The sequence below is a fragment of the Rhineura floridana genome, chromosome 3, assembly GCF_030035675.1.
Source record: "Rhineura floridana isolate rRhiFlo1 chromosome 3, rRhiFlo1.hap2, whole genome shotgun sequence".
Lineage (NCBI taxonomy): Eukaryota > Metazoa > Chordata > Lepidosauria > Squamata > Rhineuridae > Rhineura > Rhineura floridana.
In genome coordinates this window covers 127,023,036-127,083,983 of record NC_084482.1, presented here as the reverse complement: position 1 = coordinate 127,083,983, position 60,948 = coordinate 127,023,036, and the positions used below count along the sequence as shown (strand labels likewise).

Here is a 60,948-nt window from a genome sequence, read left to right as displayed (position 1 = left end):
GGAAATGAAAATAGGATTTTTAAAAACAACAACAACAGTGCCATAGGATTAGTGTGGTTGATGCCTCCAGTTCAGCCACAGTGATATTCAGGCATGTTTGAGTTTCCCAGCCTAGTGGAAAAAGACCTACATGCCCTGAAGGCAGCCATCTAGTGTGAAATTCAAGTTGTCAGTGTTCAGGAACAATAGAATGGACACCACCACCACCTCATGCCAATATAACCCTGTTTCAGCATCTTATTTACACTTTTAGCAGTTCACCTCAGGAGAGGTGGCAGGCCAATGATCAAAGACTCTTCCGGTTGGTGTCCATTGCATGTGAAAGTCACTTGCACTTCCTCTACCCTTAGGCTTGTGCTTTAGCAATTATGGGGCTGTCGCTTGTTGTCACACTTCCATTTCTGTACTATTGTTGTTGTTATGTGCCTTCAAATCGATTATGACTTATGGCGACCCTATGAATCAGTGACCTCCAAGAGCATCTGTCATGAACCACCCTGTTCAGATCTTGTAAGTTCAGGTCTGTGGCTTCCTTTATGGAATCAATCCATCTCTTGTTTGGCCTTCCTCTTTTTCTACTCCCTTCTGTATTTCCCAGCATTATTGTATTTTCTAGTGAATCATGTCTTCTCATTATGTGCCCAAAGTATGATAACCTGTTTCATCATTTTAGCTTCTAGTGACAGTTCTGGTTTAATTTGTTCTAACACCCTATTATTTGTCTTTTTTGCAGTCCATGGTATGCGCATAGCTCTCCTCCAACACCACATTTCAAATGAGTTGATTTTTCTCTTATCCACTTTTTTCACTGTCCAACTCTGACATCCTTACATAGAGATCGGAAATACCATGGTCTGAATGGTCCTGACTTTAGTGTTCAGTGATACATCTTCGCATTTGAAGACCTTTTCTAGTTCTCTCATAGCTGCCCTCCCCAGTCCTAGCCTTCTTCTGATTTCTTGACTATTGTCTCCAGTTTGGTTGATGACTGTGCTGAGGTATTGATAATCCTTAACAAGTTCAATGTCCTCATTGTCAACTTTAAAGTTACATAAATCTTCTGTTGTCATTACTTTAGTCTTTTTGAAATTCAGCTGCAGTCCTGCTTTTGTGCTTTCCTTTTTAACTTTCATCCATATTTGTTTCAAATCATTACTGGTTTCTGCTAGTAGTATGGTATTGTCTGCATATCTTAAATTATTGATATTTCTCCCTCCAATTTTCACACCTCCTATATCTTGGTCCAATCCTGCTTTCCATATGATATGTTCTGCGTATAGATTAAACAAATAGGGTGATAAAATGCATCCCTGTCTCACACCCTTTCCGATGGGGAACCAATCAGTTTCTCCATATTCTGTCCTTATAGTAGCCTCTTGTGCAGAGTATAGGTTGCGCATCAGGACAATCAGATGCTGTGGCACCCCCATTTCTTTTAAAGCATTCCATAGTTTTTCATGCTCTACACAGTCAAAGGCTTTGCTGTAATCTATAAAGCACAGGGTGATTTTCTTCTGAAATTCCTTGATCCATTCCATTATCCAACATATGTGTGATATGATCTCTGGTGCCTCTTCCCTTTTTAAATCCAGCTTGGACATCTGGCATTTCTCGCTCCATATATGGTAAGAGCCTTTGTTGTACAATCTTGAGCATTGCATGGGATATTAAGGCAATAGTTCTATAATTACTGCATTCCCTGGGATCCCCTTTCTTTGGAATTGGGATATATATTGAACGCTTCCAGTCTGTGGGCCATTGTTTAGTTTCCATATTTCTTGACAAATTTTTGTCAAACTTTGGACAGATTTAGTCTCAGTAGCTTGTAGTAAGATCCTCCGTGACGCAGAGTGGTAAGCAGCGGTAACGCAGCCGAAGCTCTGCTCACGGCCGGAGTTCGATTCCAACGAAAGGAGGAAGTCGAATCTCCGGTAAAAGGGGTCGAGGTCCACTCAGCCTTCCATTCATCTGTGGTCGGTAAAATGAGTACCCAGCATATGCTGGGGGGTAGAGAAAGGCCGGGGACGGAACTGGCAATCCCACCCCATATATATGGTCTGCCTAGTAAACGTCGCAAGACGTCACCCTAAGAGTCGGAAACGACTCGCACTACAAGTTCCGGGGACACCTTTACCTTTAGCTTGTAGCAACTCTATTGGTATGCCATCTGTTCCTGGTGATTTGTTTTTTCGAAGTATTTAAACAGCAGCGTTCACCTCTCATTCTAAAATTTCTGGTTCTTCATCATACGGTTCCTCCATGAATGAATCTGCCATCCTGGCATCTCTTTTATAGAGTTCTTCAGTGTATTGCATCCATCTTCCTTTTATATCATCTCGGTCAGTCAGTGTGTTCCCCTGTTGATTATTCAACATCCCTACTCTTGGTTTAAATTTCCCTTTCATTCCTCTAATCTTTTGGAATAGGGCTCTTGTTCTTCCCTTTCTGTTGTCCTCTTCTATTTCTATACAATAACTATTGTAATAGTTCTGTTCATCCCTATGTACTAGTTGCTGTATGGTTGTATTTAGGGTTCTGACCCTGTTTCTATCTCCTTTTGCTTTTGCTTTCCTTTTCTCTTTAACCATTAAGAGTTTATTCAATCATCCATTAAGGTCTTTCTCTCTCTTTAAATAGAGCAGTGGTTCCCAACCTTTATGAGCATGGGACCCCCTTTATAAGCTGGAAATTTTTTGTGACCCCCTCCCCGCAAGGAGGCAAGCTGGCTGCCAGGAAGGAAGGGGGAAAGCAGCCTTTCTTTGCAGGCTTGCTTCTTTTTGCTTCACAAGAAGCCCTCTCCTCTCGTTCTAAGCAAGGGCGTTGTCAGTAGGGGCAGCGCAAGGAGATGGGAATCAGTGATAGTAATCCCCTCTTCTTCCTGGTAGCTCCACCCTCAGCCTCCTTTGGCATCTGCCATGTATTTTATAGGCAGATGCCTGCCCTTGGTGCGCCTGAAAGATGCTCTAGTACTTCAGCAAAAGTCCTCCCCTCTCATTTGGAGCAAGGAGGTGTCATCTGCAGCGGCAGTGGAAAGCAGACAGTGTAGAGGGAGTGAAGACTTCTTTAAAAAATAATAATTCATTTATTTACTGTTCATGGCACCCTCTGGATTACTTCACGGCCCCCCTGGGGGTCCCGGCCCCCAGGTTGGGAACCACTGAACTAGAGGTATTGTCTTTTTGCATTCTTCCCTGATAATGTCTCTGACTTCATTCCATAGTTCTTCTGGTTCTCTGTCAATTAAGTTTAAAGCCTCAAATCTGTTCCTTATTTGATCTTTATGTTCTTCCGGGATGTTATTTAAATTGTATTTTGGCATTATGATTGCTTTGTTGTTCTTAGCTTTACTCTGATTTTTGATACGACCAGTTCATGATCTGTACCGCAGTCTGCTCCTGGTCTTGTTTTTGCAGAAAATATAGATCTTCTCCATCTTCTGCTACCAATTATATAACCAATTTGATTCCTATATTGACCATTTGGTGATGTCCATGTGTAGTCATCTTTTCGGTTGTTCAAAAAATGTGTTCACAAGAAACAAATTATTGGCTTCACAGAATTCAATAAGTCTTTCTCCTGCTTCATTTCTGTCTCCTAAGCCCCAGTTCCTCATAATTCCTAGTTCTTCTCTGTTCCCTACTTTTGCATTCCAGACCCCCATGATAATCAGCACATCTTGTTTTGGTGTGTGATCAATTTCTTCCTGTAGTTCTGTGTAAAATCTCTCCAATTCCTCTTATTCTGCATTTGCTGTTGGAGCGTAGACTTGGATGATGGTTATGTTAATAGGTTTCCCGTTTAATCTCATCGATATCACTCGCTCAGACCTTGCGTTGTAGCTCCTAATTGCTTTTGCTACTTCACTTGTCACGATTAAAGCAACCCTGTTTCTTCTTGATTTCTGATTTCCTGAATAAAATATTTTGTAGTTGCCTGATTGAAAATGTCCCATTCCAGTCCATTTTAATTCACTCACGCCAAGTATTGTAATGTTGATATGCTCCATTTCTTGCTTGACAATTTCTAACTTTCCCTGGTTCATGCTTCTCACATTCCATGTTCCTACTGTGTGCGTCGTACAACTCCGGACTCTCCTTTCACATCTGTGCACATCAGCCTCTGGGCTTCCTTTCAGCTTTGACCCAGCTGCATCATTAGTCACAGTGCTACTTGTCCTTGTCCTTTGTTCTTCCCCAGTAGCTCAGTGAGTGCTTTCTGACCTGGGAGTCTCATCTTCCAGCACTATCTCGTGTTGCATTTTGGATTCTCTGTTCATAGGGTTTTTGTGGTAAGAGGTATTCAGAGGTGGTTTACCATTGCCTTCCTCTGAGTTTGGATGCATCTTAGTCTGGTGTCTCAGCTTTGACCATTCTGCCTTGGGTGCCCCTGCTAGGAGTCTAGCCTCTTGGTCTAGACTCCTGACGGCATTGCTCTCAGCTTCTCCAGCACTCTGTAATCACCTCACCACATTAAGGTGTGCATCCTAAAGGGGCTTCTATACTTTATATGATCTGAATCTCTGAGCTGCTTTAGCATATGTGCTCATTACTGTGAGGGATAAAAACACACAGCTTGGATGCCCTTTTACCATCACCCAGTGAATGTTGTGACTGTTCTGGCTATGCCTGTTCTTGTGATGGTTAGCAGATGGCGAAGCATTGCTTACTTGACTGTTTTCATAATGAGGTATCACCATTGGGGAGAGGGAAAGTCAATGGGTTCTCCTCTGCCTCCCCTTCCAGAACTGAGAGTCTGAATCCTGTTCTTAGTGTTGCCGCTTGATGGCTAGCAAGGGCAATAGGGGAGATCCTAGCTGCTGAATGCCCTGCTGTCTTCCTCCCTATTTATTTGTGGTATTATGGCAAACTGATGGAACCACATGAAATGGAGGGTGGGAGAGGGAGAGGAATAATAATGTGTCGTGAGTGACTGAAATCCACAGATAACTGCCAACCAGTGACATGAAGAGGGTGGGATGGTGAGGGCTGGACAAAATGAAATGAGGAATGAATAGGTCAGTTTGCCAAGTTAGGCTTTTGGTTCATGTCTGCATGGCACTTGAACTGTTCTAGGAATACTCTGGATATGCAGTGCTTGCCTCTTATGGCCCATAATTCCTCATGGGTGATCAACTTGTTAAGAATTTAAAACTGTATAGTACATAAAGCTAATTTCCTACAGGGACTTTAGGTGACAAAAGTTAACAAAGGGACTGGCAGAATGTTCCTATCTTCTTAGAAGAGATGTTTGCTGAAGCTGCTCATAATCAGTTACTCAGTGGAGGGGAAGCCTTTGGATAGATCTGTTCCTGCATGCAAACCATTTGGGTGCCCAGCACCTGCAGCTTTGGAAAGGGAGAATTATTTCCTTGGTTTTGGCAGTCACCTTTTGCACTGTACTTGGGTGCAATTGGTTATCTCGCAAGGGCACACCTGCCATTTTTGTGACTCCATGGAATAAAAGCATCCACCTCTTTTGGCAAACAAGGGGTGCCTCACAGAATCTCCTGCCGGCTCTGGCTGCGTGGGACTAAATGTTCCTGTGCCAGTACTTGAACGGGGGATAACACATGCCGTGTGACTCCCACAGGAAAGCTGTGCAGTTCCAGGATCTGCAGGCAGCTCCTTGCAAATGTGAATGGATGGGGCACATAGCCGGAAGCAGTGTTAGCAGCAGGTGCCAAACCCTGCCCAGCCCTCTAATGACTTTGAGGTCTCTCTGGGAGCAGCTCCCCCACTAATTCAGCCAGCAAATATTTCAGGGTCAGCAGAAGATATCTGCTTGCAAAGCCAAGGAAAAGCTAGCCCTGTAGCAGGGTGACTGGAGTGTAATGACAAACCACACATTCTGATTGGTGCTTCCTATGTGTTCCTAATCAGCTGAACTGCAACAGGAAGCACTTGGTGGCAGATGGCTGTACAGGCATCTGAGTGGGAGCTGCATCCATATGTGGTGGGTGGGATGAAAGAGACCTAGGTATGGTAACACAAGGGGGGTGCAAATAAAACAGAAAAAGAGGGGGGTAGGGTAATTGGATTTCTGACAGAAGCAACAGGCCTTGGTAATTTAAATCCTTTTAGTCTCAGTGTTGAAGACAGCAGCAGGTGGGGGCCTCCTTCCATGCTGTTCCTGACCAATATATTTAATGTGCTGCTTATTTAAAGGCTTCAATGTGATATGAGCCATGCTTGCACCCGAAGTCGATCTGGGGTGGTAGTCTGGCTATGTGTATGCCTGTGCTGAAAAAGCAGTAGGAGAAATGATTCTGAAATGACCCCATCCTTATTGCCTAACACGGCCCTGCCTAAAATCATGCAAAGGCATCTAAACTTGAAGGATTTTGATCCCTTGGCAGTGTTTTTAAATGGAGTGTTTATTTGGAGAACGTGGTGGACAGCCTTAAATCCACAGCAATTCAGTTCCTGGTTTTAAAAAATCCAGTCAATCTTGGGTCAAGAGTAGGGACCCTAGCAATTTCCAATGTGGTATCTTCCGGATGTTATTGGACTTCCAACTGCCACCATCCCCAGCCAGCATGGCCAAGGGGTCAGGAGTGATGCGAGTTTTATAGTCAACCATCTCTAGGAAGGTTGCACATTAGTTACTTTTGGACTAGCCAGTAATTGACTGGTTTTAAACTTTCCCTGAGAAAGGTTCTTGAACTAGGTTACTTCTCCATTTCTTGATATTGTGTTTTTCTAGATCTTTTAAAAATGTTTCCCTTTTCCTCCTTCAAACTTGGCCATAGCAGTTGTGGTCTTGGTTAGTGATTTTGGCCTTGCAGTTGAAACCATTTCCCCCATTGATCTTATGAGACCAGGCTTTCATATTGTTCATCAGAAGCTATTAGTGAGTTGACAAAGGCCCTGGCTAATTGAGACTGTGAAGCATTCAGTGTCATCAGTCTGCTATCATACTCAGCCCTTTTAATCTAACCCAGATCCTTCTGCGTTGGTGTATGTTCTTGGCAAGACTGTAATGAAAATAGCAGAACTTGGGAATGGGAGACTGGGACTCCCACAATAGACGTCCTCTAGCCTTTCTGATTCACAAGAGGCATCCAGAGAGGATGAGAGGCATCCAGCTACATTTTGGAATATCTTTTTAATGCTACCCAAACCAAGTGAATATGCTTTTGAATCTTAAGGCTAGAGTTCAGCTACCAGTCCTAAAGAATTTGCCCCCAAAATCTGGAACTCTGTTAAATTAATGGATTAATAGTCTAGGCACAGCAAGCTTGGATTTATAGGAAGGGCTGTAGCTCAGTGGGAGTTTCAGTCCCTGGCATCTCCAGTTAAGAGAATATCTGGTAGCAAAACTAGGAAAGACCTTTGCCTGAGGCCTTGGGGGCAGGGTTTGCTGCCAGCCAGAGTAAACAGTATTGGGCTAGGTGGACTAATGGCCACTATCTGATAATGTAAAGCAGCTTCATATGTTCATCTGTCAAGAAGCACTGCAAGTAAGTACAATCAGGTTCCGCGGGGAGTCACTTACGTCTCATTAAGGTCTGGGAAATGTGTGGTGTTGTGTAGTAGCGAACTGTGGAAGCAGACCTTGGACACTATGGGACCTCATCAGCCAGGACTTGTGTGTGTGTAATTCCTCTTCCTCCCCACCCCACCCCCAGACTGCCCTATGCCTCTTGATTCTGAGGCAGACATCTATACTGCTTGTTGTTGTTGTTATGTTGAGCTGGCCTTGTAATGTTATACTTACGGATGCAGTAAATAAGGGAAAGACACCATTCCCCATTCCCAATGAAAGCCTGGCTTCTCTCAAGGATATGTCTGTAATGCGGGAATGTTATTTAGTACAAAGGGAGCATCACACTGTATACACATGAGACCAATTTGTGTGATCTCTCTCTTTTTTTCTGAAAGGGAATGATCCCACAAATTGGTCCTATGAACATGTGGATAGATGGCTGTGTGTAGCACTTGTACGTGTCACATGTTCCTTTGTATACACCACTGTTCTTCAACATTCATCATTGGCTAAGCTGACTGGGGATGATGGAGTTGTAGTCCAACAACATCTGGGGACCCAAGGTTGAAGAACAGTGGTATATATAAACAGGGTAGGGAGGGAATCCTTTACCATGCAGATTAGAACTCTTGCTGGGGGTGTGTGAAATGACTTTGGAGCTATCTGGAGCCATAGGCGTACGTGCATCTTTCTGTGGCACATAAAACATCCTTCTTTCTGGTACAGTGTGGTCCCAACAGCTGGTGTATAGATGGTCCTTCCTAGCAGATACAGCTCTGTTGCAGAGTAAGTTTTTCTACAGTAGATATCAATTAAGACCATCACGTATTCCAACAAGCTCAGAGCTTAAGAAAGACCCAGACTAATTTGCCTGTGGCAGCCTGATGTGCTGACTAGGTCTGTGACAGCTAGTTAATCCATCTATAATACAATGACTGGTGCTCATCAGTTTTGGCTTAGTTCTCAAGAGTGGTGGTAAATGGGTGTCTAGCCACTTCAGTCTGCAGATGGGGGCTCCTATTATCTCACATACGTAAAAATCCCCGGCAGGCATCCTTCTCTCTAGCTAGTTTTCTGGGTGCAGGAAATTTGTAGCTGTATGAGCCCGTTCAACCATGTGAATTGCCTTGTGTGGTCTGAAGGGCAGCTGTCCAGGTTCAGCTGTACCATCATCCTAAGAACTAGACTTTGGAAGGAAGTGTATAGTGAAGAAAGGAAAGTAGTTAACATTCCAATTGGATTTCCAAAGCTAGCCAACCCCAGGGGGAAACCACCCCCACTTCAGATGCCCCCAGCAGGCAGGGACTAAACTAGAGCACCTTGTGAATCATATCAAGTCCTTTTATTCTGCTTTCCACAGGAATACCTTGTAGGGTAACTTCCCATATGGAATCACAATACATGAGGTGAACACTGAAATACTACAAGTTCTCACAGAGCACAGCAGGACACATATCATTTACAATGTTCAGAGAAAGGATTTAAGTCATTGCACTTACAACTGTAAACTTTTTTTGTTTGATGGGAGGTGGTTGTGGTTGTTTGGGGGGGGGGTTATACAGAATCCCTCCTGCCTCCAAAATAATTAAAAAATGAAAAAGAGAGAGAGAGAGAAGGGAACTCAAGGTATACAGAAGGCAGATGGAGGGCATGGAAGGTACATGTCATGTGACAGCCACAACAACTCTGCAAGACTCTGCTATGCTTCGCAAGAAGAGAAACAGTCCAAAGGAGCCAGTCACAAACACCAGGCTTTGCTGATCTTTTTTTGTACACAAAAGCGAGAGTTGGCGGGTGTGCTGGTCAGTGAGATGGAGCCCCTGAAAAGGGGCCTGTGAGTTGATTGTTCTTCTCTTTGTTCTTCATACCACATGAGATTTTAAATTTCTTTTTATTTATTTTTTACACACTGTACAAATATTTACAATGGAAGGGATGGAGGGAGGTTGTAGCAGCCGCTGCTGAGAAAACCTGTAAGGGACACAAATTCAACCTAGAGCCCTGAAGAAGCATCCTCAGATTATGCACTTGTCATTGTGGGTAATTCTTAGGGGGGGAAAGGCCAGCGTGGCAGGGAGGGAGCTAGGTGGAGAAAGCTGCAGTTTCTGTTACCAAATGTCTTGTTCTATTCAAGATAGAAGCAAATCTTCATTTTGAGATAGAGAGTTGGGAGTCTTTCTAGCCCAGCTTGCCATCCTAGCTGAAACAGTTGCTTGCCATCCAAACCTTCCACACTGCATGCAGTTCCATTATGAGTATTGTGTTCCCCCTCCTTTCCTATTGGGAATAAATTCCAGTCTGTCTATCATCAGAAAGGGCCATGCACTTCACACCTGCAGTGGTGGCCACAAGCCTAATGTGAACCAAATTTGTATGCAGACTCAGCACTGCCAGTAAAACTCAGTTGTTACAATGGGTAACTGCCAAGAAGGTGGGTGTGCAGTTTCCTTGTCCATGTAGAATGCAATTACCATCATCTCAAGCTAAGATGATGTCTTCTGGCCTCCCCCAATGAGACAGTACAGTGAGGTAGGGTCTAAGTACTTGCTTATGCAGTAGTGGTAAAACAGTGCTGGGAGCCTACAGAGAGACAGCTCTCAAACTCAAAAGTGTGGTCTCTGACTTTATCTCTTATATGGATTTCCAAGGCCTTAGTCAACTGCTGTATCAAATGACTGGCCTTCATTCTAGAAAGGATTTTGTGCGGTAAAATACCCTGGGTTGGCTATTTTAGAAAACAGCTAGTCTACATACATAAGAGTGAGAACTTTCCTCACTTTGTACTCCTGCCTCTCATGGAAAAGAATAGCATAAGGCTTAGAGGTGTTCAAATGTTGTGGTCACTCAAGATTACCAGAGCAGGAGAGGAAGATAGTGCCAAAGGATATGTAGGCAGCATGCCTGCATCTTGACTAAGGAGCTAGATCTCTTAAGTTCTCAGCAACCATTGAACAACCATCAGCCAACTTTCCTACTAATACTTTTAGACTTGCAACCCGATCGACCTGTTCAGAAATCAGGTGCACATGGGCTGTCTCTATAGCTCATGGGCTTCTATCCTGGTCCCTCCATCCTAGCCACACAGCTGGTGGCAATGACTGTGCAACTCCCTCAAGCAGTAAACACCTGCTATCATTGCACAGGTATTCCAGGAGAAAAAGTACATGTCCTTTCTAAGGCTTCTGCCCACTTCTCTAGTTAGGCACAAAAGTGACAATCTAGAAGGATAGGATTGATTGCTGCGTGAATGTTTCCTGTAAGACAACAGAGAGGTCACTGCTGCCCAAACACATTGCGAAGTGTGAGTGCACCCTGAGCCTTTGGTGACCGTGGAAGGGTGTCTTCCTTTACAGTTCTGCTTACAGAGTGTCACAGTACTGCTTTTTAGTTAGAAGATGGATCACATTGTCTGCTAGTTGTTCACATGAATCTCTTGTAACATTAAAGCTTATTAAAATAATACAGACCTGGATAGATTACTGTAGAGAGCTCATGATCCCACCAGCTGCCTAAGGGCCACAACACACCTTCCTTTTTTAGTGTACTCTGAAGGTGTTTTAAGTGCTCACATACAATATAAAGTGTAAATACATGAAACACATTTGCAAGCATGTATAAGCATCAGATAGGTCAGGAATATGAGTCAGGGAGTCCTGATTAGCTGCTGCTCCTTGCTGAGTGTCCAGTTGGTACTCAGGTTTGCCTCTGCAAATGTGTGAAACGGCCCTTACATTCACTCATTGTCAGGTTCTCTTTAAAATGTTGCACTTTATTTCATTCTCTGTAGGAACAGAAGTATCTCTACAGTATAGACCAGCATGGTCCATGATAAGTATGCCTCCTTGCCTACTGAGACCCATAGCCTCTCTCGACATTTCCATGCCATTGCTAAGGAGCCAGAACTTAGTGTGTCCTTGTCATGAATACAGGCAAAAAGGGGGGAGATTCCTGGTTATTTGATAAATGTTACATCAAAAGACATCCATGTTTTCAAGACCCTATCATGTGAGATGATCACCTCTTAATCTTTCTTCCTCGCTTCCCTCAAGAAAAGGCCACATAAATTTGTTTCAATTTTTGCAGAGCTCTGTCTTTCAGTCCAGCCATGGAGGAAAAGGAAAAGGATAGGGGCTGGTTACAGGGACCATACAACTCCCTTGTTACAACAGCTCCACTGGCTGCCAGTTTGTTTCTGGTCACAATTCAAAGTGCTGGTTTTGACCTATATGGCCCAGGTCCAGGCTATTTGTCAGACCGTATCTCCCTATATGAGCCTGCCCGGGCTCTGAGATCTTCAGGAGAGGCCCTTGCCTCAGTCCCAACACCCTCACAAGTGTTATTGGTGGGGACGCGAGATAGGGCCTTCTCGGTGGCTGCTCCTAGGTTCTGGAACTCCCTTCCTAGGGAGGCACGAATGGCCCCCTCCTTGCCATTCCTCCTTTTATTCCGACAGGCTTTTGGGATAGAAGGTGTTTAGGATTGGGCTTTACAAGGCTTGTTTTATTGTTTTATATTATTATTTGTATCATTTTAAATTGTTTTTAGATTTTTAAGTGCCTTTCATGGTTTTAAGGTTGTGCATAGTTTAATTGTATTTTAATTATATGTTTTTCTATGTTTTTAACTACATGTAGTTCTATTTGTAAGCCGCCCTGAGTTCCAGTTTGGAAAAAGGGCGGGGTAAAAATAAAGTTTCAATTCAATAGGTATGGTGGAAATGAATGGAATTGCTCTAGATTCTGGAATCTACATAATCTTAAACTATACCTCTCAGTTGCTCTCAGCCTCACATCTCTAGGAGCTGTGGTTCAGTACCTCCTTATACATTAACATAGCACTTGTGGGAACAGCAGTCATCACTGTTGGTTCCTGGGTACTGTAGGGAAATACAGTGGTTGGTGTTGGTTTTTCCCCCTCCACTAACTGATACCAGAGCTGTTCCAATTGCCCTTGCAGTCTATCAGTGTATCCCAGCCTTGGAACGCCTCCCCAGCCTGTGGTTCTCTCAAATCTAAGGGCTCATTCACACAGGAGTTAAACTTCGCAGTAAAGACGCAGCTTCTGCCATCACAATAGATTTGCATGGTTCATACTTCCTACATTCGAATCCGCTGTTTTCTATTCACACTAGTCAGCGTTCCTCTGGGAAGGATTCATTTTGCTATTTTGTGGCCCTGCCCCCTGTTTTGCATGTTTACTGCATGGGGAGTATGGTTATTGCTAATGGAGGGATGCTTTTTTTTTGGTCAGTTTCATTGTTTTGGTCAACTCTCCTGGCTGAGGGTGGGGGTGCAATGGACATGAAACTGATTTGAGGGAGAGAGTAATGTAGGCTGCAGTTGCAGCAGTGGGGTGAAAAGCATTCCGGTCATCTCCCCCTCATTATTTGTGGCGCATTGTCAGACTTTCCCCCTCCCCTTGAAAAAACAATTATTTTTGTGTTTGTCAGATTCTGCAGTTAATTTGCAATCATAACTTTCACCCATCCATTTTTCTGTCTGTCGTTTCTTGACAGGTTTGCAATAAAACCCTTTTTAAAAAAGAGCTCTGTGTGTGCGTGTGGCTTCTGTCATTTGCATTCCTTCACAATTCCTTTTCAATGGTTTCAAGGAACTAGGGGAGGGAAGGAACTTAATGGGGGGAAGGGGGGGAAGGATGGCTACAGCAAATGCGGGAGGACAGAGCAGTCAGAAGTGGCTGGTTAAGCTGCCGGAAACAAAATGGAACTCATGGAGAGTTTAGTGGGTGGAGAAAGGGGAGTATCTAAACGCGATGATCCACCCGCCCAGGAAAAAACCACAAAGCAGACTGCCTACATGGAGCAACGCAGCGAAGTGGAGATGTTTTTTCCTTTACTTTTTGCATTATCTCCGGATTGACTTAATATGGATTTATAGGAGCAAACTGTGTTCTAACTGCTGATTGCCTGCAACGTCATGTGAACCATGCGAATTTAACAGGGATGCAAGTAGCACCAATCTCACAGTAAGTTGCCATGTGAATGAGCCCTAAATAGGATTTGGGTTTACTTTTTTTGGCCAGGAGGAATGTGCTTCAGGTCTAGAGAAAGCCTAGGAATCCCCTAGGAGTGGACACTAATGGCTACTGCAGGGAAGGATGTGGCCAAGGGCAGATAGTTAATGGAGTTCCGTGGAAAACACCTGGTGTAACATTCTGCAGGATAGTTACATGTCATGGTGTTACTGACAGGCCTTTAATAACAAGTGCATAAATCTGCTAATGGCATTCAATAGAGATGATGAACCAATTGGAGAAAAAAATAACTTCAAGCAAAGAACGGCAAGCATTCTAAGTAGATGAAACCGTGCAGAGAAGTAGCAAGCCATGCTCTACAATAGACAGAGACAGTCACTGGCTCTATGGCTACCCTTTGGCAGAAGTGTCCCTCGAACGGGTCAAGCATGCCACTAATTGAAAACTTCATACACACAGGTGTTTGATATAAAGATACCTATCCAGTTTCTCAATAGCACATTTGCAATTAAATCCTTATACATAACATTGAACTTATTAAATATTAACAGTTGTTTTTAATTTTTTTGTTATTTCATTGCATAGAACATTAGACATGAGAATCATTTTGCTGTTACCCACGGTGAATGGAAGCTCCTATGGGTCACACCAAGGAATTGTTGTTCTTGAGCATGCTCAGCGTGGACGAGAGACGGGCAGGAAACAGACAGCACAAACAAATGGGAACCAGAGCATCTGTACACTTGCTGAATTCTTTACAGCAAAGAAAACGAGGAGCTGCTTCACAGGATTTTCTTTCGGCTCTCGCGAGTAACAGTGCAAGAAGCTCCACACTGGCAGGTTCAATGACGAACTGCTCCAGGTAGCTCCTCCATCGTTCTGAGCATGCCCACTTGTAATGGCTTAAGAAGGACTTGAATTGCACAGTAGTAGGAAGGAGGATGGCAGAGGCAAGCTCTCCTGATCTCATCACGCTGGATTGTGCTCTTTATAGCCTTCTGCACTCTATTGCTTCTACCGACAACAGCCCATGTGCTAACTCAGTGAAAAGGAAAAACAGTATGTTTATATTTATATATATATATATATATATATATATATATATATATATATATATATATATATATATATATAAAATAAAGAACCTCACAAAAACATAAATCCAAGCCTCCAGTTGCTGGGTGCTGATGAGGTATACACGTAAATAAAAGTGGAATGATTAAGGCTGTTTTTCAAATAAAAATAATCCCCAGGCATACGTAAAACAATGCGCAACACTAACAATGGAAAGCACTGCCATTTGAATGCTTCAGAATGGCTTCAGGATGGCTTTGGGGTGGCTGATAGACATGCCTGGCCAGCATTTGCTTCAGTCAATAGCCAGTTTGCACTGCCTTTCAGAGTCCTATGGCCTCTTATCTCAGTAGTGAAACAGTGTTAGGTCCTCGTCGAAGTTCTCTTCTTCCCATGCTTTCCATGGCAGGGATGATGAGAGGGAACAAACACTGTGCAGGTGGAGGAATCGACAGGGCAAACTGGAATGTGAAGGAGAATGGAGCCTCCAGCTCCTAGCCCTCGACTTGAGCACATCTTGGAGACTGTGAAAAACCTATGAAGAGTCTAGAGTGAAAATTCAGTAAGAGAAACTCTGTGTATAATTTCAAGAAAGGGCCACGGCTCCCAAGACTAGACCCTAGGCACAAATGGAACCACAGCAGTGAGTAGTCTCTGGAGTCCCAGACATCACCTCCAGCATCAGGGAAGCACCCAGTCGGCATGACAAACTGGAACAGGACCGTGTTCTGTAAACGTTTCTCATGTATATCCTCTCAGACGAAGTGTGTGCCTTCACCCCTGTGGGCTCATGCAACACAGACCATGATGTTGACAGCTGGTGGCTTCTGAAAGCCATTTGTGACAGTTGGCTCAGACGTCCTCAAGGAGCTTCTAATGGGATCCACAGGCAAACGTCCATATAAAAATCTCTTCCATTTTCAGTCTCATAGCCTAGTGGTTTTCCATGGTTTCAAAAGCTCGATGAGACAAAAGAAAAAGAGAAATATTACATTTACACAAGTCATTCTTAGAAAAAAAGAGTCTTGTCATGGTTTGGTATACACTTTCCTGATCTCCTTTGGATGTTCACTAAGAGCATCTCCTGGAAAAGCTGTTATACTGTGTGGTTGCAGTGTGCATCCAGTGTAAAGATACCAAAGTAGCAAAGCAACCTGAGGAACTAGCCAGAAAAGGTCACCAAAGAGCACGAACAGGCAAGTAATGACATCAGCTGCTCATGCTTGCTGAGATGCAACGGGTTATCTAAAACTTAGGACTGAAAGAACCAGCACTTTCCCAAAGAGGCTAGCTCTTTGCTCTTGCCTTTCCACTCAAATTAGGAGACAGATCTGGTTCACATTGCATTGTACAGATTGAGGCAGGAAGTGTAAGAAGCTACCCATTTACCTCTACTGGGATAAGTTTAATTTTTTCCCCAAATCAAAAAGCATGCAGTCCTTTCAGTGAGCTCTCTAAAATGGACAAAAACACAGATAGGGCCATGAAAGGAGATTGTGCTGCAAGTGGAAAAGCTCTGAGCACCCCCATGGGATAGAATCAGCAGGACAACAATGTACTCTCTGCTCTGGGCTTAAGACTCTGACCCTGGGGCCTTTGTAGCCTTGTGCTGTTCCCAACATCCTGGAGCTGAGTGAGATACAGCCACTTGCCATGCATCTCTTTGTCTCTTCCCTCATTTCATCTCTTCCCAAGGGAAGAGCATTCTGCATATGGTGCACCAGCCTTCCTGGTAAACTATAGGACAGCAATGCAAAATTGCTCCTTTCCCCCCTCCTATAGGATCCCCTGTGTTGCTAGAGGACAGAGAATGGATTGTTGTCTGCTGCTTGCAATGAGAGGATTGCTAATAACAGCTTCTCCAAGAATGGACACTCTTAAGTTGTGCTTAAAATTAGTACTACTCTCAGTAAAAACAAGAAGCAAAGGACAAATATCTCCACTTTGTGCTTTCTTATTGTGTCTCCTGATACTCAATTTACATCTGGATTGCCGAACTGGGGATTAGTGTTCTATGTTGGTGGAACAGCAAAACCTTTTTGATGCCCTAACATTCCACCGACAGAGTTAATCACCAAATAAATCAGATGTATTACTAGGCTTGCTTCCAGACAACCAATTTATTGAGCATTCATTGTGGTTTGTTTGCACTATGTTTGTGGGGAGGTTAGACAACAACAGCTACTTATTGAGCATTCATTCTGGTTTGTTTGCAGGGAGGTTATACAACATTGCATCAAGCACTATCTCGCACTTTCCAGTGCATTGTTGTGCAAGAGCTCAATTTAATTGCACAACCTGAATTTCCCAGCATGTGACTGAATCCCACCCAGAAAGAGCAACAGACTTGAAGTGCCTTAGATCTTTTGTATTGTATGAAGAATGTTTAACGTAATTCTTCTTTTCCTCTCTGTCTCCTGCCTTTACCTTTCAGAATCTGAATATTCACATTTATGATGCCTCGATTCATCACCCTCTTCTCTCTCACAAATACCATCTTTACTCTGCCTGTACAAGTCAGTGTCCTGGTTATGCCCTTGATTTCATCTTCACCTTACTGTTGTTCTCTCTCTGACCTCTCTGTTTTCTCAGGGTGCTTCCAGATGGAGACTATTCAGATATTATAGATAGGCATTGGCTATTTTTGTTCACAGAAAGCAAAAATCTGGATTAAATGGGGAAACACAGGCTGGCATTTTTGATGCTGACACCATGTGGATGCTGTGAAAAACTTGCAGGTATGAGCAGTACCAATCCTACACCAAACACCCATCTGGAAGCACCCTGAATTTTCTCTCTGATTATCACAACCATAACTTGCTCCACTGCACAAGCATTTAATGCTCTCCAGTCTACCAACTGGGTTTCACCACCACCAACCTCACAGCAACCCCATATTCTCCTGATTTTTGCATCCATCACCACATCTCAATCATCTGGACCTCTACAATGAGTCTCATCTTTCTCCTGCTCTGCTTTCTGCTCTGCTCACATCTTCCCTTTCTTTAAAAAATAACCTCTCTCTCTCAAGGTCACCAGCCTATCTCCCCCTCCCCAGCTTCCTATCACTAGTAATCCCTGCCATTTCTTCATGTTATCCCTCTCTCTTCTTGATGCTGGCTTTTTGGGTTGGTTTGTTCGTGTTGCATCTCCTACTCTAATGAAGATGCTCTCACAAACATTGATACTAATCTAAAGGGCTCTTTGGGGTTCTTATCCTCACAGTTCTCTGTGGCAGCAGCATCCTGGCTGTAAAAATCCCTCCTGAAAGAAAGTTATATTAGTGTCTTCACTGAAGGTTTTTAGCTGAGATTTTTAAGATGTTTTTATTTCATCTGGCTTTTAATGATGCTAAATTATGTTTTTGTTTTTTTATTCTCAGAGGCACATGTTACCAAATTATTCCAAGCTATACAGGAAGTGGCTTGGACTGTGAAAGACCAACCCAAATTATGTTTGCATTTTTACAAATTTGAAGGGCAGTACAATACCACAGAGAGAAGGTCAGATCTTCTGCTCCCCTTGTGCATTCACTATAGCTGCCCAATTTCCCTGCTTTTAAAAATTTGATAGAAATATCTGTTGGCTATACATATGTTCTTAAACTGCAAAGGGTTTTTTTTGCTTATTAGTGCATTTCTTTGCTTTTTAATCCGGGAGGTAAGAAATGGAATCTTGTGCATTAAGTTCAGTGGGATTTACTCCTGTGCAATCATGCTTAGAATAGGTGAAACTGGCCATGGGGGGAGGGGGAGAGGGGGAGGGGAAGGGAGTAGGGAGGGGAGAGGAGAGGGAGGGGGAAGGAAGGGAAGGGGCAGGAGGGGAAGGGATAGGAGGAGGAGGAGGGCGAGGGCAGATTGGATCATTTACATATTTATTGAGTTCAGTGGCATTTATGCCTGTGCAATCATGCTTAGGATAGGTGAAACTGACCTGGGGAAGGGGCAGGGAGGGGGGAAGGTTAGAAATAGGGATGAAGGGGGAGGGGAGAGGAGGATATTGGGTGGGTGGGCATTGGGCAGAGGGAAAGCCCCTTTCCTTTCCAAAAGGAAAACATGGTTAACAGTATCGTTATTTTTCAGGGGTTCTCCCTTCTGCAGCAGACACATGTAGTCTCCCACCCAAATTTAAACCAAAGCTGTCCCTGGCTACATCCGTGCCAGACATTTATTCCACTTTAAACTGTTGTGGCTTCCCCCAAAGAATTGTGGGAAGTGTAGTTTGTGAAGGGTATTGAGAGTTGTTAGGAGACGCCCTGTTCCCCTCACAAAGCTACAATCACCAGATTTCTCTGGGAAGAGGGGCTGGCTGTTAAATCACTCTGGCCACTGGAACTCTGTCCGAGGATTCTTTGGGGGAAGCCATGACATTTTAAAGTGGAATAAATTTCTGGCATGATTGTGGTCCCCTGATTAGCCAAACCAAACAGCTGTTAGTCTGGCTTTTAGAACACTGACAGTTGGTCCTTACTGAGCATGCCTGCAATATCATAGACTGCAATGTTAATTTTCTTTAATTAAAAATCAACCATGTATTTTTTTTAACTTTCAAACTGCAGAAGATGAAGGTCAGGGTATGAGGCAAGGTCAGTAATAGGATTACAGGTACTCTGAACATGGGAGATTTTTAATGAATTTCAACAAATTATGAGACCACTGACAGAAAAAAGTCCATCAGTGGCCTGGATTTTTTTTACTCATGTTTCATACTTTAAAGTCTGGATTTCTCTGAGTAAAACACTAATGAAACAATATTGCCGTGAAAACGTAGAGGGTTGTCAAGCAAGTGTTTCTGAGTTCAGGGCTATAAGTTTTGTAAGATTTTGTTTTGAAATTAGCTTATGGGAAGCAGCTTAATGGCATGGGGGTATTTTCAATTTAACATGGCAGAATGTGAAAAATCCATGTTGGCTACTCTTGCGGCTGCATAATTTAGTGCTTCTGTCTCCTTCCAGTTTCTCTTTTTTAACAAGGCCTTTCCTCAGCCAACCTAGCCACATCCTCCTTTATTTCCTTTTGATGCTCTCATCACCATTCTAGCTCCTTGGTGTCAGTCTCTGGCCTCCCCTACCTATGCCTGTTGTATCTAACATAGAGCGTAAGAACTCTGTCTGAGTACAGTATGTAGTATGCAGTGGGCATTAAACAAACACATGGCAGCAATAGGATGTACTCTTGATTGGAACTGGCACAGCTTGCCTAAACTAACAGGCAAATTGCTGCAAGCTAAGCAGGATATCATACGACTGTGTAGAATAAATTATCTCCTCTGGGCTTTGTATCCTGGGATCCATCCCTGAACCTTGATGAAAGCCAAGTATATGATCTCATCCCTGTCCTCGACAGAATGCTGGAATGGAGGCAACTAGGTAACACTCACTGTTATACCCAGAGTCTGGAGCAGCAGACTGAATTCCAATGGATTCTTCATAGGGTTTTCCAGTGCAATGATGAGATCTCCACTTATTCTCCTAAACTCCTGCCAGGGTGGTAGAGAGACACACAAGAGAAGGAGATGGATATTAAGAAAGAGACATGAAAATCTGCAGAAAAAGAAAGTGTCAGTGTAACTGATGGGTAATTGGATTAAGGGAGCAATAGGTGAACTTTGATGTGAGGGTGCTGTGACAATTAAACTCTTCTGCTGGGGGACAGAAGTTGACCCAAATTATTAAATAAAAAATTACTGCAGGGCTGTTTGGGTCAGGATAAATGAAATGCAACTTGACTTTTCCTTGACAGTTGTCATTGGGGGTTGTGGTGTGTATAGATGGCTAAAAGTGACTCACCTAGCTATGTTCTCTCACCAAAATGATGTGAATTTCTTGCCAAAAGCTGACACAGCTATGGGGGTAAAGGAAAGAGAAATAAATGCCTAAAGCAATACACCAGCTGGCCTGCATCTTTTCCCCACCCACCTCTCTTTCAACCAGTTTTCAGTTTTTATCATCTTTCTTCTACTCTTATTTCATACTAGTCCCTATATCCACATTATCAGTCTTCATATTGCCAGTCCAGTCACCGGTCTTTGTCCCCGTATCTCTGTCTGTGATACAAGCTGCTGCTTGGTGCTAAGGGAGGGGCTGTAGCTCAATAGGAGAGCGCATGCTTTGCATGTAGGTTCAAGTTCAGTTCCTGGCATTTCAAGCAAAAAAGGTTCTCTAACAGCAAGGCTGGCCTGAGCTGTTGGAAAGCTACTGCTGGTCATATCAGACAACACGGGGCTAGATGGGCCAATGGTCTAACTCAGTATAAGGCAGATTCACTTGAGCTCTTTTGTGATCCTCACCATCAAGTGAGCATTTCTAGGCTTGCAGTGCTGATGGTCTCCTTTGCTACCATGCTTTCTTTTTCAGTGTCTCTACCATCTAATCCCCATTTTTAAAATTTTGATTTCCTCGTCACAATTTTTATTCTTCTTGTTGACTTTTTATTTTTTGAATTCTCACATAGGTCTAAATTAAAATAAGGGTCACTGCTCAGTGGCAGAGCCTGTCTTTTACACGCTGAAGGTCCCCGGCACAGGCCCCAGCATCTCCAGGTAGGGCTGGGAAATCCTGGAGAGCCACTGCCAGTCAGTGTAGACAATACTGAACTAGATGGACCAGTAGTCTGGCTCAGGATTAGGCAGCTTCCTCTGCTCCTAATCTCGTCAGTGGTCCTGTAGTCCTGCCAGTTTTCCTGCAGGAAGAATTGAGCAAGTCCGTGTGTGTGAACATGAAGAGAGATAAACCGTCCCTAGGACCAAATCTCTTGGGCTTTGAGATGGGGCATGCAAGAAGGATGGCTCAGAAACCTCTCACCTTCTGTCAATTTGCCTGCTTGTTCTGCTGCCCCTCCTGGCAGGATTTTGGAGAAGACACTCTCTCCCTCAGCTCCTGGCTGTCCAGCTGCTGCACCTGCAGAAGTGGGTGCTCCTGCTGGTTTGGGACCTAATTTAATGCCTGTTGTGGGGGGACAAAAATTGAATTGTTTGAATTTAATTAAGTATATATATGGATTTATTTTAATGTATATCCTCCTCTCTTGCCTAGGGCAGGTCCAGGGGGCAGTTTCCAAAATGTTAAGGTATCTCTTTTGGAGTATACATCCCATACTTTCAAAGGTCATAACCAATCTCTGCCGGTGAGCGCCTTGTTTTTAAGAGAACAAAAATATTAATATTTAAAGATGCACAATGTGTTGGTGAGATGTCAGTATGGCAGACAGAAGAAATATAAGAAATGACTAACATATATTGATGAAAATAACATTTTAAACTGGAGTTGAATCATGGGAACACAATTTACAGTCAATCCCCAATTGACTGATGGGCCAGGAGTGGGAAACCTATTCTCCATGGCTATGGAAAGCAAACCTATTGTACTCTGTGATGTTCCTGTATTAGTGTAAATAGGGTAAGTGCTGTTTGTATAGGAGATACATGGTAAGTGGAATGAAAGAGGAAGGGGGAGTGAATGGGCAGTAGAATGCTGGCTGATTGGCTGAATGTTTAAAATGGCTGACAGTACAAAAGGAAGAATGACAGTGGAATCTGGGAGGTGATGAAAGTGAGTGGGTTGTTTTGGTGGGTTTGAGAGAGGTGTTTGTCAGGAGAGCGTGGAGAAGGAGGGGGGTGGAGTTCGGATTAGTATTAGATAAAACCATATGCTTATGTGCCTTATGAAGCAATCTTGTTATCTTTGTTATTTAGTAAATACTTTTGGTTTACCAAAAGCCTGATCCTTGGCTGGGGTTTCACAGACCAGAAGGGAGGGTAAGGTAATGACCAAGGCTGAAGGGAAACTGTAACAAATGGTGGCAGCGGTGAAGAGAATAACACCACAAGTATTCAGAGTCTCTGGGAATACTGGTATTAGGACGTGACTGGTGGTGCTGCCTAGCAGGGGGATCTGTTGAGATCTGTGCTAGAGCGGGGAGAGAAACCATAAAAAAGGACAGTCCAGACTGGTGGAGTCCCTGGTGGTGCCTAGTGACAGGTGGTAACCACGAGCAGGTAGGAACTTGACAGGGAGAGCCAGGGAAGGACGCCTCACATACTCCTCATGAAATGAAGCTGGAGGCTGCTTTTAGGCATTCTGTTAGCCTTATTTTTTCTATGACATGCATGATGCTAGTCTCACATGAATGGATTCTACACTGATGGTCCTACTCTCTGGTGCTAACCATAGCTAGATGACGAGTTGGCCAAAAGCATTTGTCACCTCCTTAATCTCATTTAGGACATTTCTATTTTCTGCAGTTAATGGTCTTGGAATTCACTATGAAGGGTGCTGCCTCTTTTTTAAGGTAATACATACAAAGACCAGTGCTGAAATGGGGTTACTGACCTCCTACTGCTGTTCCCTGTGGCTGTGTTTGGGGTGCTTTCCCCACCTGTGGCACTTTTGTGGTTGGTTTGGATGCATCCATCTGCTCTGCTTTAGGCTGTAATGGTAAGTAGAGATTAATATTTAATACAAATTTATTTAATGCAAATTAGAACAAATAAATATGAAATCCACCTCCTAGAATCTTCCTCTCAGCTTTCTTCCCAGACATTAACTACCAGGTCGCCTTGATTGTCTCAAAGAAGCGCTTACCCACCCAACCCACTCTCTGTCAGAAACCACAAACCTTTCCCTCCGGCATTCTTGAGGTACTACCAGTGACCTCCATCAAAGCTACAAATAAAGCCTCTGTACCAAATCTAGAGGACTGAGACTATCCCCATAAGATCTTTCTTCCTCTCTCTCTCTCTTCTCCCCCCTCTTGTTCACTTTATTTTCTTTGGCTCTATCTAAACTGTTATCCAAATGCCCTGATGAGCAGAATGCCCTGCTGTAACTTACTATGATCTATAGTCAGCTTTTGAAATCTCTCTGCTGGGAAGATCCCATTCCGCATAACCACCTAGACTGTACCGTGACCCAAGCACAGCCCATAAATTCATAGTTCCTTGTTTTGAAGTTTTAAGATGAGGTGATCTCTGCACAACTCCTGTCCTACAGAATAGGCCATTGCTTTGTCCAGAGTTCTCACCTGATGCGGGGCATGACAAGTCATAGTCAGATGTGATGGACCTACTGTATAACAGGCATCAAGAAAAGAGAAACTGGTACTTACTGATCCTGCTTGCTGAGTACTAGGTTGTGTTTGGAAGGTTGATTGTGGTTTGCCTGTTGGCTGGGGTTGGCCAGGCTGCTGTTGGGCCGGCCGTGAGGAGGGCTGGGCTTGGGTTCCTGGGTGTGGCTGCTGTGGCTGTGGCTGCAGCTGCGGCTGCAGCTGCTGCTGCACCCTAGCTTGCTGGGGCTGTTGCTGTGAAGGCTGCTGTGAGGGGGCTGTTTGATGCTGCTGCTGAGGCTGTCTGCTTGATGGTTGTTGCTGCCTGGATGATGGCTGCTGCTGCTGCTGTCCTACTTGTTGTTGTCTTGTTTGCTGCTGCTGCTGCTGCTGCTGTTGGTGGGAAAGAGGCTCTGACTTTGGCTGCTGAGATGGCAGCCCATGCTGCATCTGCCTCTGCGATTTTTGGGACTCCGAGGTATGATGGTAGCTAGATGGCTGCCGGGACGGCTGGGAGTACTCTGAGGAGCTGGAAGGATAACCTGGCTGTGCTCTTATATCTGCTTGCTGAGCTTTCTTCTGAGAAGAAGGTTGTCCATGTCCACGCGAATCATGGCGGCCTGGATCCCTTGGATGTTGCCTAGATGATCTCCTTGGCAGATCATCACTGGAATGTCGAGAGGATGAATGTCTCCCATAGTCTCCGTGGTGCCTGTGGTCTTTGGAAGAGGAGTGTCGTGGGTGAGAGTAATCATCATGATGCCACAAGTCTTCATCTGGGGGTTCATCATAGTCATGATAGGTGTGTTTAATTGGAGCTCTCTTTTGGGAGGATGAGGAGTGGCCACCATAATGCCTCATTCTCTCTGAGCGAGGTTCCCTTGGCTTATCGAACCAGTCTGTCTCTTCCTGACCCAAGTGATAGGCTTCAGAAACCAAAAACAGATCACAGTCAATCTCCTGATTCAAAGGTGGGAACGTAGCCCGGGCTGAAGCCATGCAATGAAATAAAAGAATGCAAGGAGCTTATTGCATGCACACAGGATATGTCACAGTAGCCACTCAGGAAATAAATATATATGTGTGTATATACGGAAAAAAACCTGGGTGTCTTAGCATGTTATCACACTGAACAAGCACTGAGCAGAGCACCAGTAGGACAGGCAGAGTGAAACACGCTAACACAAAACCACCAAAACACAAAGCAAAATAGGGAAAGGCACATGGCAAGCAAACTGACGCTGTTGTATTGTCTTTGCAAATATGACCCACTTGAACATGCTCTGGGGTTAAGTTACCACAGGTACCCGTTACCTTCACTGTCTGAAACAACACAGTGTGAATCATCCATGATGTAACCTTCTTCATGCTTGTAAGAGTGGGTTCTTGGCACTTCTTTTATATGTTCTTGGACATCAGGCAATGAGTGACTGGAGCAGAACTGGGAGCAACTGTCTCCAGCAGACTGAGGGAGAGGACCACCTGAGGACCGTGATACACCCATTGATTTCCCCAAAGGGCTGATAGGGCTCTCTTCCTCTGAAGTTTGGGTGCGAATTGGAGGTCGCCCGCGACTCTGAGTCATACTAAGGGAAGAAGGCTTGGAGCTTCCTTTCTGAGGCCTCTCCATGCTCTCTCTCTCATAGGACCTGCTTCTGATCTCACGGCTCGACATCTTCTCCGACACATAACCGGAAGATCTGGATCGCCCACCACTATATGCTCTGTCATCTTCTTCCATCATATCCCTGCCAGACCCACTGTAGTATTTCTGTTGTTCGTATACGTTTTTTTTGAGGCCATATGTGATGTCATCTTGCATCTTCTTTGCTCTGGATGTTACACTACTGCTGCTGACTGACGTGGTTACTGTGTAAGAGGCCAAGTCTGATTCCACATCTTTTGCTTCTTCTATAGGGGAGAATTTGGAGATCTTCTGCTCCATACCTTGTTTCCTATGCTTGCTGCGTTTGGAAGATATGACAGCTGGAGCCAAGTTTTTTGAAGAGTGCTTCTGCATTCCCACAGCGGACCCATGCTTGTCTGGGCGAGAGGAGTGCCTGTAATCACCATCCCCATAGTAGTAGGAGCCAGAGCTACCTGACATCCTCCCGTTGCTCTCCGTGCTCCTATGGTAGCCTTTCCCACGATGGTCAGGACCATGATGGTCATACAAGTCCTCCTCAGACTCCTCTTCTCCTTTTGAGTAGCAGCAAGGCCTGCTGGAGACATCTGCATCTGCTAAGTCACTCTTCTCTTTGATATATCGTCCATTGCTGCTCTGCAACTGCAAATCTCCTTTCTGGCCCTCCGCTGAGGTGTTCTGTTTGGTTAGTTCACTGATATCATCAATCATTACGTAGTTCCGAGGAATGTTCTGCTCTAGGTTGGTGTAGAGAGAGTCAGAGGAATAGCTTGTGGAGGGACTTGGTACTGCACCACTCCTGTCTGCTGGCCTTCCTTCTGGGGACTTGTATTGGTCATAGCTGCTGGTCACTGTTGTGGTGCTATATGCCACTTCTGGAGTTGCGGCTGAGATTACCACAGTCGGATTGCCTATTACTTCATAATTGGTGGGAATCTTTTGCTCTAGGTCAGCAAGTGATGTCTGCCGTGGTTTCTGGGGGGTTGTGTGTGTTTCTGCATGGGTCTGGAAAAGAACACTCTGGCCTGGCTGCAGAGGTGTCTGACTGGGATAAGTGGTCTGCACTTGGTAAGGTGGACGAAAGCCTTGGTGGCTTTGCAGTCCCAGTTCAGACTGATACCCGGTGCTTGGAGTAAAGCTGTGTGTCTGGTATGTAGTTTGGGACGGGTAGGCAGGCATCTGGCTTGTTTGGAAGCCATTTTGGACAGGGCCATTGCTTGCTGGGGGGTAGTGTGGAGGTGGAAATCTCGTTTGCTGGAATGTGGCTGGGCCTGGTGGGGCAGCCTGTCCTGAGGAGTACTGATATGGGGTATAAGAGGAGGCTGATGTGTACTGTGCACTGGAGAAGTCCACATATTGGTTGGAAGGGGCAGTGCTGGGCCTTGTTAGGAGACTGCCACTCTCATAGCCAGACAAGCGAAGGTTGTTTAGCTCACTGTCAGACATGTAATCCCTGTTCTCTGCCAGGCATCTCAGGTAGGGATAATCACGAACATTCCGGTCCTTTAGCAAAGTCTCTTTTCTCTGAGTGATCCCCAATTCCAAGTACTTCAGTTTGGCATCAATCTCCTTTTCTTCCTCATCGAGCTCTGCTTGTTTCTTCCGCAGCTTTGTGGACTCGTGCTCCACTAGCTTCAAGTCACGGTCAATGTCTTTGAGGAGGCTGGCTTTAGTCACTTGAATGGCCTGCCCTCCCAATCCCTTCTGCATGAGGCCAGGCATATACATCTGAGAGTGAGCTTGGCTGACCAGAGGCAGATGAGCTTCTTCAGGTGGGGGGCTAGGGAGTGTCCGCTTCACTTTCCGAATGAGGGTGTTTGACTGCAGAGCTGAAATCTAGAAAATGACAAAAACCTTAATTTAATTTAGACAGTAGATGACTATTTGTGTGAATGAGCACACTTGCATTTTTTGTTATTAGATGAGTGTATTATTCAACAGTGGCCTGCACTTCCAGGGTTCCTATATTCTAAGGCTAGTCCATTACAAAAGTGTGATTGAGACACGGGTGTAACTTTGCACATCAGGACTCAGAAGAACCTGAATTGTAAGAATGCCAGAATCCTTAAACTATCTCATTCTGCTCAATGATTCTTCATGCTCACTGTGTCTCTGTAATTAAACTAGGTCAAACAAATAATATATCTATGGAGGTTTTAAAATTGGCAAAGCCTAGATCAGCATTTCCAGTTTAGGAGGTCTGTTGGTAGTTTTCTTTAAACTAAAATGTGCAACTAAAATACACTGTATAAAAATTCTCATGATATGGGGTGGGTGGGGCGACTGCTTCTTAACAGTGGAATGGCTAGTGTGACTAAGGATGTTACTGGCAAGATTCTTCTATATGACAGTTAGTGACACTCAGAAAATGCATTCTGAAAGAACCAGGAATCAACTTGAACATTTTCCCCTACTGAGCCAGAACAAAATCAACCCAGTCTGACTCAAAGATTTTAAAAAGTCAAAATAAAAATCTCTGGTTAGACATCTTGGGAAGATTTCCAACTTTGCAGGCAATACAAGTTTCTGAAAATGCGACATTCATTTCTCTGGGAAAGGCACTCCTGTTTAGTCTGAAAGTTTAAATCAATTGTCTTTGAAGTTCTGATGATCCTGATGTTTCTTATTGTTGCTTTGCTTTTGCTGAAGTCTGAGTGAATCAATATGCAAAATCCAGGAGGAAGGAAACCTCAAGTCCTCCTGACGCCATGGCAGACTTTACACAGCCAATGGAAGAATAGGTACTTAACAATCCTCTGGCTGGAAAACATCAACCATATTTTGCAGAGTCCTAAAAAATGTATGTTAAAAAGTTATAGAAAGCACAGTTAGAATAGGTAATGCAAATAACATATTTTGAAATGACTACACAGGAGCAGCAAGGCTTTAAAAAGAGATAGTTATCATATGGATCCTGGGAGGGAGGATAACAGCTATTCTTTCAGTATCTCTGATTGGTCTCTATGGGCCATACAGCCTCCAGGTTTCCATTGGGCTGGGCACAGAGGGCAATAATGCCTTGCAGGCAAAATGTCATCAGTCTGACATGAAGACATTCTGATGAGCAGAAATAATAACAATTAGCCCCTGGACAATCAGAGATCGTTCTCATGCATATTTTCATAGCAGCCAGTTTTTACTTCTCAGTGCTGGAAAATGTAAATAGATGATCTCTTACACAGCTCCTGCTAGTCCTAGAATAATGATGCTTCACAAAAATACACTTTCTTGCTTCTCCGTTGCATTCAGCAGAGATCCTTCATTGTGGAGGAGAAGAAAGATAAATGATAGGAAATTGGGATGTCAGCCTTTTAATATAGCAGTCTTAGCTTTAAGCAACTGAGTGGATGCTCACCATCATTTTTTTCTGGGATTTCATCAACCTGATGATCTTCCAAAAATCAGTTTGGAATGTACTAGATATAATATCAGTCCAACACTCTCTTGCTAGATTTTGAGATTTTCATAAAAAGTGCTAGAACATTGTTTATATCTTGAACCACCTAGAAGTCTTGAATGCATACAGGTATATCTTTGATTAATTTTACTGCACTTTAACAAATGTAACACATATCAGAAAAATCAATAGTTATCAGAGAAAGGGGAAAAGGGAAGGAAAGACATGGAGAATAAAGAAAGGGTAAAGAGTGTGAGAAAGAAACAGAGGCTTAATTGCACTACACTCTGCCTCACATCTTGTCAATGCATTGGTAGCTTGTGATACTGTACTACATTTATAACATTACTGTATTTGTCCTTCTCCATGGGACCACATGCTTTTGTCTCAACAGTCAAATTCATTTTGTACTAACAATACTCATTCGGATTTATCTTAGGTAACTGCCCTTAAAAGTATTAATAACATCCATGCAAGAGCTCAAGCAGCAATCACAGAAGAGAGATTTCTGCTGCTGAAATTGGAATAGCAAGTATCAGTGGTTATGGGTTGGTTCTTCCAGCCCTGTAGCTGACAGAGAGCAGTATGGGGCCCTAGTATCATTGCCACCTTGGCCTGCTGAAGTAGCTGCTCTTTAGGGATTTCTCTCATTCTTCAGCTGCAATGTTCAGGATGTCAATAGAGAGGCAACTGCAACAGATCTTGCAGTAGTAGGTCCAAGAGATGAATAACACATAAAACAGGCTGCTATCTTCCAGCCACATGCTGAAGTGTGAAACAGTTTATCTCTTTTACCATGTACATGTACCATGTTTTAGTAGCCTAAAACAACAGCAGAATATACCCAGGCTAGTTGCAGATACTGTGAATGAACATGTCCTGTGTCAGATGTCAGTCAGAAGCATAGATGATGTAGGTAGGTGACATGCTGGTTAAATCAACAGAATTTCAACACTGACCCAGGATAAATTGTAGAGTAGAGGAGTCAAATGAATCTGCCAAGAATCTAAGTCTGCATCATTTGTAAAATGTGTCACCTCTTGTGTATGTAACCTATTATAGTACATCATGCAGTGCTGAGCTGAAGTGGACGGGGTGAGGGAGAGCTGCAGAAAAGGCATGAAAATAATTCTGAAATGGTGGGAATAAAGGGGAGGTTGTGGACCCTTTCACACCCTTTGAAATGATAGCTTTTGCATTAAAGTGTTGAACATGGTGAAAAAATTGCACTTCGCTAACATTACATGTCCTTATCTAGTAGTTGGTACAGAGAGGTACTAATCTGTCATCCCTAACAAATACAATCTGTTCATCAAACGATAAAGAACTAAGAGGCTATGCTTAAAGACTGTAAAGCCTGAAGACAATGCAAGATGGGAAAGGTGTTAGAATACCAGAACTGGTATTCATAATTTGGTTGAAGGAAGCCTAAAAAACAAAGGGATTAGTCAAAATGAAGTTGAAAGGGAGAATCAGATGTCTTCAAAACACTTGGAAGCTAATAAAACATAGTGTACTAGAAGCTCTGATAAAACATATACAACAGATTAGAAAGGAGTAAAATCCAAAAAGGTGCCTGCATAGTTAATGAGCAGACTTCAAGGAAGCAGTAAAAGGGAGAAACCTTCCTTTAAAAAATAGATGGTTTGCTCAAATTGGGAAAATAAAAAGCACAAACTCTTGCAAAACAAATGTAAAGTGGCAACAACGCAAGTGAATAAAATTTGAGGAACATGTCAAATGTTTTAAGACAAACAATACATTATTATTTTGATATTTTAGAAGGAGAAAACTATCCTGGGAAGCTGTTAGACAAGAGTGGTAAGAAAGAATTGCTGAAGGAGGATAGGACGATTTCAGAGAAGCTGAATGAATTCACTGTGGAAAACATTGGAGAGATACCCATACTTGGGCATGTGAGAGCAATCTGATTCAGTTTGCATTTCAAGGTGAACCTCCCAAATTCACATTTGCCAAACCCAGAGCTGGGAAGTAACTAGTTACAAGTAACGAATTACTTGTAATTCATTACTTTTTTGAGTAACGAGTGGGTAATTCCTTTACATTTTGATTGTAATAGAACTAGGAGTAATTTTACTACTTTTGTGGAGTAATTGTAACATTTCCAGAATTACTTTTGGGCATTATTTGGGGGGGGAGCAGGGGAAGTCTTCTGCTCCTATGATTTGTGGATGAAAATCATGTGCCTCAAACTGGGCTTCTGTGCAGTGTCACTCTTTCCTAATGCTCTGTGGATGGGTAGGAGGTGACGAGGGAGGAGGCGGAGAGTGAGACAGGGTGGAGTGGAGAAAACAATTATTTTAAAAAATGGATAGTGGTGGTGAAGAATGGAGTGGAGGGGGAAAGGATCTGGAGGTCAAGAACATGGATAAAGGAGAAGGAGGCAGCAGCAGAATGGAGATAAAGAACTGTGGAGGTGAAAGATGACAACGTGTGTGTGTGAATACTGTGTTTGCACTTGGCACACAAAGTGGCCTCCACCACCCTCTCTGGCTACTGTGCTGCATTTGCAGTATTTTAACTTTTTTGCATCTCAGGGGATGTGCTTGGGTGAGTGTCCTTTAGTTGGTGGCAGGGGAGGGTCTGGGAGGTGGTTAAATGAGAGAGATTATGCTGGCTGGCTGAGTGGGGGGGTTACACTTGGTTTGATGTGCAAAGATCTGAGTACTGGCCTCAGCCTCCCTCCCCACCACCCTTACCAGCAGAGAGACCACCATTGCTATCTTATGGATAAAAATAATTATTCTGCTACCTCTGTATGTGTTTGTTTATTTTTAATGTTGTTTTAGGCTACTTAGATGTGCAGCAGCCAAGGCCAGCACCTTGTAGGTGTTTTTTTAAAAGTAACTGAAATGTAACTGTAGTGATTACTTTGGAGGAAAAATAATCAGTTACTTTCAGAGCAATAGCAATTGTAACGGTAATTACTACTTTTTTGGGGCCATGTAACTGTAACTGTAATTTATTACTTTTAAAAAGTAATCTTCCAAGCTCTGGCCAAACCATACAAGAACCGAAGCACAGTCATCCTTCGAAATTCACACTTTTCAGAATTTTCATTGCAGTTCTCTAGCCAAGTAATGTTTACAAAATCTCTTTTTAGTTTACTGATGTTTTAATGACTTGTTTTTAACTATTTTATTGATAATTGTAATGTAAACCGCTTAGAGGTTTTCTTACACTCAGGGTGGCATATTTTTTTAAAAAAAATGCATATACTAGGGTAAAGTGTGCATAAAATGCATATACTAGTGAAAATTGCATACAAAAATGTGTATGAGCACTTTGCAATAAAATGCTGATCAATTTTCACGAGCATTAAAAACAATGCAAAATGAGCTGGAAACATGGAGAACTGAATTTAGGATTGGAAAGTGATAAAAGGAGAGAAACAGAAATGGACAGATTTGCTCATCCCTACCTTTTATTTTGGGAACTAATATTCATTAGAGGTAACAAGAGATGAAGGTCTAGGGCTAATTAAGATTTTAAAAAACACGCAAGTCACCAGATGGTATGCACTTAAGAGGTCTTTAAAACTGAAATATTGTTGATCATTCTATTAAAATATGAACTTTGTTATTAAAACTGACTTCCTTAAAATAATACCAAATTTTTAAAAAGTTGAGTGGAAATCAAGAAATTACAATCCTATTAGCCTATCGTTTGTTCTGGATAAATTGGCAGAAAGCATGATTAAAGCCAGAATTATTAAACATATAGAAGAACAAGCCTTAAAGAAGAATCAGTATGGTTTTTTTAAAAAAAGAACTCCTGCTTCATCAACCTTTTAGTCTCCTTTGAAAGTGTCAGTAAACATTTGGTTAAGAGTGATCTAGATACTATGGAAGGTTCCCTTCCCCAAATGGAGTCTTTCCCTGATGATGGAAGCCTTCCAATGGAGGGAACCTTTGGATTAAAACCTATATGCTAGGACTCCAAAAAAGCTTTTGACAAAGTCCATAGGACAAGTCATAGACCCTGTTATGAATTAGTAAATGGTTGAAGATCAGGAAGCACAAGACAAGAATAAATAAATGGGCAGTTTTCACAATGGACAGAATTAAACAGGGGAGTCCCTCAAGGATCTTGCCATTAGCTCCAAGGTGCTGTTGGGTTCAGGCTTGGGTTGGAAGGCAATGGGGGAAGAGGAGGAAGAGGAGGAGGATTGGATGGGGGAGGCTGAGACACTGGAACAGAGGGTGGGAGGGAGGTCCTCCACTTTCCCCGATTCTAGCAGCTGTGGATGGAGAGGCAGGAGTCTAGGTTTTTCCCTTCTCTCCCATGAAGAGGAAAGCTTCATTGGTGTCTGGGGAGGGCACTTACCAGCCACTTGGGATAGATGAACAGGAGTCAGAAAAGGAGGTTGGCTCAGCCTTGTCCCCCAGGGCCTGAAGACGAGAACAGACCCACCCACCTAGTGCGTGCTTGCAAGCTCGACATTCCTGCAGGGCACTGGAATCTCACAAGTAAGCACTTCCTGCTTCAACTTTAGAAGCTTGGCAGGTGGGGGTGGGAATTCATTGAGACAACTTTGTAGCTCTCAACACTGTTTTGAACTTCTTGGACCCTTGAACTTTGGATTCTGCTCCCAGCCTGTCTGATCTTGCCATCCCATCTCCTTTTAAGAGATTTGGGGGTGCTATAACTCTGTGCCTGCTGCTGAACCTGTACTGTTACTTTGCTTCAATAAAGATATCCTCCTTACTTCCACGTAAGAGCATCTGTTGTTGTGTATTGGGTAGGAGCAAGGACACATCAGGATTGGAGCCAATGCTATTTAACTTATTTATAGATTATATCAGGCTAGGGCAGCCTTTCCCAACTAGTGGGCCACCAGATGTTGTTGGACCACAACTCCCATCAGCCTCAGCCAGCATTGCCAATGGTCAGGAAAGATGGGAATTGTGGTCCAACAACATCTGGTGGCCCACTAGTTGGGAAAGGCTGGGCTAGGGGTTAAGAAGTAAGGTGGGTGAATTTCACTTCATTCAAAATGGTGCTTGAAGTAGAATGTGAAGAGCTCCTAAAGGATCTCTCCAAATTGAGTGAATGTACAAAAATGTACAAGGCAAAGTAATGAACACTAGGACAAAAATTCCACCCATGTATATACTGATGGGGTCTAAAACAGCTGTGATTGACAGAGAACCTGGGATCATAGTAAATAGTGGGACCACAGTAAATGGTTCAATGAAAATATCACTTCAGTATGAGACATCAATGATAAAAGCAAATTTCATGTAAAGGATTATTTACCAAAGGGATTCCAAATACGTAAATGCTTAGTATTGTAATGCCTTTATATTAAGGTATAATACAGCCATATCTGAATACTTAAGAATGTAATAGAGCTGGCAAAAGTGCTGAAAATGGTCACACAATGATAAAGGGTGTGTGGTACCTTCCCTACCATGAAAGGTTAAAGCAGTTAGGATTTTTGAGACGGCCAAGAGGATTATGATAGAAGCTTCTAAAATTTTGAATGGGAATGACTAAAGAGATTGTCTTCTTCCTTTCTAACTATTAGAATTCAGGATCACTGTTGACACTGATTGGTGATGGGTTTGGGACAGACAAAAGAAAGTACTTTTTCACACAACACCTAATTATCTTATGGAATTTGTTCCCAGAAGAGTGGTGATGACTTTAAAAGAGGATTAGTCAGGTTTATGGAGGATAAGACTATCAACAGCTATCAGTCTTGATAACTAAATGGAACCTCTGAATATCAGTTGCTGGGAGGAGGAAACCATGGGAATGGCTGCATGTGGGCTTCCTAGAAGCAACAGACTTGTTGGTCATAGGGTGCTAGAGTAGACGGAGCCTTTGACCCAGCAAGGCTGCTCTTATGTTGTTATTAATCTGGTAGAATTCTAGGAAATGCCAAAATTAAAGCAGCCTATGCAACCTTAACTTTTCCTCACCAGTCAGTATGTACCTTCTATAATACAGCCGACAGCTGTTTTTGTTACCCAGGACTGATGTTTTGTTAAGTGCACTGGAGAGATGGTGTTCAGGGAATTAGGGATTTTGTCAACCTGGGCCTCATTCTGTTCATCAAGAAACTGCAGACACTAACACTATCTGCGGGGAGATACACTGTGAGTATGTCAGTAAGTGGTTGTGTATGTGCACACAGCAAGGCTGTAATCTGAAGCCAGCCTTTTAAATATTTATTGTTGGAACGTTAATCAAATGGAAATGTCCAAGGGTACCTGCTATGGACAGTCTCCTACAGAAAGGTTATTCTACAGCATGAAATACTCGATATACAGAGAGGCCTGCAGAGTGGACATGTAAAAATAATGGCAAAACTTTAATATTGTTTCTATTATAAAATACTTCTTTATGGAATCCTCCAGTTGCACAGAAGGACATCTCCCAAAGAGTGACAAGGGAGAAATATATTAAAATATTATGCTGCTGTATCAAAAAGCAAGCAGTTGTTTTGTCAATAGAATCTGCCCAAGAGCCTCATGATCAGTTCATGCTGAGGCAGGTCTCCAAACAGGCAAGAAAATACCAAAAAGAGGGGGGGAAATCTAAATACCACAGATGGTCAAAACACACATGTAAATCTGTAGCAGGAGAGTTGTCAATCCAAATCTGCAATTGGCAAATACCTTTCATGATTCCTGAGGGCCACTTCAAACACTACAAAATCCTGACATGGAAACCATGTGTATATCATCACACTGTTGACTGCATACACAACTGCCATTCAGATATTTTTCCAGGTCTCCAAATCATGGCTGCAGGCTCACATGCTCCCTCCTAAGTGGGTAGTTATAGTGCAACTACAGACATTCTTGGATAGTACAAATTCTCTGGATGCATTTAGATCCCTTTTCTGGCCTGGTTTTATCACTGAGATGGCATTGGTTATCTTGAGGGATGAACTTCGCTGGGTGAAGAACAGGAAGAAATTGACCCTGTCAGTTCTCCTGGACATCTCAGCAGCATTCAATACCTCCAGTCATGGTATCTTTCTGGAAAGGCTGTCTGAGGTCAGGATTGGGGAAAATATTTTTCAGAGGCTTTTTCCTAGCTGGATGGTCTATTTCAGAAGATAGTACTCAGCGACTGCTGCTCTGCCCCATGGCAGCTATGCTGTGGTGTTCTTCTAGCTCCCATGTTGTCTCCACCCTGTCAGCATCTTCATGAAATCATCGAGAGGTCATTCAGAGATATGGGGTGTGGTACCTACAGTATGCTAGTCATCTGACATGGGAGACAGTATGTTGCCTGATCCAGATGGGCTTGCACTCCCCCTTAAGAGTCATGTCTGCAGTCTGGAGATGCTGTCAGATTTAGTCCTATCTGTAGAGGCCCAAGTGGTGTCAGTGGCACAAAGCACCTTTCACTAAACTCGTAAAAGGAAGACTGCCTTGTTATATTCTCACTTTGGTAATGTCTTATTTTAACTATTGCAACAACTGTTATGTGTGACTGCCCTTGAAAATGGTTGAGAAAGTACAGTTAGTTGCAAAACATAGCAGCAAGGTTAATGACTGGGACCACTTTATAACAGAGTGCTATGAAAGCATTTGTTGGCACTTACTCCAGTTTCTTACAGCTGCAAACTGTGATGCTGAGATCTGTTTTGCCCACCATAATAAGTTGACACAGCAAGAATAAAGATGTGCAGCCTGCAAGCCAGAGAATTATAGTCTCTAAGACGAACCCCCATCCCAGATGTCTAGAAGCATATTTCCACTGCAATTTATCTGCTTTCAAAAATACCTATTTCTTATGTCTGTGTCAAAGGAGATAACTGGGAAAGGTGAGTTAACAGACATTTTGGGGAATGTGGTATGATTTTCCCTTGCTGTGCTGTCTATGGCAAGTACCACTGTGAAATATGACAATTCCCACATCGATATATTGTTTTCATATGCGCTAATGAAGGGAAAGTTCCTCTGAGATGCCACATAGGAGTTCTGTAGCAGAGAACAACATGCTTTTTGACAAAAGCACACAGGATATTTTTCTTTATTACCACTAGATGGCACAGCAGAGAACGCTACTTAGCTTCTGTGCCTCCATGGGTTTTTAGGATGCAGAAAAGGGATCACTGGCTATTTTGAACTTGGGTGTGTTCAGTAGCTAACTTATATTGTGCATTTCTTGCAAAAAAATCAGTAAGGATGCTATGCAATTCAAAACTAGACTTGGCTTCAGAACACCACACTGTGAATTTGCAGTGCTGCATAGAAAGATGAGATAATCCTCTCTTTAGGACGCCTACAGATTTGCTAGTATCTAATGTTGTACTGGGAACATGAGTAATGGCAACATGAGGATTCACTAGCGCTATGGCATGTAATGCCTTATATATAAACCAGAGCTTGGAAGGTTACTTTTAAAAAGGAATAAATTACAATAACCGTCACATAGCTCCAAAAAGGAATAAATTACCATTACAGTTACAATTGTTCTGAAAAGAATTGATTACTTTACCATTACTCAAAAGCAATCACTACAATTAAAGTTAAGTTACTTTAAAAAAAACACTAGAGTGCCTAAAAGGTGCTGGCCTTGACTGCTGCACATCTAAGTAGCCTAAGACAATATTAAAAATAAACATACACACAGAGGTAGTAGAATAATTTTTTTTTATCCATAAGATAGCAGTGGTGGTCTCTCCACTGGTAAAGAAGGCGGGGACAGAGGCAGAGACCACTGCTAAGATCTTTGTGCGTCAAACCAAGTGCAACCCACCAACACACACACTCTCAGCCAGCAAGAGTCATCTCTCTCACTCAACCACCACCTGGACCCTGCCCTGCCACTAACTAAGGCACACCCACCCAAACAAACATTTTCTCCTGGGGTACAAAAAAGTTAAAATACTGCAAATGCAGTAAAGTAGCCATAGAGGGTGGCAGAGGCTGCTTCACACGCCAAGTGCAAACATAGTATTAACACATATGTCGTCATCTCTCACCTCCACAGTTCTTTATCTCCATTCTGTTGCTGCCTCCTTCTCCTTCATCCACGTCCTTGCCCTCTGGCTCCTTTCTCCCTCCATTCCATTCTTCACCACCATCCATTTTTAAAACATTTTTTTCTCTCCGTTCCACCCCCATCTCGCTCTCCACCTCCTCCCTTGTCATCTCCTAAACACCCACAAAGCATGAGGGAAGTGTGACGCTGCGCAGAAGCCCAGTTTGAGGCACATGAATTTCATGCACGAATCAGAGGAGCAGAAGCCTTCCCCTGCTCCCCCTCATAATGCCCAAAAGTAATGCTGGAAACATTACAGTTACTCCTCAAAGGTAAAAAAAATTACTCCTAGCTCTATTACAGTCAAAATGTAAATAAACTATCTACTCGTTCCTCAAAAAAGTAATAAATTACAAGTAATTCATTTTTGGTAACTAATTACTTCCAAGCTCTGATGTAAACAATACATTAACACCCAATAATAGGGATACATTTCTCAAAAGGATAAGGGAGATGGGCCATTTAAAAGGTATTCAGAGTGGTTTTGCTGTACAGAAAATGCCTTTGCTGTGCAGAAAATGTGCATACATTTCAATGAATGAAATAAGCTCCGAAAAACTGTTTCTGCGAATGTTCAACATGTTGAGTGAAAGCAGTGAGTACTTATTGGCTAATGCCCATTACTAGGGCTGTGCACTGGATTCAGCAATATCATAAACCAAATTGGGACAATTTGTATCTTGTCCAGATCAGGTTTAAGCGGCCACAAATCTCTACAGAGCAGATAGGCTTGTCTCAAACCAATTTGTAGAGATTTGTATAGATCTGTAGCTAAAAAAAAGCCTCTCATAAAGCCAGACAGGGTATCTCTGAAATGTAGGAGAATACTGGGGAGGGGGGGAGAGTGGGAGGAAGACTAGAATGCTATCACCCCACCCCACACTCTCCAATCACAGTGCTTGGAGGAGGTGAAGTCCTAAAATGCAGAAATCTTTTGTTAAGTTCTGTCTCTTAGATGGGGGATGGCATTTGTTCAGTTTGTGTTTCATTTCTACCCTATCCCAATCCATTCCTAATTTTTTAAAAATTGTTTTTTTATTTTATTCTCTTCTCACTGCTATGAATAATTATTATTATTATTTATTATTATTAAACCTTGCGGACATCTGAATTATTATTTTCCAGTTCCTAACCACAAACAACAAGAAGCAGCTAGACTGAGTGGTTACACAATTTTATTTTTTTTTATTATTAGCCAGCCACCAGCTAAACCTTGTGGACATATTAGTCAGCATTCTGAAATAATAATAATAATAATAATAATAATAATAATAATAATAATAATAACAATACATTGCTAACCACACTGACTATTATTCATATTATATATGCAATATAATTTGTCACTGAATGCAAAAGACCAGGATGTCATATCCAATACGTAGGAAAAACTACAACTGACTTATGCACACGCTTCAGAAACCACAAATTGGCTATCTTGACCAAAAAAATGGAGTAACCAGTTGCAAAACATTTCAACACTGAGGGCCACAGCCTGTTGGACTTCCCTATAACAGCTATAGAGATGCCAACAGATCCAGTAGCATTGACTAAGAGGCAGAACTTTTGCACATACTCTTTGGACACATTGGCGCTACATGGCCTGAACCTGGAGGACAGTACCAGCATCACTTAGCTTCGGCAAATGAAGCCCCTCTGAGCATTCCATCCTCAAAGTTCTATAACTGCCACCTTGGTAACAGCGTTTGTATGTTAGCACCTGATGAAGGCAGAAACGGAAACAGAAACGGAATCCTTATAGGGATCCAGAGCAAGCTTGGGTGAAGTTCTGTTGGTTGCTTTCAAAACTCTCTCTCTCTCTCTCTCTCTGTGTATATATATATTCCCTTCACACACTACTGCTGTTGGCAATCTGCCCCCTATATAACAGGGTCTTTAAAAAATGTTGGAAAAACCAACATGTAAAGGTGGCTAGCATGAAAATCCTTGGAGCTGCCCACCTGAAATTTGGCAGGGATAATCCTTCTGTAAGGGCTACCATGCCTCCAAATTTCCCTCTGTGAAAAAACAAAGCATGTCTATTTTAATTTTAAAATATTTAAAACTATACAGTGGCTAGCACAGAGGCCCCTGGTGCTACCCAACTGAAATCTGGCAGGGTTAATAGCCTCTTAAAGGGGTTACCATGTTTTGTGGGCTATCCCCATGTATTTAAGTTAAGTCCCCACTTAGGGCACAATCCAGCTGACCTTTCCAGTGGGATGGGGGGAGATGGATGCTGTGGACACCGGTTGTGCTGGCAGGCTCTTGGCATCACCAGGCTCCGCTGGCAGCAGACCTCTACCATGGCTGAGCTGTGGCGCTGCCAGAAGCCAGCCAGCGGTCCATTGGGGACTGCTAGCCTGGTGGATGGAGGGCTGGCGGAAGCTGGTGGAAGCCCCAAAAATGGGCTGTTCCAGGGGCATGGTGGAGCCGTGGGGGGGACTTACGCAAAATTCTCCTCGAATTCAGAGCCCTTTCCTGGGTCCTTATCTGCCCGGCAATGCTGCTGGCCAAAAGGCTGGCGCAATTAACAAATGGTAATGGCCATCTACGGGGAATGCTTACTCCCCGGGAGGCCGAACCATAGCAGTCGGCTTCTTCCTTCCTGCTTGTGCACACATCTCCCAAAGGAGCTGGTTCCTCAGCAGGGTCAATGGCTTCCAAGTGGGAAGTGGATGCTGAGGAGCTTTCTGCTGGCTCCTCCTCCTCCGGCTTCTCACCACTTGGACTGCTCTGTAAGAGTCCTTATGTGTGAAATATTATATGTTAATGTGTGAAGGTCCTCTTATATAAAGAGAAGCAGGAGCCTGATTAGACCAATATAAGTTTGCTTAGTGACATAAGCCTCATAGTAAAAGGATTGTTCTTCCTCCTTCCTCTTCCTTCCAGAGATTCTGGGCAGTCTGCCAGTTTGCCCACTTTGGGGTAAACAAAGAGATATAAGATTCAATACTGTCTGGGAACTGTGCCAGGAGGAACAGCCTTATATGGAGACTCAGGAAAAGGAGTCTTTAACAACTGCATTTAGCTAAACTGGTAGCTGGTTCTCTCTTGCCGGCTCTCACAGAAGGCTGATGAGGTGCCATCCCTCATAGAAGGTATTTGGGCTGATGACCCTGATAAACAAGGTCAGGTCACTGATAATTTATCCTATAAAAGGAGGGGAATTTGCCCAGCAAGCTATCAGTCTTTTGAGACTGGTTGAACATAATGTTGCATGACTTGCTCTGAGGCTGAGAAATATTATTCATTCATTTCTGAATTTATTAAGATACCTGAATTAAATAGTTTGATTATATTGATTAAGGTACCGTGCCTCTAATAAGGCCCTTAATACTGCATTGTACTTAATGGTTCTGACTTACTGGCTGAGGCCAGATATATCTCTTACTTGTATAACTAAGAGATGAAAAATGAAATGGACTGCCTTTGATTCTGACTTATGGGCAACCCTATGAATAGGGTTTTCATGGTAAGTGGTATTCAGAGGGGGTTTACCATTGCCTAAGAGATAGATGTTATGAAAAAATCATTATAAAATTATTCCACTGCTGATCTTCCATTACTTTTCCTGATACTTCCCAAGTCTACTGGGGGAGGGGGGATTTCCAACCTTAGCCTGCCTGTTCAGACGATTGCTGTTGGTAGAAGTGTACACTTAGGCATGGACAAAGTCTACAAGGAAGGCTCTGGACAGCCACAGGACAATGGGGAGAAAATGAGGACCCTTGATCTTGTGCATTCATAGGAAAGAAGCTATCTGTAAATTTCATGCTCCTACATGCATATTATCTACATGTTGCTGCCAGCCCATGCCTGCCTGATGCTACCTACCCATGTCTTTATTTTTTTTAATCCTTTCCCCCCCAAAATGACTGAGCACCCAAATTCTTTTTTTTTAATCTTTTTTGGAAAAAGCAAACTTTAAAAGTGGCTAATATAAAATAACATAAAGCTACCCACCTGAACTTAGGCAGGTCTAATCCCTTCTATAGGAGCTACCGTGTCCCCTATTTCATGTTGCTATGTCAAAACCCAAGAAAGAAAGTTATGGCTGTTTTTGTTTTGCAATGCAAGTAAATGGGAATTCCAGAGATTTGTAATATGATCTGGATTGAGATCTGGATTGGGTTGGATTGGGTACGGATCTGTCTGGACCGGATCAGGCCTGATCTATATTTACAAATTGGAGCCACAAATCAGATCAGGGGTCTGTGCACAGCCTTACCCATTCCCTTGCCAATCCTTAAAACAATTATATAACTCTTTGTAAAAATGACTTTTTGAGGTAAAAAAAAGTGCACAATCTGCCTGAAAGAGAGGAGCATGACTAAGAGCTGATCATGCATTTGAGCTGCATGTATGTATGTGCATAAAGGAAGTTGCAAAACTGGATTTACATTGCAAGCGAGGAAGCTGCTGAGACCATTAAGACCGTTGTGTCTATCTTCATAGGAACTTGAAAACAGCTCTCCTTCATTCTTGAGCTGCTGCATGTTGACTCCTACGGTGATTATGTGATAAGCAGGAACTTTTAAAATGGATAGTAGAAATATTATCAGACCTAACTCATTTATCACAGAAGCAGCAATCTTACCTGGCTTCCAGGAAGCAAAGTGTGCTGATACAAGGAGAACCTGTCCTTTGCAGTCTCCTCTGATGTTGGGCTGATGGGCTTGGGATCAGATAAGGATCTCTGCATGGTTTTGATGGGGCGAGGTAAGGTCTGCTGGCGCTGGGTGGAGTCAGCTGTGAAGTGCTTCTGTGGGGTCACGTGGGCCTTGTTGAGCCTTTCACTTGTTGTGAAGGATGACTCTAGCAGCCGATGGGGAGACAGGGGGGAGACTGGGGAGTAGAGCACCTGGGGTGACTTGGGAGGCTGACGAGACAACAGCTGAGACAAGGAATCTGTGGGTAGATGAGACTGATAGCCAATTTCAAGTGGGTCAGGCTTTTTCTTCACAAGTGCTTGCTGCCGAATTGAATGGGGATCCAGGGGACCAGTGCTTACGATCTGAATGTTGGAGGAATAAGGCATAATTGTTGTAGGCACAGTGAGCTGAGGGACCACAATGCCTGGCTGAGGCTGTCCTTCTGGCTCCGTCTGGCAAGCCAGGCTCTCTCCTCGTTGGGTCTTCTCGGGCGCAGAGATATACTTCACTATCTCCACCTTGGGGTCAGGGGTGGTGATGTGGATGGAGGGGGATACTCTGTGTAGCTGGTCAGGTTCAGTCTGCACGGAGCAGTCACTGATGGTTTGGATTGCTATACTAGCTATGCCTTTGGTGGAAGAGTCTTGCTTGCTTTCTGCACTGGAATCTGAGTGCCGTGTGAAGCGGGAACGTCGGCGCCGTACTGGTTGCTCCCATTCGCCATTGTCTTCTTCATCTGTCTGAACACTGCAATCAGTGCTGCGCCGGGTACGGCGTCGCCGGGATGAATAGAAGCGCTCCTCACCATCCTCCTCATCCGTTTGTACGCTGCTGTCTGTAATCTTCTTCACGACATATGGCTCATGGCCAGGCTCCTTATCGAATGCGTCCCGAAGACGTGGCATAGAGTTCCGCTTCTTTATCCCTCGACTGCCTTCCCACTGATCCTCCATCTGCAGGGACATTTCAGAGGCTGAGTTGGTGAGAGGCCTCTGGAGCCCAGGATAGCGAGGCTGTGCTTGCCCATCTTGTCCTGGGGCTGCGGTAGGCATGAAGGCTTGGCTTAAGGTTGGCCAGTATTGCCCATGTTGAGCAAGGGTCCTTTGCATTTCTATGGCTATCTCAGATGCAGCTTGGGGAGGGATCCTCCCTGATGGGTCACAGACAGGAGGAAAGGTGCTCTTTTGCCTCTTCTGCTCCTCCAGCTGCTGCTGCAGCTGTTGTTGCAATTGCTGGATCTGCTCCAGCTGCAAGCGCTGCTGGGCCAGCTGCTCCCGCTGCAGGGCAAACTGGGCCTGGCGCTCTTCCTGCTGCTGTTGCAGGACCTGGTGCTTTATGGATTGCAACTCCTGGATCTCCCTGTGCATCAGCAGCTGCTCCTTCTCTCTGTGTTTCTGTAACTCCACACGTTCCCTCTCCAGCTCCTCATGCAGCCTCATCTGTCTCAGCTTCTCCAGCTCTACTCTCTCCCTCTCAATCTGGAGGATGTGCTCCTGCTGTTTCCTCTGCCTTTCTTCCTCCTTTTCCTTTTCTTCCCTTTCTGTGGTCCCTTTGCTGGCAACACTGGACTGTGGAGCTTCAGTTTGCTGTTTCTGCTGCTGTTGTCCTGGGCTAGAGTCTCTGGCAGTACTCTGCACCCCAGTAGTCACCACAGGTGCCTCCTCTCGTGTGCTTTTCTGCTCAGGCCTTTGCAAGGCAACAGCAGTTGGAGCTGAGGACTTGGAAACTGGTGCTGGGCTCACACTACTGGCAGCAGTGCTGGCTGCAGTGGTGCTAAGAGGCTTCCCTAGATACATTGGTGTCTCCATTACTGATGATGTGGGAACTGCTGGGAGTCTGCTGGGCACTGGATAATGATACCCCTGAGCTGCAAGGGGTATCCTTGGAGTAACTAGAGGCACTCTGGTCAGGTTGGCCAGAGGGACAGCCGCAATACCACCTGGAGCGTAGGGTCTATACAGGCCTCGGAGCATAGGTCGCAGTACAGAAGCTGGCTGGGTGGTGATGGGAAGTGTTGATGCTATTGGTGTATTAATGGTTGAATAAATCATACCATCAGCAGCTCGTACGGTGGCTGTGGAAGGCAATACTTGTCTAACAGCTCCAAGCCTGGACACATTATACGGGGCTAGGTTTCCAAAGCCCGGGCGAGATTCTGGAAAATTTGGGTTGTACATTAAGTTTGATTTCATGGCATCCTGCTGGGCTGAGATGCCTCCACTCCCTCCTGGCCCAGCAGCAAGACCACTATGTCCATACTGGAGAAGATCTGGGCTGTTTGTATGCCTGCCCCCATACTGGTCCATAGAGTTCAGTGCTGCACACATTCGACTAATTTCACGAGCTGTTGTAGCGCTATAATGAGCAAGGCTGGCTTCCTGGAAATTTGCTAAGTCCCCTCTTAGTGAATATCTGTAATCAGAGTAGATATTAGAGGCCGAGTTGTACCTTCGCATTGGGTATGAATGGCTTAGCAAATCAGTGGGCTGCCTGAGGTCAGAGAAGGAGCCATATTGCATTCCATGCCCCATGTAGCCTCCCTCAGTAAAGCTGTGGCTGTATGGAGGTTTCATGGTTGTTAGATCCACAGCAGAGTCCCCAGCAGGAGAGTGGAAGGGCTGCTCTCCTTTAACAGAGTAATAGTTCAAACCCATTTCAGAAAGATTTGTATCTGACATTGAGGAGTACAGTCTCCCAAATAGACCATGATGATAGAACCTGTGCTCTTCGTATGGATTAGGCCCTGGTGCTGCATGCTCTCTATAAGGATATGTATCTGACACTTCCTGTTCTCTGCCACGATAGTATTGGCCACTAGGTTTGTCAGCGTTAGCTGCATCCCCAACATTTTTCTCTGGAACCTTGGAAGAAGGGTTAAAAGCCCCAGTGCAGCTGCCTCCAAATGGAAATTTATATACTACATCACAGCATGCCACTTGACTTTCAGGCTTCATTCCTGTGAGATCCAGTGCATTGGAAGGAGGCTCCTCTTTGATTAGTTTTGTGACAGGACCTCCTGCTGCTATATCTTCTATCTGCACCATCATAACCTGGGATTTCTTATTGCCTATTGGGACTGGGGGTGTCTGCGTTTTTAGTTCCGCTGGGATCCCTCTATATACCTCTGAACTTTGATCTTGAGGAAACTGTCTGGGAATGGCACTCACAATGCTCTGTACATTAGCGGTCTGAGTGATCGGGGCATCTTTCTTCATCAAGGATGTCATTTGGTTGGGCAAATTATACCTTGCAAATTTTGTTTGCTGTAGACCTGCAACTTCTGGATGGCCAGCAGAAGCAGAAATGCCAGTGCCACCGACAGCTTCTCTGAAGATGCCAGTCTGAACCGCTTGTTCGACCTGTTTAATTTGTGTCAGACAGACAGGACTGCCTGTCCCTTGACCAAAGTCCATTCTGTTCTGGAAAGGGTCTCCATAGACTGCAGGCTGCTTTGGCTGAGACACAAGCATGGAAGATGCAACAGTTATGCTGACTGTGGTGGCTGTGCTTATGATAGCATGGGGCTGTTCCTGGGCATTAAGATTGATAATTAAGGGTTGGATGGCAGTGGACTGCCGGCTTGGTGACTGGTCCATAGTGAGGCAATATTTTCTGCTCTCAGTAGTTAGGGATGTGAGATCCATCCCCTGATCTGTTATAATGATTGGTGCTGACTTTATTGCAGTCCGCAAGTCTACAATATTACTACCAACTGGTCTGGGGCCAGGTTCTACTCTGGATGTCCCAGGTATTGATGATATTCTACACAAAGAAATGTTCTCTGCAGGCAGTGTTCCCCAGCTGTACACACCAGGAATGCTCTCAGCAGCAGTGGTTTGCACTTTCTGCATTGCAGCACTAGAAGCAGAGGCTCTTTCTAGCACTGATTGGGTCTTTGTGTAAGTGGACTGCAGCTGCTCTTGTTGGAGTTGTGCTGCATTGATCACTGTCTGACTGTAACTATGCATTGTTTGCTGGCGGCCCTGCCGAGTTGGAGAGGAGGCTGGTGAAATGGAGGAACTTACACCAATTGGCTTGGTTTGAATGGCTGCATCAGATGATAATGTGATGACCATAAAGGGGGCTTCTTGTGATGACTGTTGCCTAGCAAGGCGAGGGGAACTAGATCGGCAAGGCGTTTGTGTTCCTTGAGCTATCATTGGAGAAGATGTTGATACAGCAGTAGTAGTGGGGGCATCATAAGCAAGAATTGTGCTATGCGTTTGGGTAGAAAACTCTGCAGTTGATTTAGCTCCCATCCCTGAACTGGGTGGCATCCCAATTCTTGGAAGAGAATGAGTGGGGCTTTTAGTAGGAGAAGAAGGGGAAAGTGGTGGGCTGGAGCTTTTGAAGAATGAATGCATTTTAGGTGTTGACATAGGTGCATTGGCCTTGCTGTCAGTCATGTTTTGGAGTTTCTCTCTTGCTGATGCTCCACTAATCTCTGCAATGCTCTTGACTCTGGAAATATTTTCTGTTTGAGAGCCATAACTCGCTGTCACTTCTGTTTGACTATAACTTCTGCTTGTAGTGGACACAGATGGTACATCTGAGCCACTCAAAGATGTTGGGGAGCTGTAGATTCGTGGTGCACTTGCAGGACTAGAAACGACCGTGGTGATGGTGCTAGATCCTTTAGCGTATGTGTAAGGCATCGTTACACTCTTTGAAACTGAGCTAGGTGCAGCAGGTGAGCTATGAAGCTTCAGCTGCTCCTGACTCTCTTTTGCAAAATGTTGAGTGACTCTAACATCAGGGATTATTCTGCCTGTACTGCTTTCAGTGGGTGAAAAGGAGACAGGAGCAGATAACTGTGTAGGGCTTGTCCCAGGAGTGAGTGGGCCACTGTCGTAAGCGCTCTCTGCATTCAGATACTGCTTGTCTTGATAGGGCTCTTCTCTCCCTTTCTTCTTTATTTCCTGTTCAAGTGTCAAATCCAGGGAAGAGGACTGATGCATTCTGGAGATATTCTGTGATGTCTGAAGGATTTCTTCATAAACTGCCCCAGATTTGGAAAGTTCATTCTGGTAATCAACTTGAGAGGAATCCAGATTCCGGCCATCATAGCTGTAGTCGTCTATGTATTGGTATTCAAAATTATTTTGGCCTTCTGAACTACGATAGCCTACTTGCTGGAAGGTGTTGCTGTAGTGTTGTTGGGATGGTTGCTGCTTTTGAAACATTTCTGCCTTCCTCATCATCTCTTCATATGCTTCTTCAGCACTTTTCAGGGGCTTGCTGGAGGGATAACCAGAGCCACCAGTTTTTTCTGTTGGAGAATAGAGGGACATAAATGTTGGAAGATTGTACTCACTGCCAGACTTGTACAGCTTGGAGGCAATGACATCAAACCCCTCTGCTTCCGAGTCAATGGAAGGAGAGTATTCTGAACAGGAAGACCTGTGCAGTTCCTCCATCTCTGCAGCCTGCCGCAGTTCCTCGGTGGGGGATGCATCTTCAATAGGAGACAGATTGCTGGGTGGAGTTTTAGATCTCTCCCTCCTCCTCTGTGCCCTCAGCTCTTCTTTATCTCTTTTTGTTTTCCGAGCTGTGCTTCGGATGCGCTGCTGTTCCACCTCTCGCATTTTCTCCTGTTCTCGCAAAAGCTCCTCTTCCTCACGCAACTCTTCTTCCTCTGAAGAATCTTCTATGGTTGGCAGCAGAGGGCCATGAGACCGATGCCGGGCTTTCCTCTGCTGCTTAACCTCTTCCAGTCTCTGTCTGCGGCTAGGGCTACTATCACTGTCCTCCTCCAGGGAAGAGATGGAGGTGGGGGAGGTTCCTGATGTGTAACTGGGTGTTGTTGCTGGCAAGGTAGAAGAATATTCACCTCTTGATCTGTCTTCTGGAGACCCTGTCAGGCTCTCCATCTCCAGTTCTGGCTCTCTATCCAGGCTTATGTCTGCCTCTTGGCCGATCTCCATTTCTCTGCCATAATGGTTAGTGCTATTTAATTCAATAGTCTTGAAACGCCGCAAACCTCCCTGAGATGCTGTCGTGTCCTCCCCTTCAGTACTTTTCTGCTCTTTTCTTTCTTCCTCATATATGCTGCCACTGCTGTGAGGCAGGTGCCTCTTGGATGAGGTAGCCTCCCTGCTTTTTTCTGAGTCAGGTTTGTGTCCATTTTTTGCAACACTGTATTTTACACGGTCGTATTCTTCTTCCTCCTCAAGGTTATCTTCCTCTGCACTCATCTCCAGGAGCTGCCTCCTCATGAACTCTTCATCAGTCATCTTGGGTTCATGGCTTTTCTGCCTCGTTGGTAACAGGGAGAACTCTCCTTCACTGCTGTCCTCTACATAGTCATGGCGCAGCTTGCTGCCAAAGTCATCTGAAGACTCCATGCTCTCCCTCTGCTCCTTCTGGTTCTCCCATTCTAGAGAGTCTTCATCTTCTTCCATAATGTCTTCTAGCTCCTCATCAGAATCAAAAGCTTCTGGGGTGATAGAAAGGGACCGTGGCCTCTGTCTCTGCCTCTGCTCCTCCTGTAATTCATGGTATGTTTTACCTCTGTCTGTTGGCTCTTGGGTCAATCCCTTTGACTCCAGTAGGGGGCGCATGCTGCTTTCTAGCTTAGTGAGTTCTGAAGGGCTTGGAGGGCTCAGCTCTGTGATTCCGGTTTCATTTAGCTGCTCTTCTTCTTGCTGCACCAAGCCTGTGATTTCACTCTGGGAGCTGGAGATCCCATCAGATGAATAGCCAGTGTCACTCAGGCTTTGGGGACTACGGGACAGGTCTGAGGCATAAGGCTTATTGGATTCCTACAAAGGAAGAGAGGGGGAAAATCCATTAGATTTCATTATAAGAGACTTCTGTGAATGCAACCCATTTTACTGTACAGGCATGCAGAAACCCTTAGCTATAATTAACCTGAACATTACATGAAGTACATAAAGCCCTCAAAATTCCAATAAACAATAGCCACAATTTGACAAGGGACAAAAGTGTCACCCATAACTTCAATAATAATTTAAAAATTAATAAGGGAATGGCTCCTAACCTCAGGAGTCATATGTAAGGAAAGCTTTCAACTTTTTTAGTTTTAAAAAAAAATTAATTGGCACCCTTGCAAGTTGACATAAAAAGTATCACAACGTGAAACATTTAATTAAAAATCCCCCCTCCACAAAAGGCAGGTTCATATCAGTACAAGAAGATGACACAGGGCCTTTTAAGACAATTCATTTGCAATCTAACAAATGAACAGCTATTATTTTTGCTGCAGATGTAATTCTCCCAGGTAGCACTTGTGTTTCAAGGAATATTATATTTACCCAGCGCTCAAATGAAAACACGTTGTTGCTAGGAAAATGTGATTTCCCTCTACTCTGTGCTAGCGAAATCAGAATTGTTCTGATGGATCGCTCTGATTGTAACTAGTTAACTGTGATAAATGTATATATCTTTCTTTCTAAAATCTTATAATTGCATCTTACACACTTAGGGTTTTTCTTTAAAAAATAAATGGTGTCTTAAGTGTAGCCCAAGTACCCAACTGTGACATTTATGCTAAATCTTACTGCATCTGTTTGCTGCTGCCCAGTCCTGATTTCAGGAAGTCCCCAGGAACACACAAAGCATTTCTAACATTTTTATTTATTATTTATTTAAAGCCATGTTTACCCCTCTCTTCATCCAAAAAGGCTCCTAGAGTGGCTTACCAAATATTAATAAAAACAACAAACCAAACATTCCCTGCTCGCAGGCTCACGGTCTAAAGGACACGTCTGGAAAAAACAAGGTACTGTCTACTCCAGCCTTTCCTGAAACTGGTACCCTCCAGATGTTTTGCTGGCTGGGGGCTGATGGGAGTTGTAGTCCAAAACATCTGGAGGGCACCAGGTGGGGAAATACTGGTCTACTCCACCTGGTGATAGTTGGCTCTCCACTTTTGTAAATCTGTGCTCAGTCAACCCATGGGCTCTGATTACAATGTCCTACTGGCTGGTTCCTTCCATTTTAAAAAGAGCCATTAGGCTTGCCCAAGGCTGATGAGCTCCCAAGATGTGTGCTCTAGCACTTTTTGCATCCTGAAGTCTAGTGAAAATACAGCTGTTGCTTTTGCAGTGAGAAGGGGCATAGACCTTCAAATCCTACTAGACTACAAAGGCAAACACAAAGGATCAGTTATCTGTCTGCACATTTCAGTAAGAGTTGACTAAACTGATTAATTTCCCACATCTCCAAGATGATAGCACACTAAACCTGGTTATGCACGTTCAAACAATGATTTTTTATGTCCTCAGAAATATCACCCCCAACACTTTCTGGTGTGGGGAGATACACACACACACACACACAGAGGATACTATGTATGAGATGTTTGTCTATGCAACTGCATCTCAGCCTTGAGTAGGGGCCATACTAAATCTTGTGGTAATTGGCTTGAAGGCTAATGCACATGCTATAGGGAAAATCATGTACCTGCATGTGCATGTTTACCTTTATGAAAAATATTGTAAAGTGTGGAGGAAAGAGGCATGCCTGAATACAGTGCTTTCTTTTTTTGTTAAAAGATGAGGTGCTGCTACTTATACCTTCAGAAAAGTGTTGTGAGTGCTAGCACAACATGGTTGCCATGGGCAGCAAGAAGAAGAAGAAGAAGGTGCTGGTGCATTGTACCAGTGAGTTCCATCACAAAAACCACTGCCTGAATACATATGTGGTAAATACCTGTGATTTCAGACATGTATCTTCTTTCCACATGTTATAGCACTCATCTTATAGTGTTTGTATTTCTTGTAATGTACAACATGCCCATAAAATTGCATCTGTTCCTAGGAGCAAGGAAGTGTGTCCAACAGACACACAGTTTACATTAAATTGCTAAATCATTCAAGTTAAAAAATGGCTATCCTGATGTTGCATATTTGGTCAACTGTATTCACAACCTAGACAGACAGACAGACAGATACACACACATATCACATCACATTAAATCACATCATGGAAAAAATATTCCAATATATTCTTCATGTCTCCTATGAATGTGTCTTCCATCTCACTTATATTTTACCTTGGAAAGATAAATTAGAAGTTAGCAAATGTGCCTGTCTTGTAGAACAGGGATGGGGAACCTTTGAGTCTCCAGATGATTCTGGACTACAACTCTCATCATCCCTGACAATTGGCCATACTGATGCTGATGAGAGTTGCAGTCCAACAACATCTTGAGGGCCCCAAGTTTCCCACTCCTGTTGTAGAGTACTGCATTTGTTTGTTTGTTTAAAGATGTGTGGGGAACCCTTGGCCCTCCAGATATCTCTGAACTACAACTTCCATCAGTCCCAGCAAGCATGGGCAATGCCTGGAGATTATGGGAGTTGTAGTTCAGCAACATCGGGAGGGCCAAAGGTTCCCTACACCTACTTTATAGGCCGTCTTTTAGGGCATTGCCTTTACTAGTCCATTTTCAGTGCTCATGAATAATTTTTAAACTAATCACAAACATAAGACTGTAAGGATTTCCTTGCTGGCCAGGCCAAGGTTCATCTAGTCCACCAAAGAATTTCCAATAGCAGCCAGGCAGGCATTCTGAAAGATCACAAGTCAGGCATGATGGTAATGGCTTCAGCATCTGGTCCTCAGATGTATAGTTCCCCTGAACATGGAGGTTCCATTTAGCCGTTATGGCCAACAGCCATTAATAAGCACTATTTTCAAAGTTAACACACCTAACTTGACCACTTCAGATGTACAAACCCACAGAGCCATCTACCAATGAAATATTGGCGAGCATCTGTGGGACAGTTTGCAACTCCAATGCATGTGGTACCAGCAACTATCCAATTTGTGTGCACAGCTCTATTTTGACTTGTTCAAATATTTGCTTGGTGTATGTCTTTGAAAATGTGGGCTGGAAAATTAATTACCAAGCACATTAGTAAAAAAACCCCAAAACCTTGACTGATTAAGTTATAACCAGCTGTCGCAAGACAATTATCCTCTGGTGTGGAAGAATGACTATTAAAGTATGTAAATATCTTCAATATACTATAAAGTTATGTGGCACTGTTAACAAGGCGAACTGTTTCTTGGTGGGGTAAATAAATTAAGCTGCCATTGTTGGTTCTGGTGCTGTGATAAAAAAATTATCCTGCGTTTTAGCCATTCTCCATCAAATAATGGGAAAATAAATTGCATTTGAAAATTAGCAATTTGAAAAAGGGGAGAGAAAAATTCAATGAAATTCTAATGGGTGGGGTGTAGGGTATTTGCTGAACTTACCTTACTTTTGAGATGTTCGGGGGGTATTTGTGAGTGTCCTTTCATTCTACAAACCATATCTCCAGTGGTCTGCACTCTAGCCTTGGTGCCCAACACTTCAACTAAAGCCAAGGGGAAGACATCATGAGGTAGCTCCTCCCATAGGCCTTTTTCAGATCAGGAAGTGCAGGGCTGCAAAATGCTGGAGATATGTCCAGTAGAAAGAAAAACATACATACCATCCTTAGCTACCTTGCAATAACAAGGTAAGCTCAAAACCCTACACCTGCTACAATACTAAAGAAATTCTGAAGTGCCCTGAGAATGAGACAGAGAAATGGAAGCCTCTTTCGCAGGGGTAAAAAACTTTTGAGAAACTGAGGACAGATTTCAGCACAGCAATAGTAGGTCTTTGGGGCTAAACACTGCTGTTCACCTGTTGGCCCTTTTTTGGAAGCTGCGTTAAATTGCTTCACATGGCTGATGTCACCGTGAGCTGTATGCTTTGGCTCATGGGGCAGACTGGGTGATTTTCTCCGAGCCGTAGCAAACTATTTTAAAAATATATATGTATTAAAAGAGACTGTGGTGGTTTGCAGAAAATTGCTTAGCCTGCATGGAGAGCCTGGCAACTGCACGCAAATGATTCCAACATAAGCTGAAAGTTGCCATGTGGAGCGATTTATAACAGATTCTTTGTGCCTGTTGTAACATGTGCACCTGCCACAGAAAAATATGATAATCTCAGTCATATATCAACTCCCTCCCTATTGCATGTAATATATATTGGGCTATAAGTGTAGACTGGGGGTCTTCTCCTTGGTGCAAATGGTGATTGCAACAGTTTCTTGCCAGGATTCTAATTTTTCCTGGTGAGAAAATCAAAGGGACTGTATATTGGGACTTGGGAAGAACTGGCAAAGCTGGCAATGGGACAAAGGAGACAATCTACCTGCTCTAGTGACATGATACCTGGATGTAGTGTCACCAGATCCTGACAGACATTCTGGGTATTGAACCATTCTGGGTCATTGTCCAAGGCTGGGACCCAACCTAGCGGGATGCATAGGAGGGAATAGCGGGTATTGCCTCCTACAGCTGGCATGCAGTATAGGTTGGCCAGGCTTGGTATAAATAATGGAAGGCTGGTCTTCTGCCCTTTTCAACAGAGTAGTACCTTCTGCCTGCAGACTCCAGCCATCAAGGATCCGGAGTTGGAGAGCACACCCTCCAGAGTTAGATTCAGGTATGGCTTTCTGTGGCTGACACCATCCTAGAAAGGGCTCTTATGGTATCTTTCAGATCCTGCTGCCCTCTCCTGCAAAGTGCTATTGAAGGCTTCCTACTCAACTCTAGCCAGCCACATCACCTTGCTCTCATACAAAGAAATGACTCTGAATCGCAGCCAACGGGAAGGACACAGAGGCCTCAGAATTATGAAGGTGGGTGGGTCTGCTCTTTGGTACAGCTTTTCCACTCCTTCTCAGTCCTTTCCTTTTGCAATTTCTGTGTCCTTGTTTGCTGTGACATACACTCAAACCTTTGCAGATGACAGAAAACAAATATGGGTAGAGGTAGATAAATTGGGACACTTCCATAGCATGTGTGTGTGTGTGTGTGTGTGTGTGTGTGTGAGAGAGAGAGAGAGAGAGAGAGAGAGAGAGAGAGAGAGAGAATAGGGCTTGAGAATGTCATCAGGGCAGGATTTGACAACCCTGTCTTTCTGCAGGCAGTCTGAAACATCTCAAGGCAAGGCATCAGAATAATTTGGAAATGATATACTTTTTTCCAAGTAACTACAGAGTTAGGCTGTTGCAGATGTTTGGCAAAAGCTGTCATAAACCAGTAGTGATTTGACACCTCCCAGTACCAAACAAAAACATTTGCCCAGAGAGCTGGAAAATTAGGCTTTTGCAAAACTAAAAATAAGCATCATTCAATATTAGCTTTCCTGTTCCTTTCACACACACACCCTTAGCTTACTTTCTCTTAGGGGCTTCTTTGCTCATGCTTAGGATATAATATCATGAGCCTCTTCTCCTCCAGTAATTCAGTAGCTTCCTGCAGGCTGCAAGCCTCTATAAGCAGAGCAGGAGTAAAGAGCCCGCTCCCTATTCTGGGGCCCCTATGGACAGCACTTACCCTTCGGCTCCTTTGCAAACTTGTTCCACCTTGTTCTACACCCATGCAAATACCTGATGAACATTTGTCTTTGTTTGATAAAGAAGTCATTGTGCTTGTTGCAACACAAACTCCACCTCCATTCCTGTCTACAAATTCCTTACAGCAGAAATTGGTCCAAAAGGGCATTTTAGAAATGTTACTACAGTTCAGTTAAGTGCTATGTTTATTCCCAGGGCTCCAGTAAAGTTTATGGTGACTGCAATCCCACATACAGCACTGAAGGTTTTAATCTTCACAGACAATTAAAGGAAATTATTATTAGAATTTGAGAATGGGAATGGAATTTTCTTCATGATCTGAATGGCAAGAGGCTGGTGCTCTTAATTCCTGCACTTCAGATGCCAAGACCAGGTGACAAAACATACAGGGCAGAAAGACCAACTAATCAGAGTCTCTGGGGGCAGCAACCACTCTATGGAGCTTAATTTCAGGGTCTGGCAATTTTGCAGAGAAAACCCAGGAGAGAAAGGCAAGGGATAGTGGCACAAATAAACATTTGCTTTAATCAATTCCCCTGTCAAAATATTGGCAGTGGAATGGTTCTGCATAATTGGGGATTCCCACAGAGCCCTAACCAAACAGGTGTTAAGTGTCATCTGTGATCATGCTTACTCCCAACTTGCAGCTTAGTTGAGCTTGAGGTGGGTGGTTGGGAAGGCTGGTCCTACAGCTACAATAAAGTGAAATTAGTTAATGTGAAGTTAGAAAACGGTTCTATTTAAAAAACAGCAGCAAGAATTTGTATAAAGAACCCATTTCTTTAAAGAGCAGAAATGTCAGCTTGCTATGCAGTCCTCTGGGAAACAGCTCTGACATCCATCCTGGGAGGCTGTCAGGGGAGGGAGAAGAGGAAGCACACTGAAACTGCCCCCTCTTGCTGAATATCAGGGGCTTGTCTTGAGCCCTCTCTCTATCTTGCTTCCACCTTGATCCTCCTCCTGCTAGCAAGAGCTTTCTGCTTCTCCCTCAGGCACTCAATTTCACCTTTGTTTTTTCTCCAGAACATCTCATAATTAGCCTCACACTATGCAGGTGGCATCTAACACTCCACCTCCTTTGACTTGCGTTCTGATTCTCTCCGCTAATTCCGCTAGCGCCTGATAACCTCTATTGTTACCCAATAGTGAATGCTATTAAAAAGGAACTCATACTGACTTCACAGGTGCAAATGTTATTCAAAGGTAGCCAGTTTGACTCATCATGACATATGCTGGATGCCCTCCCCCAAAGCTGCTTTTAAAACTTAAAAGAGCTACTGGGCTGGAGCAAAACATATCTGAGTGTAACATGTAGTTTGGCCCTAAGGATATAAAGGCATTATAGTAGGGTCAGAAAGAAGAAAAGAGGCTCACTGACAGCCTTAAAGCACTGTGCATACAGTACTTTGATTAGTTAGGTGAAACTTCTATGTACATAGGGAGCATACATAGGGACATGAGATACTAGAGACAAACAACAAATACTTTCATGCCCTGCTTGTAAGCGTCCAGGGGCATCTGACTGGCCATTGTTTGGTACAGAATGCTGGACTAGATGGCTCCTTGGCCTCATTCTTGCATTTGGACTAAAGCATTACAACAAGAAGGGGATTGCCGGGTGGGGTGCAGCCACTACGCTAGCTTCTGGCAGATGGGTTGCTGTTGCTTGCCAGGAGGGAAAGAGAGAGGGGTGAAGCAGTGAGAAGGTTGGTGTGGTGCACATGCACCAGCAGGAGCGTCAGATTGGCTCTGCTGGTGCATTTGCACTCCCTACCACCTCCCCACCACCTCGCCCCTATCAGTCTCAGTAAGCAATAGCGACCCTCCTGCTAGGAGCCAGCACAATGGGTCCACCTCACCTGACAACCTGCTTCAGATTACAGTTTAAAAGGAATTTACTGTAAATACTTACCTATGTTGTTGAGTAGAAAGTAAATTATATTACTTGAAAAGTAACTTGGTACATTTTTGAAACTAGCATATCTGCAATCCAGAGTTACGCTGAGAGGTGTTTTTCTCTCTTTCTTCTTCTGGCAATAACCTATCATGCTACATTGCAAAGTGTTTCTAAAAGCCAGGAATGTTTTTAATAACAGCAAACAGTGAGGTGGGGAAATGCTCTTTGACAAAAGGGGAAAAAAGAGCCCTCCTGCAAATGTGTTGCTTTTGTGCATTTGTGTAAAGAGGCCTGTTGGATTGCAGCCCATGTTTCTATTATCCCCAATCTGACTGCAAGCTAAAATCACTCATATAAACTGTCTCCCATTGGCTACTAGGTTGTGCTATCTACTCAAACTATTATCTGTCATAACTAAACCATTATGTCCAGTTGAATGATGCTTACCTCCTGTTCTCTCATTTTCTGAGACTCAGATATCGTCATGCTGTCTTTGATAACTGCTTCCGGTTTTGTGGTCATAGTTTTCCCCTTTGGCAAATGACTTTCAGAAGCTTTTGGAGGCTCTTCGGGTAGTTTGGGCAGTGGCTTTCCTTCTGATGGAGCAGGAAGCTTTTTTTCTTGGACAGTGGTTGGTAATTTGCTCGGTTCTGAAGTCCTGAGATGTTTTGCTTGTGAAAAGTGCCTGTCCTGAGGAGCTGATTTTTCTGGATGCTGGGGTGTTACTAGCTGAGGAGCTCCTCTCTGTTGCTGACCAATTCCTCTAGCTTGGTGTCGAGGGGATCCAGTTGGCTGTTGCTTTGGAGCAGACAGTGGCATTGGAGCAGGATCTCCTAGGCTTCCTTCTAGCAGCCTCTGAGTTTGGCAGTTCAAACACAGCCATTCATTTTTCTGAAAGACAATGAGGGGAAAAAAACCAATGCTATATCTAAACATTTTCAGTGAAACCCATATTTCATTCCAGATCTGCATGAAGAGATCTCTCCTACAGAATGCATCACAGTTCCTTCTCTTGGTGTCAGACAAGACTATTTCCACTTTGCATTATGTGGAGGAAAGTAGATTTTGCTGTAACCCCAAAACCGGCATGGTCTGATGGATAATGCCAAGCTTATCAGACAATCCTAAGTAAGTTTACTGAGAAATAAATCCTATTTTGTTCAGTAGGGCTAACTCCCAGGTCAGTGGACATAGGGTTGCAGCCTTAGACATACAGGAAACTGCCTTATACCAAGTCAGACTGTTGATCTGTCTATCTTGGTATTGTCATCTACCCTGACTGGCAGCAGCTCTCCAGGGTTTCAGACAGGGAACGTTACAAGCCCTACCTGGAGTTGCTGGAGGAACGAACCTTGGACCTTCTGCATGTGAAGCTACCATCCTTCCCCCAGGCTTAAATCTTGAAATTCTACCTCACCATGGATGGGAAGCCTTGGGCAAGTTACGATGTGGCAGCCTCCAGTCACCATATGTACAATGGGATTAACAATGACCGGCCTCCCAAAACTGATGTGAGGACAAACAAGGATTATGAGGGATTCTGAATATTAAATTCATGATTTCTAACAACTGTGACTGAAACTGAATATCCACTGTTGGAGTCAGTATGCTTCTGAACACGTTGCTGGAAACTGCAGAAGAGGAGAGTGCTGTTGCACTCAGGTCCTTATTATGGGCTTCCCATAGGCCTCTTATTGGCCACTGTCAGAACAGGATGCTGGACTAGATGGGCCATTGACCTGATCCAGCAAGTTCTTATATTTTTAATATCAATTTTTTTCTTCTCTTAAGTACTGAATAGCCTTTAATGCCAAAAGAAAGAGTAATGGCTACTGAAGATAGGCATGCCTGAACTGGAAGAGGATGTGATTGTTGATTATCGATCTGTAATAATCCTGATTCCTATTGACTTTTTTCTTTTTTGTAGTGTTGATTCTTATTTACTATATTTCTACTAACTAATAAAATATTTTAAAAAGACAGCCATGTCATGGTCCAAAGACCATTGTAAAAAAATAAAAAAGTAAATTAGTCAAACAATTTTAAGATAGCATTGCGATTTCTGAAGGTACTGTACCTGAAATATTTATTTATTCTGAACTATTTTTGAGTAAATAGTGTGTTCCTTATAAGACCAAAATTTAATAAAACCTGCTACACTGTAGTGATCTTCTCTGTTGAACATGAATGGAATAGGAATATAAAGAATCAGGGCTCATTTATGCGGTGGTTTAGTGTGTGTTTGGTGCTACTCACATCTCCTTTTAATCCACATGGTTCACATGAAGTTACTGGCAAACAAAAGTTATTACACCGTTTCCCCCCTGTAAATCCGTACTAACCCAATCCTATGACAATATGAAAAAAAAGTCTTCACTCCGTATCTCTAGTGCTTTCAGATGCTTTGCTCCGATGCTTTTAGGTGGGTGTGTCAATCATTCCCCTCTCCACTCCCACTTCCTCCCCCCCTTCATTCATTTTATTTCCTGCAGAGTGAAAAGTATCTTCCAGCTGCTCTCCCACATTCTGCTAGCCTTTTTAATGTTGCTGAAAACAGTGCCTTATTTTTCTTTTCCTCCTAACTTATGCACAAAAGCGTAACACTGCTCAAAGAAAGGTTTGTATTTCAGCTGTATTGTACTAGTGAAAATACAAGTAATTGCACTTCTGGGTTATTGTTTTTTGAATGAAACTTACTGGTAGCACAAACTAAGCATGCTTGGTTGCCAAGTAACCAGAGGAAGTGGAAATGTTAAATTAGAGGGTGTGGTCATTAGGAAATTGCATGATTGATCCTACCCTTTAGTGTGAATAGTAAACACCAAGTTTGCAGCTGGCATTGAGCCCTTACTGTGGACAGTGCAAATAGAAAATGGAGGTAAAAACAGTATCTTTAGTATGAAGTAATTCTCCCATGTGGATAAATTCTCAGTTCTATTGGTATAAATTCTACATTATTTTGTCAAATAAACCACACAAAAGCGATGTGTCAGGAAGCTCAAATATTTATGATGTGAAAAGATGTTTGCTCATAGAATGCTTTGAAGTTGGAAAAAAATATTCTATGACAAAATAATTATCTTATCAGCCATTTTTCACTATGTATAGGGCACAATCCTATGTTCAGTTCATGTAAGCTGGGGAGCTTGATTTGGGGTAAGGGCATAGGTAAGAGCCCTACATTAGCATAACATCAGGGATATGCTGGCATAATGTTACAATGGTGCAACTTCACCACAGAGGGACTGAAAATATTGCTGTTCTCCATCACACAGAGAAAGCACAACCTGCCAGATACGTGAGGAACATAGCACCTTCCAGAGAAGCAACCAATATGGTGCAGACAATAAGAACACAGAAACTGAAAGGCTTCAGAATTCATAGGAGTTATGCCGCTATCTGTAAACAGCCATCCTTTTGAATTATCAGGGGTGGGGTGGGAGTGGTCAATATAGCGCAACACGCAGGCAGCTTGTTTGGGAGGCTTCCCTTTTAGGATTTTGTACACTGTAGTACGCTGTAACCAGGTACAGAGTTGGTCTGAATCTCATACTTTGTCATGGCGGTATAGACAGAGGAGAAGGAGGTTGTGGGGAGCATGCTTTGGCTCTCAATTGAGTTTGATGTGTTTTGACTTACACCATCTCTTTAGGTACCATAATGTCATGCTCACACAGGAGCGAGGAGCAAAAGGAGTTCAGTATTCAGACCAAACCCACGCCTTGGCTGACACTGCCCACTGGACAACTCTTTCAGCTCCAATATATACATTTGCAAAGATTATTTTTGGAAGTTGGTTAGGCAGCCAGTTGTTTGCTGAACATTTTCACCAACATATGCATCTCAACAAGCCAATTCCAAACACCACTGAGATCAAAGTGAAAACATTAATGTGAAAACAGCCTTTTGTCCCTCCTCAACAGCAGCCTCTTCAAATGATGAGGTTCCATCCCATGTCTTTTTCTGAAAATTATACAAGGGATACTTTTTAAACATAATAGAACATGGGAGAGGAAACCCCCCTCCATGTCCTAACATTAAGAAAAATTACTTGGTATTGCGTTTCCTGTTGCTAAATATGTAATTTCAAATACACATGAAGCTTTACTTTGATCCATAGTGATTTTATATGTAATGCTTAGTCACTTTAGTGCTGTTAATTGCATCCACTCATTCTGCTCATAATGGCTCCCTTGTGTGCAGTGCATCTGCTGCATGTATAACAGCAGAAATTCTTCCCTTGTTCTTTTATTTTTAGCTCTGTAACTCAGAGGATGCTTTTGCCAAGAGGATGATTTTCTATAATGAGGGTTCTTTAAGTTTGCTGGATGATGGGCTACAGCAAGAGTGGAGAAAGAGAAG

General features: G+C 43.5%; 1 protein-coding gene across 1 annotated transcript; it reads right to left on the bottom strand.

Annotated features, from left to right (window-relative positions):
• Positions 1-12,044: 12,044 nt before the first annotated feature.
• Positions 12,045-57,441, bottom strand: BSN (bassoon presynaptic cytomatrix protein). The gene is made up of 9 exons (XM_061617818.1): positions 57,034-57,441; positions 42,267-49,082; positions 24,909-27,075; positions 23,658-24,520; positions 22,883-22,979; positions 21,356-21,496; positions 20,342-20,396; positions 19,933-20,031; positions 12,045-15,512 (listed from the first exon to the last, which is right to left on the bottom strand). The coding sequence occupies exons 1-7, from the start codon at positions 57,403-57,405 to the stop codon at positions 20,356-20,358; spliced, it is 10,497 nt and encodes a 3,498-aa protein (XP_061473802.1). The 5' UTR covers positions 57,406-57,441; the 3' UTR covers positions 12,045-15,512; positions 19,933-20,031; positions 20,342-20,355.
• Between the last annotated feature and the right edge of the window lie 3,507 nt (positions 57,442-60,948).

Coding starts and splice junctions, on each gene's coding strand:
- BSN (XM_061617818.1), bottom strand. CDS start 57,405: ATGCCACTGTCTGCTCCAAAGCAACAGCCAACTGGATCCCCTCGACAC. Junction 49,083..57,033: donor AGAAAATGAGAGAACAGGAG/GTAAGCATCATT, acceptor CTTCCTTTGTAG/GAATCCAATAAGCCTTATGC. Junction 24,521..24,908: donor TGTTGTTTCAGACAGTGAAG/GTAACGGGTACC, acceptor TGGTTTCTGAAG/CCTATCACTTGGGTCAGGAA.